Raw genomic sequence first — 72089 nt, 5'->3', positions numbered from 1 at the left:
CATAGTCAGTCACCTATGAGAGAAAGTGACTTGTCTGAAAGATTTGAACTTAACTTCATATATTAAATTATTTTTCTATTTTTAATGTTTTAGAAAGGAACTGCATTTTAAAAAATGCACCATATTGGTTTTCATATGTATATCAGTGATTTCAAATCCAATTCTCCCTAGTGACAAAGGAAATTCTATAAAAACAACAGAGCCAGTACCCATCTTTCTATTATAAAAGAAGAAATGTCTCGTTTTCTTTTGTCTGGCATTATCATTGGTTTTTAAGTTACTCAGAAATTGCCCCCTTTATTGATATTTTCATTTACATTATTGTAGCTATAAAAGAAGCATACTTTTAAGAATTTTTAAGAAATATTTAATAAATAAACCACATTATAGTAACATATTTTATGGACCAAATCACAGTAAGATATTTAGGTTCTCCAAGAGAATTCCTTCATGAATGAGTCAATCAAGTATTTATTAAGGACCTCATGTGGGGGCAGCTAGGTGGAACAGTAGATAGAGCACCAGCCCTGGAGTAAGGAGGATGTGAGTTCAAATTCAACCGTAGATACTTAACAATTACCTAGTTGTGTAACCTTGGGCAAGTCACTTAAGTCCATTGCCTTGCAAAAAAACCCCAAAGAACAAAAAGGACCTCTTGTGCACAAATCATTTTTCCAGGTACTGAGTATACAAAGACAAAAATTAAATAATCTTGCCCTCAAGAAGGTTATATTCTATCAAGGGAAATAGCATGTACATATATAAGTAAATACAAGATACATTCATTTGGAAGGGAAGGACTGACAGATGAGAGAAATAGGAAAAATTCATCTAGGATAAGGTATTGAAACTGAACCTTAGGGAAACTCAGGATTCTAAAAGGCAGATATTAAGATGGAGTTGTGTCCAGGTATAAGGAACAGCTTGTGAGCAAAAGCATAGAAAAAAGACAGAAAGTCTTGGATTAGGAGTGTTTTATATTAGCAAGTAGGAAAGACTAAAAGAAAAATGACTTATCTAGCCCTTACAATTTACAAAGAACTGGTCTAGCAAAATGTTGGCAGCATAAATAGAAAAGTAAAATAGTCCTTGGTCTCCAGGAGCTCACATTCTTATAGAGGGAGGAACTAGATAGAGGTGGTTTCAGTTGAAAGTCAGTTGGAAAGGTCTTCTGGGAGCAGCGGCAAAATAAATAATAATACATCTTTTGTGTCATTCCCATGAATAAACTTTCTGATTTCTGATACTGAATTATTTGATGCTGCCAAGAACCTTGGTAATGAGAATTTTCTTCACTGAGCTCACAGTAGCTATGGATGTTGAAGAGCCAAGGGCTGTAATTGTGGCTAGGTCAGAACTCCAAAAGAGTTGATTCTCTGGATAATGACTTTTGAGATGAATTGAAAGCAGGGCAGTGGTATGTGGAGTTCTATTATTCCCAAAATCTTTTGTGTTTAACTGATCATCTACATCTATAGTATTGATATCGGCAGAAATGGCAGAAAAGCTCTCAATAGGAGTTGCTTCTCTGGATGAAGGCTAAAATAGGACTTTAAATACTAATCAGAGGAGTTTATATTTTATTTAAAAGGTAATAATCACTGAAAGGAAGGAAACATTTATTAAATGCCTCTATTGTACCAGGAACTTAACAAATAGTTGATTTGATCCTTACAATAATCCTGAGAGGGAAATGCTACTATCATTCCCACCTTGCAATTGAGGAAACTAAGGCAAACAGAAGTTAAATGACTTTCCCATCTAGTAAGTATCTGAGGTTTTATTTCAATTCAGTTATTCCTGGATCTGAGCCCAATGTTTTAACCACTCTGTCACTTAGCTGCCCCTATATTTACTGGTGCACTGTGAGCAGGAAAATGATGTTATGGGCCCTGTGTTTGAGGAATATTACTTTGTGCATAAGATGGATTTGAAGTAACATAATTGAAATAGGAAGGCTAATTAAGGCTAATTATTGGCATAGTTCACAAAGAAGTGATTAAGACAGCTTTGTTGTTTTTTTAATTTACATTGTTGCATTCATGTTGCATATTGTTTTACTGATCCTGTTTACTTTGCATTAATTTCATGTCTTCTAAAACTTCTCTTTAATCATCATAGTCATCATTACTTATAATAAATACATGACATTCATATTCTGAAATTTATTTGGTCATTTCCAATTCAATGGGAACATATTATTTCCACTTCTTTGTTACTACAAAAATGACTGCAGTAAATATTTTAATGTATGGGGCCTTTCTTAATTTCATTAAGCTCCTAGATGTATCTATCTAAAAGGAACATATCTGAGTCAAAGGATATTTCCCATTAGCTTTCCAAAATTGCTGAACTAATTTGCTATTCAAGCAACAGTTTGTCCTTTTTTTGTAACCCCTTCAACATGTACCATTCTTATGTTTCTAAATTACCCCACATAAAAGGAAATGTTAGTATTATTATAATTTACATACCCCTTATTATGATGATTTGAAGTATTTTTAATATGGTTGTTAATAGTTTTCAATTCTGTTGATACTTATCTTTTTATATCCTTTCATCACTTATCTGTCAGGGAGTGGTTTTTTTTGTTTTCCAACCTAGTTTCTCCTCTTTTTGCTCAATTTTATTTTATTTTGAGTTTCAAATATTTTCCCTCTACTACACATTCAAAAGGCAAGAAATATAATTATCACTATATATATATATATATATATATATATGAAGTTACAAAAAAATTTCCTCAATTACTGTGTTCCAAGAAAATAGTAAGAAAAAGAAAAAGAAAGTAAAAAAATTCTTCAAATATTAACTCTGAATCTATTGGTTTTCTTATTTGGAAGTAGTTCACTTTTTTTTATTGTTGGTTCTTTTGAATTTTAGTGGTTTATTACATTGATGAGTTAAAGTATTTTTCTTAATAATTTTTATTTATTTCATTAAACATTTCCCCAATTACAGGTAAAAAATGAAACAATCATTTTTTTTAATTGAGTTCCAAATCTAATCACTTCCTTCTACTCAAGAAGGTAAGCATTTGATATTGGTTACAAATGTGAAGTTATGAAAAACATTTCTATATTAGCTATGTTGCAAAAGAAAACACAGATAAAACTATCAAGAAAAATAAAGTTTAAAAAGTTTAGTTCAATTTTGACTGAAAGATCATAAGTTTTCTTTCTCACTCTCTAAATGTGGATAGCATTTTTCATCATGCGTCCTTTAAAATTATCTAGAGTCACTCTTTTTATCAGAATAGTTAAGTCTTTCACAGTTAATTATCCTTACAATATTGCTGTTTCTGTGTACAAGGTTCTCTGTGTTCTGCTCACTTCATTGTCCATCATTTCATATAATTCTTCCCAGGTTTTTCAGAAATCATTGAGCTAACACAATAGTATTTTATTATAATCATTCATTATAATAATTTATAGCATAATATAGTCATATTATAGTCATATAGGCATCCCATCAATTTTCAATTCTTTGCCACTACAAAAAAGAGCTGCTATCTCTCCACATACACTTTTTTAAATCATATTTGGAAAATAGACATATTATTGCTATTGTTAACTTACTTTTTTATTTATATAAGGCAATGGGATTAAGTGACTTGCCTGAGGTCACACAGCCTGAGGTCACACATGCAAATTACATGCAATTTTTACATGTACTCTCCAGCATTTGTCATTTTCCTTTTGTCATGTGAGTCAATCTGATAGATGTGAGGTGGCATCTCAAAGTTGTTTTACTTTTTATTTCTTTAATCAGTAATGTTTCACATTTTTTTTCTTTTTTCTAAAACTTGCCTGTTTATATTCTTTGACTAGTTATTAATAGGGGAATGATTCTTATTTAATACATTTAATCATTTCCCTTTATTGGAGAAACTGGTATTTCTAAATGCATGCACAAATATACACATATGTATTTCATATATATAAAATATATGTATATGTATTTCCCCTCTTTGAATCACTTTGGATTATGAGAGAAGTTTGAGTATTTCCTGCCTCCCCACCATTTTCCTCTCCATGTAAAAGCTCTTTCTTGCATTCCTCTATTTTTGTAAGATAATTTTGCCATTTACCTTTCCTTTTCACTTTTTTTAAAGTTCATCCCTCTTTCTTATATATATTTGATAATAGGGGAGGGAAGTGGGAAGTGAGGGTGGAAGAAAATCAATAATTTAAAAATATGCATATGCATGTGGATGAATGTTGAAAAGCTTTCCTAACATGTAATTGGAAAAATCAAATAAAATAACATTTGGAAAAAATAAATTTTATTTTTTTTAGGGGTTTTTGGGGGGCAAGTCAAATGGGGTTAAGTGACTTGCCCAAGGCCACACAGCTAGGTAATTATTAAGTGTCTGAGGCCGGATTTGAACTCAGGTACTCCTGACTCCAGGGCCGGTGCTCTATCCACTGGGCCACCTAGCTACCCCCAGAAAAAATAAATTTTAGAATAATTTCCCCCATGTTCTGTTTTCCTTCTAATTTTGACTACAATAGTTTTATTTGTGCAATTTTTTTTTAATTTAATGTAATCAAAATCATCAGTTTTACGTCCTGTGATCCTCTCTATCTTTTATTTGGTCATAAACTCTTCCCTTATCCATAGATCTGACAAGTAAATTTTTCTGTACTCCTTTAATTTATTTATATCACCTTTTTATATTTAAATCATTTGTCCATTTTGATTTTATCTTGGAATACAATGTGAATTGCTAGCCTATGCCTAGTTTTTGTCAAATTGCTTTCTAGATTTCTGAGGAATTTTTCTCATATAGTGGGTTCTTACACTAGAAGCTTGTATCTTTGCATTTATTAAACACTGAATTACTATAGACATTTACTATTTTGATTTGTGTGCCTAGTCTATTCCTTTAATCCATTACTCTATTTCTTAACCAGTACCAGATTGTTTGATGCTTGCTAGTCTGTAGTCAGTTGAAGAACTGGTAATGCCTTAAAGACTTAAATACTGGGTTGTCTTAAGTCACATTTTTTTCCATTAATTCCCTTGATATTTTTGAACTTTTGTTCTTCCAGACGAATTCTGTTATTTTTTTCATAGGTAGTTTGATTGATATAGAACTAATAAGTAAATAAATTTAGAGAAAATGATTATTTTTATTATGTTAGTTTGGCTCACCCATGAATAAGTAACTTGTATCCACTCTCCAAAGACCAGTTACATAAGCATGGAGAGGCTGATTACTAATAGTTTGGTCATTTTGTGATGAATTCTTTAACCTTGGCAAACCATTGAATACCAATTGGTCCTCAGTTCTGTATGGAAGCTCATTCCCCCTTATGATCCTTCTATGCTGGACATCTATAAAAGGGGAACAGGATGATAAGAATCATATCCTTTAGACTATATATTACAATTTTTGGCATAAAATGTTTGTTGATTGTAAAGATTAATGACTCTGTTGATGATACAAATATGAGCCCCTTGTCCAATGACAAACCTGCTACCAGGTTTGCTAATTGCAATGAATTGTAACAAACAACAATCTTGTAATCAATTATCCAGAAGATGGAAAAATTTTTTTATCTAAATGAAAGTGCCTCTTGGAAGGAAAATAATGACAATTTATTTTATTGTGCAACAAAAGACAACAAGGTACATTTTGTGAGGGCATTTGGTCATTCTAGTACTTCGGTGCCAATGATGATAGTTTTAAAAAAGACTAACAAGGAAATACGAATAGTTTATGTGGCAATATCGCTTGCAGAACATGAAAAATTAGTCTAAACTTGTTAAGATCTTCAAATTAAATTCATTTTATAAAACTATTATATCAGTGAAAAGGACAGAATAATGTATGATATTAAACATAATTTGGAAAACAATATTTAGGATTGAGGAGGACAAAGACTTTCAGAATATATATATGGAAACATCATAATTTTTTAATCAGTAGGCACAAGCCATGATATTGAATAAGCTTATGATAAATGAAATTGATTATATTTTTATAGACAGGAAATGAGTCATTGCTCATGTGAGAGTCATTCTTATATCAGCTATTTGTATACAGTCTGATTAGCATCTTGCTAAGACCAAAGATTAAAATTAATATGAAGCTAGAATAAAAGTAAGAAATTATATGGTGTATAATTAAACCAACTACACCCTGACCAAGTTAAACAAGTTAATAATGCTGAAAGCTGGGTAAGGGGCTAAAAAGAAATATATAGTGACTGTCAATTTCCTAAAGACACTTAACCAATGTAAATCAAGGGTCACAACTTTCTTGTTTGGTCTTTCTTGACCAAAAGAGCCTTAAAAACTGCCTTAATCAAAAACTGATTTATTTTTCAGACAGAGAAATATGCATCCAAGTATGAAATTGATTTAGAATATATATTCATTTATAAAATCCTATAAACAAGCATAGTGGAAGATCATGAGAAGCAGTATTTCATAAATCTGAGAAATACAGGACAAAATCAAGGTGAAGAAAACTTCATAAGATTCCCAACTAAGGAAAATCATCCCAAGGGTAGTTAAAAAAAAAAAAAGATTATCTGCAAATAATTTTATTTAAAAAAAAAGTTTTACCATCAAAGGCAATGAAACTACTACATTTGGACTCTAACATCCTAGTTTTAGATATTTCTAGAGGTGATAGGTATAAATGTCAAAAATGACATAAATGAGAAAATAGCTAGAATTGACCAAATATATCTAGAGAAGTTTGACAGTGGTTAGAAAAAAGTACTCAACTCAATTAAAATGGATAGGGAATTATATAAAATTTTGTAAAGATACAGAGAAGCAATAGTTCCAGTCAATCAAAAAATTCATTTAAGAAAAGCAGCTGCTTTGTGGCGGCTAGGTGGCACAGTGGATATAGCACTGGCCCTGGAGTCAGGAGTACCTGAGTTCAAATCCAGCCTCAGACACTTAATAATTACCTAGCTATGTGTCCTTGGGCAAGCCACTTAACCACATTTCCAGGGTTTTTAATAAGAATAATTTAAACAATTATCACTATTATTAAATAGTTATAGTGTATTATAAACATCCCATATACAATAAAATATATGACAATATAATATACAATTTTATATACATATAAAATAAACATATAATATAAAGTTAAACTTCCACATATATGTGCTACATTTCATAGAAATACTGTTTATAGAACTCATATATATTTCTCAGTATCTTAAATTTCTGACAAGTTAAAGCAATTATCACACTAATGGAAGGCATGAGTTCATTTTATCTGAGCTCTCACAAAGTTCCTAGCATTCTTAAATGCTCCCAAAGCACAAATAAACTTGGAAAATGTGGAAAGTCATGAAATTTCAAGCCTCAACACCAATTAACAATGAATGTGATGCATTCTAACATCAAGATAATTGGAAATTTAAATAATACACATTAATTTAATTATTCAAAAAATCATATTGATCAGTAGTAGTAATTTAAATAAACTTAACATAAATATATATATAGCTATTGCTCAAACATAAAAAATGTGATGGGATGGGAGATTCAGTGAGTTTATAAAAAAATTGCCTGGTGATATGGTGGTGGTGGGAGTAGATTTTATGGTAAATATTCTTAGCCATTATCCTGTTATAAAATGAACAAGGGCATAAAGTAGTGTGCATTTTGGTTGACCACAGACAATTTTTAAATTGCTGACCATCTTTTCCCTACCTCCCATCCTTCACTTCCTAGATTATAACTGTGTACACCTCTCTCTGAAGAGTACAAGTCAAGCATGTTTGGTGACTGGCTTCTGTAGAAAACTGTAAGCAGAAGTAGAGGAAAACTTCTGAGCTGGGTGGTGGTATTGGTTCAAAATAAAATTTTTTGTTGCTGCCACAGAATTGTATTTATTACCCCTTTCTTGGTATATTCTGCCCATACTCTTTTTCCTAGATTTGAGATCAATTGCAGCTTCCTCTCCATTTGTTTAGGCTCTTTAATGGTATCAACATTTTCCTAGTCATTACCACTAGAAACCTTAGAGTCATATTTGTATTCATGAGGAAAAATGCTATTCACAGCCATAGAAAGAACTATTGGAGTGTGAATGAAGAGTGAAGCATACTATTTTCACTTTATTTTTTTTGTAATTTTTTTCCTTATGGTCTGTTTCTTTTTTCACATCATGAGTAATGTGGAAATATATATTACATGATTGCATATATGTAACATACTAAATTGATTACTATTTTAGGGAGAGAGAGGGAACAGAGGAAAGGAGAAAATTTGAAATTCAAAATTTGTCTTTCTTAAAAAAGAAAGAAATGTCTCATTTGTTAAGCAATGTATACCTACAGAGTACCTTCAGACATCCCTTCACTTTATTGAATTAGATATTCTGAGATATAGATCCACTGTAATTCATCCAAATTCAATTTTGAGGAGCTAATTTTAAAGAATAAAGAATCAGTCTGTTATCTGTAAGTTCACTGATCATTCATAAGAGTCATAATTCAAGAATACTTATACAAGAAATTTTAGATTCAGGATGATTATTTAAGGCAGAATACAAGTGGGGTTACTCAAAATCAGGTTTATATTGGGTTACTTTGTAGCCTCAAGGTACATTATAGATTTATACAAAGGACTATATACTAAGATTAATACTTTTCTGCATGAGTAACAAAGATTTACATAGCAGTTATCTGTTGAAATTATAAATTTTAAAAACCACTCATGAAGTTTGTTTGAAATCATTAGGAAAAAAAAGAAAAGATGTAGATAAGTAAACCCAACTGACTAAAGTTTTGTGACTGATGCAGTTAGCAATGAATTTCATGTATAAAATGTGGTTAGTAATGGCTTTATTAATCCTTGTAGCTGAGGCACATCACACTTCAGAGGTACAATGAGGATTAATAATTAATTAGTTAACAATTTTATAGTGCTTTGATATTTCTAAGTCAAAGGTGTTTAATAAAGTTTTAATTAAATATTTTACTTGTTTTCTAGTAATATCTGATACTTAGTTTGTTAGTCTTCTAAAAAATTAATAATGAGATTATAAAAATTAAAATATGTAAATAACTTTGATTCCTCTAGGGATTTAATAATTCTATTCTCAGTGCCCATTACAATGGAGATGATAGAAGCATCTATGTTATGTAAGAAATATACAGTAACAGATTATCTGTCTGACACTTGGTTATCTTATAGATTGAGCAAAGAACCAAGAATTAGGAAATAAAGGGAAAAAATTCCTCTCTATAATCAAAATCATCATATCTATAGTCCTTGTTCTCCTCAAACCTTTATTCAGACTATTTTTCTTAGAAATCCTTCTAATACATATCAGTTTATTTTATTTTCAAACACAGCAATTGAAAAGCAACAAATTAGATGAGGGAGAGAGAGAGCTACAATATGGTTAATCACAATAATAGCAGAGAACCATGTTCTCTGGCAGCCTCAACTGCACAGGAATAGAGGAAAAACTACTGTAGAAAGCAGATGAAGAAATCCCAGCAGTACAGCAACCTGGGACCTTTTCTCAAATTATAGTATGTAGGAAATTACTTTTAGAATTTTTCAAAACTGTTAATATTTTTCACACTCAAATGTACCATATTCTCTATTATAGGCTGTACTTTGTCTCAAAATCTAACTTGCATAGACAATATTAAGAATTATGAAGATAGAAATTGCTAAATATTAAACATTTTATTCGGTTGAAAAACATTTTAAAATATACTCTCACCATTTTGATTGGGATTATTTATCTTGGCTAATTTTATATTTTTCAATATTTCAGAGGGTAGATAGAAATTATTCTATACATTGGTAGTTAAAATATATGTTTGTTATGCCAGAGGATTTATAGAAGTTGTGTTGAAAACTAAAGAATTAGCAAATAAATAAAAATGGAAAATAATAAGGAAGAGTTATAGACATTTTAAAGCACATATCTATAATAGCAAACTGGAAATTTTGTTTGAGAATAATGCTATTGTATCTAAAATGCTTCATAAGTAGCAATATCCTTTTAATATCTTTATACCTCATCATACAGTGGTAATTGCAGACTTTATCTCCTCTCTTCAAGTCTCTTGTACTAACCACTATACTCCTTGCTTTTCGGTAGAGAACCTCATTCCTACTTTACCAAGAAAATTAAAAGCATCTGTCTTGAATTCTGACTTTGACTCATCCCACAACTCTAAATCATTTCCCATATGCCTCTCCTTTGTTGTGTCACTGAAGAAGTGACACCTTTCCTTGCAAGGATGAATCTTGTGCCTTTGATCATCATCTCTGAGGGCTGCCCCCTTCACTCATTTTCAAGCTTTCTCTCTGTGTCAATCTCCTGTGGCATATCTTAAATACCATTTTCTTTACAGCTGCCTACAAATATAGCCCAGTCCTTCTCAGCCTTAAAAAAATCTTTACTACTATCCTCTCTTCACTTTTTCACAGTCAAACTTCTAGGGGAAAAAATCCATAGTAGTTGTCATTTTCTTATCTCCTACTTTCTTCTCTACTGATATTCTTATTTATTACCCCACCTTAGAATCTCAGGATTTTAAGATACCTAATGTAAGCTGTACCTGACAGAGAATCTTGGTATGTGCAGAATATCTTTTGTCTGACTAAGATTTTCACCTGTAGTCAGTGCCTTGGTGGAATTTTCCTTTACTCTTCTTATTTTTAACAGAGGAATTCTAGAAGAAAGAAGAAGGGGAAAGTGAATTAGAAAATGCAAAAAACAAAAAGAAAGAAAGTGTTAAATATTACAGGGGGAGAAAAGAAATTCAGAAGACACAAATAGCACTTTTGTTGCTATCTTATTGAATTTTATATATACTTAAGACTTTATAGAAGAACTTGCAAAGAAGCAAATTTAGATTTGATACATAGAAAAAAACCTTCCTAACAAACAGATCTCTATGAAAGAATGGACTTTCCTATGAAACCTCCTATCACAGAACATTTTTTAAAAACTTTATTTTTATTATGAACTTAATCATCAACTAACACAATCAATTCCATAACTAAAAAATGTTCTACAACTTCAACTCATTGCTTCTGATTTTGCCTGCTTGAAGGCAGCTAGCATTGTCTGTATTTCATTTTCTCTAGGGTAAGAATCAGTAGTACTTGTACGGTATGAGCTTGAGGCTTTTTCTGATCCTATTTGCCCTCCTTTAGACATCCTTCAGCTTATCAATATCTTTCCTAAAATATTGCACACAATGCCGATAATTTAGTATTTCAGATGTGATCTGGCTGGAGCAGAGTCCAGTATAGATTATCTTCCTGTAAACAGTGATCTTCATAATAAAGTTTGGTTGTGTCAGTTTTCTTGGTTGCCATATTGCACTAATGTCTCACTGATCTTGTGGCCTTCTATACTCCCCTTACTAGATGATGAGCTCATTGAGGGCAGGGACTATTTCATTTTTGTATTTTTATCCCTAATATCTAATAAGTTTGGGTTTATTACACTAACAAGAAAGTTCAAGAAAAATAAATTTTAAAAGGGTACCAATCTGTAATTCAGACACCACCAGCTTTCTGAGGATGAGTATTCTTTATTTGAAGCTGTTTAGAGTTATCTTGGGTCACAGCACTGCTGGGAAAGGCTTGGTCATTCACAGATAATCATTCCACAATATTTCTGTTACTTTATATTCAATACATTTCATATTGCATCTGATCATGTAAGCGTTTTCCGAGAGCATCCTGTTCACCATTCTTATGGCAAAATTGCATACCATCATAATCACATACCTCAGTTGATTCAGCCATTCCCCCAACTGATGAGCATACCCTCACTTTTCAGTTCTTTGCCATGAGAAAAAGAGCTGCTATAAATATACATTATATAATATATATGTCCTTTCCCTTTTTTTTCTTCTCTTCTGGAATACAGACTTAGCAATAGCATTGCTAGATCATAGGGTAGGCTTGTTTTAAAGTTCTTTGGGGCATGGTTGTAAATTGCTTTTCATTATGGTTGAATCGTTTCACATTTTCATCAGTGCATTAATATTTTATTTTCCCTACATCCCCTCTAACATTTATCATTTTCCCTTTTGGTCCTGTTAACCAACCCAGTAGGTATAAGGTAGTACATCAGAATTGTTCCAATTGGCATTTCTCCTATGTGAGTTAGTACATTCTCTTTAATGTGTCCAAGGGATAGCATTGATAACCTCATCTGAAAACTTCATATCTTTTGATCATTTATTAGTTGGGTAACGACTCTTACGTTTTATTCACTTGAATCAGTTTTTTTTGTTTGGGAAACGAGATCTTTTTCAGAGAAATTTGTTTCAGTATTTTTCCCCCACAGTTATTATTGCTAACTATTTCCCTTCAATCTATTCCCCTCCACACTCCCATTGTATTCTTTCTCTCCATTTACTTTGTCCTCCTCAAAAGTGTTTTGCTTGTGACCCCTCCCATACTCTGCTCTATCTTCTATCATCCCACCTTTATCCCTTCTCCTTCCCCTCCCACTTTACTGAAGGATAAGTTAGATTTCTATACACAGTTGAGTGTACATGTTATTTCCCTTTCTGAGTTAGTTCCAATGAGAGGCTCATTTACTCTTCATCTCCCACTTCACTGTAGAAGCTTTTTTCTTGCTTCTTTTATGTGAAATAACTTACCCTAATTTATCTCCCCATTTCCCTTTCTCTCAGTACATTTCTCTAGCAGCCTTTAATTTTATTTTTTTTAGATATTATCCCTTCTTATTCAATTCACACCTATCTATGCCTTCAGTCTGTATATTTTTCTTCTAACTACCCTTATAATGAGAAAGTCCATATTAGTAACTGGTATCATCTTCACAAGGAATATGAACAGTTCAGCATCATTAAATCCTTTTTGATTTCCTTTTCCTATTTACCCTTCTATGCTTCTTGTGAGTCTTGTATCTGAAGATCAGTTTTTTTGTTCAACTCTGGTCTTTTCATCAGGAAAGTTTGAACGTTCTCTATTTCATTGAATGTCCATCTTTTCCCCTGAAAAAGTATGCTCAGTTTTGCTGGATAGTTGATTCTTTATTGTAAAAAGGTTATTTTGCTGTCTGGAATATGATTTTCAGACCAATGATCTGTTGGGGTTTTTTTTTGTCATTTTATTTTATGTCTTTAGAAGCAATCTGGGTTAAGTAACTTAACTCAGAGTCACACAGGTAGTACATGTCTGAGGCTGGATTTGAATTCATATCCTTCTGATTCTGGGGCTGGAGTACTCTCTGCCCCAGACTACTAGCTGCCCTGCACTGTGATCTTTTAATGTAGAAGCTGCTATATCTTGTGTTATTGTTACTGTGACTCCCTGGTATTTGAATTATTTCTTTCTGGCTGTTTACACTATTTTTTCCTTGATTGGGTAGCTCTGAAATTTGTCTTTAATATACCTGGGAGTTTTCATTTTGAGATCTCTTTCAGCAGGTGATTGGTAGATTCTTCCAATTTCTGTTTTACCCTCTGGTTCTAAAATAGCAGGGCAGTTTTCCTTGATAATTTCTTGAAAGGTGATGCCTAACCTTTTTTTTGGGGGGGGGGGTCATGGTTTTCAGGTAATCCATTAATTTTTAAATTAAGTCTCCTGGATCTATTTTCCAGGTTAGTTGTTTTTCCAGTAAGATTGCCATTGTCTTCTAGTTTTTAATTGTTTTTTTGTTTTATTGTTTTTTGATTTCTCACAAAGTCATTAACTTCCTTTTTGCTTTATTTTAAGTTTTAAGGAATTATTGTATTCAGTGACTTTTTGTAGCTTCTTTTCTATTTGGTTAATTCTTCACATTTTTTCCTCATTGACCTTTTTGCACCTTTTTGTATTTGGCCCATTCTATTTTTTTAAAAGATTTTATTTGTTTTGAGTTTTATAATTTTCCCCCTAATCTTATTTCCCTCCCCCCACCCCCCACAGAAGGCAATTTGCCAGTCTTTACATTGTTTCCATGATATACTTTGATCCAAATTGAGTGTGATGAGAGAAATCATATCCTTAAGGAAGAAATATAAAGTATAAGAGATATAAAGATCAGATAATAAGATATCAGGTTTTTTCCCCCCTAAATTAAAGGTAATAGTCCTTGGTCTTTGGTCAAACTCCACAAATGATATTCTCTATTGTAGACAACCCAGAATTGTCCCTGGTTGTTGCACTGATGGAATGAGCAAGTCCATCAAGGTTGATCATCACCCCCATGTTGCTGTAAGGTTGTACAATGTTTTTCTGGTTCTGCTCATTTCTCTCAGCATCAGTTCATACAAATCCCTCCAGGCTTTCCCTGAATTCCCGGCCCTCCTGGTTTCTAAAAGAACAATAGTGTTCCATGACATACATACATATACCACAGTTTGCTAAGCCATTCCCCAATTGAAGGACATTTACTTGATTTCCAGTTCTTTGCCACCATAAACAGGGCTGCTATAAATATTTTTGTACAAGTGATGTTTTTACCCTTTTTTTTTTATCATCTCTTCAGGGTATAGGCTTAGTATTGCTGAATCAAAGGGTATGTACATTTTTTGCCCTTTGGACATAGTTCCAGGCTGCTCTCCAGAAAGACTGGATGAGTTCACAGCTCCACCAACAGTGTAATAGTGTCCCAGATTTCCCACAACTCTTCCAACAATGATAATTGTCCTTTCTGGTCATATTTGGCCCATACTATTTTTTTGTTTTTGTTCTTTAGGTTTTTTTGCAAGGCAATGGGTTTAAGTGGCTTGCCCAAGGGCACAACAGCTAGGTAATTATTAAGTGTCTGAGGCCAGATTTGAACTCAGGTACTCCTGACTCCAGGGCCGGTGCTCTATCCACTGTGCCACCTAGCCGCCCCAGCCCATTCTATTTTATAAGATATTTTGATCAGTATTTTTTGTGTTTTCTGTACCAAGCTGTGCTGACTTTCATGATTTTTCCCTCATCACTCTCATTTCTCTTCCCACTTTTTCTTCTGCCTCCTTTATTTGATTTTTCAAAATCCTTCTTAAGCTCTTTCAGACCTGAGACAATTCATATTTTTCTTCTATTTTTTTGCTCTTTTCTCTAGTCTATGCTTTGATTGTAACTTTTTGTTAAGTTTCTGCTTCCAGGGCCAGGGCGGAGGGGCACACTGTTCCAAGATTTGGGGGTTTTGGGGGGCAGCTGTTATTAGAGATACTTCTAGGGAGCTGTATGTTTTCAGTTCTTCCAAGGTGGTACATGCACGCGTGCACACACACACACACACACACACACACACACACACACACACACACAATTTCTGACTGCTCTTCTGGCCTATGCTCTGGTCTGTGTGTGGGTGGCCACAAGGATCCTTTCTTCCCTGGAACTGTGAGAAGGGTCCTTGCTCCTCTGCAGCTGCATTGTATTACTACTTACTCCTCTTCCTGAGACTGTAACCCAGATTCAATTATGGGCAAAGTAATAGAGTCCCACCTCAGTGATAGCAAAGAGACCCCTGTAATCTCCTTCTGATCCCCTTTTCATCGAGGGATTGAGAGCTCCAGAAGCTGCTGCTGCTGTCCCTAGTTCCTCAGGGACTGCTCCATTCTTACCCTGGGGACACAGATTGTTCTTACTGATCTTCTAAGTTCTTGGCAGTCTTTGGACTGAGGTTCAGAAATGGCCACCACTGTCACTGACCCTGTTGCTCTGCTACCTTTTTCTGAATTGTTGGGACCAATTCTACTGGCTAGCCCTTCACTGTCTTTGCTCCTGACACCCTATGGCAGCAGCCCTTTACCTCCAATCTTGTAAGATTGGGCTAAAAAATAGTTTCATTCAAAGGTATTTGGGGGAGTTACTGGTAGAGCTCCAGAAGTTCCTGCTTCTTCTTCACAGTCATCTTAACTCTGCATCCCATTCTCATACACAATTTACTCCCCATTCATGAATACAATGCAACCCTCACTACCAACTGAACCCAGCTGCTAAGCAGGCCACAGAAATGGGCTAAAGAGGACTTTGTGCAGGTTGGACACATGTGATTCTAACCTGTTGGTTATCCCTCCAAGATTTATGTTGTCTGCAGATTTGATAAGCATGCTGATGATGTCTTTATCTGACTCTGTTAAAAAACTAATAAAACAGTAAAGGACCAAACACAGACTCCTTTATTCCTTCCAAGTTGATATTAAACCATTAATAACATTTGACTTTTCTACTTCTGACCCCATCCAGTTAAACAATGAGCCTACATCATGTGCCTTTCCCATAAGAATAGTGTACCAGCTATTGTTAAATATTTTTCTAAAATCTAGGTACATTTGCATCATTTCCATGATCTATCAGTTTAGTAACCTTGTCAAAAAAAAGGAAATTAAGTTATTCTAGTTCTTTCTGAGCACTTCTTTCTTTACCATCTCTTAAATAATATTTTCTAGAATTTTGTTAGGAATCAAGGCAAAGCTTATTGACTTACTGTTTTTAAATTTTTTCCTTTAAAAAAATACTAAAGAAATTCAAACTCATCAAGCCTATTTTATACAGCTTCTTTTTCTAATACTTTGCTGATGTTTGTTTTTACATTGCAAACATTTCTAGATTATTCCCTCCAGTGAGAACTCCCTTACATCAAAATAAAAAACACAAACAAAACTAGCAATAGTGACCTCATCTAAAAATGCATACAACATTCCATAGCTATAGCATTTTCCCCAACCTGTCTTATTTTTAAGTTTTTAAGAAACATTTACAGAAATTTGTTTTCTCTCACTTCCACCTTTTCTCCATTCTTTTTAAAGCTCTTTGAATGTCTCAGCAATCAGAGAGAAAAGGGGATGTGAATCTGAGAGCTGTTTTATGACCTTCAAATGAACCACTTAGACCTAAACTCTTTAAAGGCTGCTAAGATCTTCTCTTATTCTGTACTTACTTGTCTTCAGCATCACTTTTCTCTTAGCTATTAGTTATGTTTTCTATCCCAAAAAATGGCAGTCCCGGCAGAGAAGACAGAAGCATAGTTTCATAACTTTGTCTTTCCATCTAGTTTCATTTGTCATCCCATTTGTCCCCAAGTGACAATCCTAACCCCTCTTTTCTCTCCTTTTCCTCAGTGTAACTATGGAAGAAAAAAGTAAACCTCTCTTGTTCTTCTTAACTTTCTTTACCAACTCTTTCTCTTTTAAGTTTAGCTTTCTAGCCACTCTTCCTATTGAATGTTTGTATGCTCATATTCTACTCTTGTGAATATTTTATTTGTCCTTTTAAAAAAAAAGTTGGTTGATTAATTCCCTGTTTGTGCACATCCATATCATTTTCTTGTAGATAACCTCCCCCTCTTCTTTTCGTTGGAATTGTTTCTCTCTGTATCTTTAACATTTCACTCTTGAAACCTTTCCATCCTTCCTGTACCATTTTAGATCATACCCATACTACTTATTCTTTCTATGAATCTTTTTGATCTCTTTGATTATCAGATCAAATGAATTTTTAAAAAATCATTCTTCTTGATACTTTTTTTAGTTTTTAAAGAGGCTCTCTTGGATTTTTCCTCTCTGTGTTTTTTTTTTAATTCTCCTTTGCTGGATCATCATCTATCATCCTTCCCTAAACCTTGTGTGTGTCTCTTAAGATTAGAGATGACTCTCAAATCTTTATCTTTATATCCAAAATCTTTCCCAAATATAGGCCTACATTGCCAGCTTTTCTGCTAAACAGTTCAGCCTAGATATTCTTTCAGTTCTCAAAAATCAACCTGTTCTAAATGAAACTCATTTCCTTCCCCTTACCAATCTTCTAAACATCCCTATTTCTCATCTAGCTTTGCAATATACCCTTATAGCTAGTTATTTGCTAAGTCTTAACATTCTGTCTAATCCATCAGTTAATAAGTCTAAGTACCTACTATTGGCCAGACACCATGTTAAGTACTGAGGGATACAGAGACAAAAATGAAATGGCCTCTCCTTTTTGTTTTTTGTTTGCCTTTTTTTACAAGGCAATGGGGTTAAGTGACTTGCCCAAGGTCACACAGCTAGGCAATTAAGTGTCTGAGGTCAGATTTGTACTTAGGTCCTCCTGACTAGAGGTGCTCTATCCACTGCACCACCTAGGCCCCTCCCTTTGAGGAACTTCTGTTATATCACAGGAAACACACCCACATTTATAAGTAAATACAAAATATAGGGACAGGGAGAGAACTTGTGATTTCATTAGTATAGACATCTCCTGGTAAGGAAATTAATTGGGCAGCAATATCATTTGGTCATAGAGAGTTTTCAAGACACATGGCCTCTAGGTAACACTAGGCCCACAACATTCCCGAGCATGACCCAAACCAGATTAGATTGTCATTCCTAAGTGATAATGATGTGCCGAAGTAGAAATAATAATAAACAATTTGGTTTTCCAAATCAGCACGAGGCCTATAGGGAACCTTATGTACATGTTAGTCCATATTTCTATTTGAGTTTGATACCACTAGCCCAGACTACTGAGAGATCTTAAGTGACTTACAGAGCAGAGATGGAATTTGAGCTCAGATCTTTTGCCTCCAAGGCCAGCTCTCTATTCATGATGCTATGTTGTTTTTTACTTTAAATACAAAGTTAATAAAAAATAATATTTGAAAGGAGCAGATTAGTTGCTGAAGGGATCAGAAAGACTTTATCTGAGGAGCCACTTGTGCTAAAATCCGAAGGGAGCTAGTTCTTCTGAGAGTGAGACATGAGAAAGAAATGCATTAGAGGCATGAGAAACAGCTGTGCAAAGGCACAGAGCTGGAGATGCAGAATTTTGTGTGAATAGAGGAACAGCAAGTGGAACCATTTGGTTGAAGTATAGTTTATAAATGACAGTAATTTATATCTAGCTTGGAAAATAGACTAGACTCAGGTTATGAAGAGTTTTAAATGCCAAACAAAGCAGTTTCTTTTAATCCCAGAGGCAACAAGGAACCACAAAAGTTTTTTGAAGACACCTATTACAGGAGAAGATTGTAATCCATATTAAAAGGGACTGGGAAATGAGTGAGAGACTAGGAGATAGAGCTAAGAGATATAGATGGGTTTTTTAAGAAGTTTGGCTGTGAAAAGATAGGGACATCTTGGAGATAGCCCAAGGAAATGGTAGTTTAAGGAAAGGTTTGGGTGTTTTTGCTTTTCCTAAATCTTAGGAAATCTGAACATTATTCTGAGTAGCAATAATAAAGCCAGTGGATAAGAAGAGATTAGAGATTAAACAAAGAGAGGGTGTGATTGCCAATTTTATATAGGTATTGGGAAGACATCATCTAATTGCTTCATTTAACTATTTTAATCAAAGTGTTAAAATTTGCTTTGTAGTTATGGAGTATTGCTGTGGGAACTACTTACAGGAGAAGTTCCCTATCGTGGCATTGATGGCCTTGCTGTGGCTTATGGAGTAGCTGTCAATAAGCTTACTTTACCCATTCCATCTACCTGTCCTGAGCCATTTGCTAAGCTAATGAAAGGTATTTCTTTGCAGCTTCTGTGTCTTATGAATTCGTGGGGGGGGGAATGGAAATAAATTGTTGTTGTTGTTGTTAGGAAAATTAAGCTTATTATTTGAATCTATCTTAATGGTAATAAGCAAATAACAATATTTATCCTAGTTTAATGTAGTTCCTACTCTTTGATACAAGATACAATATCTTTAGGGAACTATTCCTTTTTAAAAAATCTAGCCATAGGATTGATTCAAGTTTATAAGAATATTTTATTGACATCTAGATAGATTAAACTGTCAATTATAGTGGAATTCTAACATAATATTGATATACTCCTAATTTATCATTTTAAATTCCTCCTAAGGATCAAAAAGCTGCTTTAAAATTTCAACAGATGTTCTTTGCACAATGTAGGTTGGTTGATCCTTTATCCTTTTGTAATTACCTAGCAGTTCTTAGTCAGTAGTCTGTTTGGTAATTTATATCCTAAAGATTGCTTTGTGGTTGTAGAACTTCCATTTCTTTTGTTTGGCTTCCTACACATTTTTTAGGTCATGGTGACTTAGATGCTCAAATTCTAGAAATTCATTTTATGGCATGAAAATTCTATATCCTTAAATTAAATAAATTATTTATAACAACATTACTATCAAATAATTATATATGACACTGCTTTGGCATTGTGCAAAATCAGTTTATTTTTTTTTAGAAAGAAAAATAGGTTAGTATTAGCAAATATTAAATTGGAAACATTTAGTTAAATCATACATGTGATCCTTCTGTTCTGAAATCTTGTAAGTAAACTGAATTTTTCCAAGCTGTGGAATTGATGTGATTCTGGTTTATTATAGAATGCTGGGAGCAAGATCCTCATATTCGGCCATCATTTGCTTTAATTCTTGAACAGCTGACTGCCATTGAAGGGGCAGTTATGACTGAAATGCCTCAAGAGTCCTTCCATTCTATGCAAGATGACTGGAAACTAGAAATTCAGCAAATGTTTGATGAATTGAGAACAAAGGAAAAGGTAAGTAGAATCAGTTTTCTAATCATGGAATGTATATAGTTTAAATTTCTAAGAAAATTACAAACATAACTTCTATTAATTTTATCCCACAATAATCCCAGATAGCTTTATTAATCACAGCTTTCATACAGAACCTTTTAATCAGAACATATTTTGAAATGGAATATGGTGGTAAATTTATCAACATGTTTCATGAAAGAAAAATTTAAGAACAACAATGTGTAGACTATTAAGAATGGGTATTATGAGATGCAAAAAGAGACAAGAAATTAAAAGGACAATTGGGGGAGTTAGTTTTATTTACATAGTTTAATTTCTTAATCTGAATAGATATCCTAGTGGGAAAAGGTGTAAATGATAACTTGATTTATTCTTAATTTAAAATTTTTGGTTGATTTTTTTTTTTTTTGGCATCATGTCCCAATATATTTCTCTCTTTCCTCCCTGCTAGAAGGAAAGATGCAGGTGAGATATTTATTCTTTTCAAGACTATATTAAACATGTTGATACAGATTTTTAAAAACAAAAAATGAATTAAATGTTTTCACAATTTTTATGCATTCTATGGACTAATATTTGTTTGTTCTACCCCTACTTAATTGAGTTCAAAACTCTATTTAACCCAGGCAAACCGGGTTAGTGCTTGAGAAGTTAAGATGATGGATCTCTTGAGCTTGGAAGCTCTGAGTTCAGTGTGCTAAACTGATTAGATACCTGTGCTAAATTTGGCATAAATATAATGAATCCACAGGAGGGGAGGTAGTGGGGAAGGATTTATACTGGCTTGAAAACAGAGTAAGTCAAAGTTCCCATAAAATCATAATGGGACTGGGCCCAAGAGTGGCCCTTGCACTTCCATCACATGAAATGGAGAGATCCAGTCTTCAAAAAAAAGTTTAATGTATTATGATATCACCAATCTAAACTAAGTACAATAAATATCTAGACTACTGAGCAGTAAGAAATTTATTTCATCTTGTGATATTAAAACCCTTTTTCTTTCTTTTTTTTATTTTTGTTTTTGGCACATACCTATGATTTCTTCACTGTAGGGAATTCGTAGTGAGGAAACTTCTTTCACCAATGTAAATTTGCAACAATGCAATTTAATAGTCTTAAAGAATTTTTCTATAATTAGGTACAAACAATATATTCATTTTTGTCTTCTTGACCTCTTACTCATAATGAACCCTACTTCTTCTCACTCCTACTCTAAACTGAGTAACAGAAGACATGGTGGAAGAGGATATTCTTTAGTGTTCTTTTGATATCCTTGCTTTCTATTCTCAACAAACTTCCTTCTATCCTTGAACTTTTTTTTTTTTAAGCAAAGCAATCAGGGTTAAGTTACTTGCCCAGTGATCACACAGCTAGCAAGTGTCAAGTGTCTGAGGTCATATTTGAACTCAGGCCCTCCTCACTTCAGGGCCACTGCTCTTTCCACTATGTCACCTAGCTGCCTCTGTTCTTGAACTTTTCAACTAATATTCTTTCTCTGTTTTAGTTCTATTTTAAAACCTTATCTCTTATACTTCATAGGAAGGGAGTAGATTGTTTCTTGTGCTTCACTATTTCTTCACCCTTTAATGATCATTCTTTTTTGAGTTCCATGAAATTTGTTTATACCTTCTTTTCCCATCCTCCAGCTAGTTCTTCTAACTACATAAGTATTTTAGTTCTTTGCTCACCTACACCTCTCTACCATACATTCCCTCTTCATTCTCCCTGAAAAAGAGTGTTCATAACTGAGAGCATAATTTTTTAGTCTCTTGGTTGTCTTGTTTCGTTCTAATGTTGATCTGTTGACACTGAGAGTCAGCTACAAGTTCCAATAATGAGAGGAAAGGAAGAAGATGAGTCATTTGTGGATACCTGATATGGGTGATTGCATCTTCAGGAGAAATGGAAAAGCTGGGAGGAGATGATTTAGGGAATCTATGAGGAATTTGACTTTAGACTGACTTTTAGATGCTTGTGGGACATCTAGGTCAAAATAGATATCCATCAGTAAGTTGGAGATTTGAAGGTTTCCAGAAGCTCACTAGAGAGATGTAGCTCTGAGAGGTTTTTTTCAGCATTGATATTGAGTCCAATTATTTGATGGTGAGATCACTGAAACCATAGAGAGTAACAAAAGAGGGCCTGGGACCAAGTCCTAGGTTTTACATACTAACATTAGGGACAGGATGTGGATGATAATACCTGAAGAAAATCTAAGAAAGAATAGTTAAACAGGAGAACTGAGATATGGCAATATCACAAAAACTTGGGAGGTTAAAGTATCCAGAAGAGGGTTGATCAATGGCATCAAAAATTATAGACTGGTCAAGAAATAATGAGAACTTAAAAAAAAGATCATTGGATTTATCAATAAAAATATCTTTGGTAACAATGGAAAAATAGTTTCAATTGTGATGGTGTAAAAAACTAGATTGCAAGTGATTTAGAAGTTAATGGTGGATGAGAAAGTAGAAATAATGTATATATAACAGCTTTTCCTAAGAATTTGACTGTGAAAATAGAAGAAGTGACTGGATATATCTTTTGAGGAAAAAATTAAAAGTCACATTTAGATATCTGCCTTCTGTTTAATTTTTAGATTTTTGAAGTGTATTTTTGCCTTTTCATTTTTGAGTTGTATTATATGAAACAAAAATGTAACATTTTGCAAGCTGCTGAATTTATTTATAGTTAAACATTTACAGTACTTTTCCAGTTTGTAAATTTTATCCTCTTTTGCATTTGGTATAAAAAGCATCATATATGTGCTCTCTCTCTCTCTCTTTTTTTTTTGAAAAATCCATTTATTTATTAAGGTAGGAGCTATAAAACTTCAAATTAATGACTAGTGGCTTGGCTCTAGTCTGTGTGTTATTCAGTAAACTACCTCCTTAGATACTGGTTCCTCCTGGGATTCTTGGCTTCTTATCTGTGTATGTCTGTCTTTGTGCATGCGGGCATGCACCTGTCTTTGAACCACTGTGAGAAATAATGTTACTGTTAATGATTAACATCTGTTGCCAGGAACCTGGATTTTCCATTACTAGAATGACTGGTGCCAAGTAGTTAAATAAATATTACTACTGGTAATCTAACCAACTAAAAGAATTAATTCTCTGTGTGCTTTATAATTTGAAAGTATTCAAAAAGACCCTGATAGCCACAGAGGTTTTTGATTTCTTTCTGAATGTTTAAAAATCCCTTAGAGGAAAGATCCCACCTCCTCCCCTACCTTTTGATCTTCTATTTTCTCTTAAATAGAGTTTTGGAAAAAAAAGCAATTTTTTCTCACAGGGTCTTTCATTTCAGAAAAAGGTAAGCCTTTTCTGCTTCCTCTTACCTGTCTAATCTTTCTCATAACACACTTGCACAATTTTAGAGGACGTTTCCTCTGTTCAGGACTTTAAAAAATTATTTCTTTCAAATACTAACTGACTGGGAAAAAAGTAAACTTTAGTCCTTTCTCTACTTAGTTCTATTATATTACATCTAATACTAAAATAATGACAAAAACACTTCTAGTCAATAACTATGGGAGAAGTAGAAGGGATAGAGTAGGTATTAGACCTGTTACTTCATTCCAGACAAAGAAACTTCCTCTCCCAGTACAGGTAGGAACCTTTTCTGCAATTTATAATGTTAGAAAGTTGATTAGAACCTTGAAAAGCTTAAGTGACCTGCTTCTGAATTGTACAGCCATTATGAGTCAGAGGCAGGACTGGAACTCAGGTCTTCTGGCTGTTATGAGGAAATAATGCTGAATTGATTAAAAAACTGACTAAAATCCTTTGAAGTGAAACTGAGCTACCTTGCAGCAACTGGGGGGAATCTGCATTGCAAAAATGAATGTTTAAAGAAATTATTTCATAAACAGGAATTAACATTTATCAAAGTGTTATTAAGTAGAGATATTAACTTGAATTAATAAATTCCTAGAGGTAGATGGGTGCAAAATACCCAGAAGTCAAGGTACAAAATACCTAGAAGTCATTTGAATAAAGCTAGAGTACTTTAAAGTATTTTAAGTAAATTTGCCCTTCTGGCCCAGCAAGCTTATTTATATTATCTGTTGAGAAATCCCCTTCCCTACACTTTCCCCTTTGGTAATGAAAAAGTAAATTTCTAGCAAGAAAGAGTAAATTGTTGTAAATTAGGAAACTTATTTTGTGTTAGTTTACTACTAATTTTTTATTTTTTTTTTGGTTAGAGCAGAGTTTTCTGGGATTGTTTTCTGTGAAGATTTAGAATTAGATTTCTATTTAAATCTGGAAATATTCTCTGGACAGGGGATTTAGGGGACATATTTGAGTTTATCCAGGTCTTAATTCTTTCTGGGAATTTATATTATACAATGTGGTTTTCCACAAATTGCATTCCTTAAACAGGGGGGCATATTTAAAATGTGACCTGTTTCTATGGTATGAGAAACTATAATACAAAGTATGTAGCTACAGTTATAACATCTGAAAATGAATATGACCATTATTTCATCTGAAAAGATAGCTGTGGTTTCTAAAAAAGACATTCTTAATATACTGTTCTAAGATGAAATGTGGCTGGAGCTGAATAAATGGAAGCTCATAAATTTCTTACTTTCTCTGCCAGTACTTGATTTATTAGTGGAGTAATCTAGAAAAGAAAGTAAAATGGTATAGCACTAAAGGGAGTATTAATGTCCTAGCTAAAGACCAAAGCAGAGTGCATAAGTTAAGAGAGGAAACAGTGTTTCAAAAGTAGTTTTAGTAAATCATAAATTTTTTCAATGGAATTTTATTTTTATCTTCTGTTTTAACACATAAAGACTTGGAAATAAAGGTGAACTTTGAATGTAAGTGTTTCCTTTTCTCAGATTTTATATATGAAATTCTGAGGCGTTCTGTGTTTGATTGATCAGGCTTATCACACTTTTGTTTTAAAAGTTTCCTTTCTAAAAAAAACAAAAACAACAACAACAACAAAAAGAAATGTAAACCCTATATCAGATTGCTTTCTGTCAGGGGGAGGAGAGGAGGGAAGGGAGGGAGCAAGAAAACTTGTAAAACAAAGCCTTGCAGAAAAAATGAATGGCAAAAACTACCATTGTATGTAGTTGGAAAAAATCAATAAATATTTTTTTTTTTAAGTTTAGGGGCAGCTAGGTGGCGTAGTGAATAAAGCACCGGCTCTGGAGTCAGGAGTACCTGGGTTCAAATCCGGTCTCAGACACTTAATAATTACCTAGCTGTGTGGCCTTGGGCAAACCACTTAAACCCCGTTTGCCTTGCAAAACCTAAAAAAAAAAGTTTCCTTTCTCAGAAAGTAGTTCTATGAACATAAAGTTGCTAACAGCTAAGGAAGTTTTGTTGAGTCCAGTCTCTCTGTAAAGAATCTTTTTGTTATATGAATAATTTCCTAAATTTATTTTTTGTAAGTTTAGAGTTTTGCTATTGTGTTTATTTAAAATGGAACTCATTGAACTATTTTGGTATTTATCACCTGCATGAGAGGGACCAGGTGAAGAGAGTTTGAATATATTAGAGAAATTCAAAGAGCAAGACTGAGCCTGTGCAGAGGCATTTGGATTTAGCCTAAGTTAATAATTATGTACTGAAAAAGTCTTAGCACTGACTTTCTTACCTACAAAGAGATCTGCCCTTTGAAGACTGAAATTACTATGTAGTGGGGGGGGAGATATTTCAACATTTCAGTTTTGCAATGGGATAAGGCTTCTTGGCAGAAATAGTAGCTTATGTGGATAAATAAAAGATAAGAAATATATTTTTTCCTACCTTAATCATGTTTATATAGACATATCTGTATACACACACATGGTTTTTTTTTTGTTTTGTTTTGTTTTAGGAACTGCGATCCCGTGAAGAGGAGCTAACTAGAGCAGCTCTTCAGCAGAAGTCTCAGGAAGAATTGTTAAAGAGGCGTGAACAACAACTAGCAGAAAGAGAGATTGATGTTTTAGAGCGAGAACTTAATATTTTGATATTCCAATTAAATCAAGAAAAGCCTAATGTAAAAAGGAGGAAAGGAAAATTTAAGAGAAGCCGTTTAAAACTGAAAGATGGACATCGGATTAGTTTACCCTCAGGTGTGATTTTAATTTTAATTTTCATAAATTTTTTTATGTGTATTTGAAGGGGAAAAAACAAGTCTATCTGAAATTTTTCTTATGGTGGATTAAAAATGCCCTTGATCTTTGACCCAGTTTTGGCATATTTAAGTCATTTAAACAGTTTTGTGAATCAGGTTTTTTTTTTTTAATAAATCTTATTACATAAAAGAGAAAGGGGGAAAAGACTTTTAAATCTTAAAGTTGGATATATTTCCTTACCTTTTCAACATTCTAGCAAATAATCCATTAACAGTTACCTATTTGTTGATTGCATACCTTCAAACAACTACAGAAATTTTGTAGTATTTTAAGGTGAATTTTTAAGACAGGTGACACTGTGTGGTACAACAGATAGATGGATTTGGAGATGACCTAAATTTGAATATTGGATCCCTCATTCTTGCCAGCTGTTAACTGTAGCAGCAGGTAGACAAGTGTTCTGGACCTTCTTTTGCTTCATAAAGAGGATTGGAGGAAACTGTGCAGATGACTGCCTCAGAATGCCCTTTGGACAACACTTTTATATCTCCTGTTCTACAGAACCGTCCCCATGTTGCAATAAGGCAAGCAAGGCACAGTGACCTCTACCTGCTACTGTTTTGAGAATAGCCTTCTTGGGTCTCAAGAACCACATTTTGATTTGCCTTGAGGCCAAACATCAAAGGAAGATCTTGAATATTCTTTTCTCCTATCTCATTCAAAAGTTTTTTTTAAAAAATCCAACTACTGATATTTTCTCTGGGCTCACTGTTCACTTTTTAGAATAGTCTCCCCATCCTAGTGATCCTGAACTCTTGGATATGACAACCCTATTCTTCCTATTTTTCTTTTTTTGTTTTTTCTTCCTTCTTCCTATTTTTCTTGCTGCTGCATCAGTCTTCTCAACCTTAGACTCATCTTAAACTTCTTTCATACCTTCAACTTCCTAACCTTCATAGAAACATAGTTCCCTTCCAAAGACTTATCTTTACTGATCACTCGTTCCTGTACTGGTCACACTTTTCTCATACTCCCAACTCTGGTCATGGTGGGAAAGTGAAAGTACTATTTGCTCTCCATTCCTACTTCTAGATCCTCTGCCTCCTAAAATCACTATTCTCCTTTGAGGTACATGCTGCTCAATTATATTACTAAGACTATGTGGCTGATTGGGATTTATTTATCAACATAGAGGATATTTTCCTTCTGCCCTCAGTGTGTGACTCAGTGATCACTTTTATTCATTTTCTCTTGAATGGAGCTGGAGAGAATTTAGAAACTGTGCTGATGGCATCTTCTACAATTTTTTTTTTATTTAATGGAACCTTCATTATCACTTCACTGTCCTCTCCCTAACACTTGTTCCAAATCTTCTTGTGTCCTTAAGTTTTCCAGGCATTCCCTTTCACTGTCTTGTTGATTCTTTCACTGTCTTACAAGACTTTGTAAACCCTTTATAATCTGACTTCTTCAAAAATATTAACGATTTTGTAATTGTCAAGTTGAAGGGTCTTTTCTCATTTTCTCATTCTTTGATTTCTCCATGGCATGTGACATTGTTGATCACCTTGTCTGGCTATACTTTCCTTCCACCATTCCTTTCTCTTAGCTCTTGTTCTATTTGTCTGACTGCCCTTTCTCTTTTGGGGCTTTTCTTCATCAGTGTCACATACCCTAGCTTTTACATTGTCCATGGCTCTACTTTGGGCCCTCTTCTCCTTTCCCTCTAGTCCAACTCACTTGATGATCTCCTTAGCTCCTAGTGTTCGGTTATTTTCTCCATGCAGATTTATTCCTATATCCATTTATACCCAGGCTTTGAGTCTCTTCTGAGTCCTACTATACCAACTGCCTTTTTGATGTCTTGAACTGGATGTCAACAGCATTCAGTCGGTCTGTCCCACAGCATAGCAAACACTACATATGTCCAAACAAGAACATATTTTCATTTCTTTAAAACCCTCCCTCTTCCCAACTTTTCTATTATTCCTCAGTCACAGACTTGTTACTTTGGTATCATCTTCAACTGTTATCTCCCCCTTGCTTCATATGTCCACTCTATTGCCAAATCTGGACATTTCTGCCTTCACAACTTCTCTCTTAACTGTCTTTTTCTTTGCATTCATAGAGCCACCACCTGGTTTAGACCTCATTGCCATCCCCAGAATACTACAAAAAGCTTTCAAGTTGGTCTCCCTGCCTCCTATCTCTCTCTGTTCTAATCTATCTTTCACTCACTGCCAGGATGATTTCTTATTTGCGGAGGTCTTAATCTATCACTTGTCAGCTTATTAACTTGCCTCTATTACCTTCAGGATCAAATATAAAGTCCTTTGCTTTGTTTAAAGCTCTTTATCGGGGTGGCTAGGTGGCACAGTGACTAGAGCACTGGCCTTGGAGTCAGGCAGGAGTACCTGGGTTCAAATCCGACCTCAGACACAATTACCTAGCCGTGTGGACTTGGGGCAAGCCACCTAACCCCATTGCCTTGAAAAAAAAAATCTAAAAAAAAAAAGCTCTTTATCACCCAACCCCTTCTAGCCTCTCTGGTCTTACTTACTCCCCTCCACATGCCCATTGGTGCACCCGCCTGGCCTGATTGTCATCCATGATGCTTCATCTGTGGGCTCCACAGCTTTGTATGAGGCTGCCTCCCCTACTCCCTTGGTTCTGCTTCTTAGCCTCCACGGCCCTGTAAAACATAGCTCAGGACCTCCCACCCCCACCCCCCTTGGCAGAAGGCCCTGCCTACCTTGATTCTAGGGATTTTCCCTTCCAAATGACCTACCCTTTACTCATCAATCTGGTATGTGCATAGTTAACTTACATGCTGTTTCTCTTCTTAGAATGTTCATGTTCTCACCATTCTTTATATCCTCAGTGCTTTGAATTGTACTTGCCAGATAAGTGTATAATAAAAATTTGTTAGTGGACTAATAAGATGAGGTCTTTTATCTCCCTGTCCTTGCAGCATTCTTCTGTAATGTATCTGAAGATATTTAGTAGGAATATTTCAGTCAAGTAAATATGTTGACTTTGACACACACACACACACACACACACACACACACACAAACACACACGTTGGCATAGTGGAAAAATGAGGGCATTGAAAGGGATGACCTCCAAGATCCCTTTTTTGTTTATGCAAGGCAGTGGGGTTAAGTGACTTGCCCAAGATCATACAGTTAGGTAATTATTAAGTGTCTGAGGATAGATTTGAACTCAGGTCCTCCTGAATCCAGGGCTGGTGTTCTATCCACTGTGCCACCTAGTTGCCCCCACGATCCCTTTCAATGCCGTATCATCCTGTGTTTCCTTTGGGTAATCTTAGAAAAACGTTTATTTTAAAAACATTTTATATAAAAGGTGAAAATGTGCCAATACAAGTCTATAATCTTAACTTCATAGAATAATGAAGTATAACTCAGTATACTTGCTTTCTTCTTAAAGTATACCTTGGTTTATACGCAGAGAAGGTAAAGATAGACTTAAGTTCATATGGGATTTTTTTTTTCTTTTCATGATCATTCTTCAGGGGTCTCTTATCTGAGGAAAGAAGGAAATATTTTTGATCAATATATATCAGCATGTCAGAATTTTACTTGCAGGATGGCTCTTGAAAAGAGTCCTAATTGAACTATAATTAAAAATCTAAATCAGCTCCAGCATGGCATAGTGCAGAGTAAATTTGGAGTCAGAGGACCAGGGTTCAAATCCTTCCTCTGACTCCCTGCATGATCACAAGCAAGTGACTTTCTTTCTTTGGGTTCCTGTTCCCATATTTAAATGATCTCCATGGCACTTTCTGGCTTTTGATTTGTGTTCCCTTTTTTTTCTCTAAGAGAAAATTGTTTTGTTTTCTAAAAGTCACCATGGCTATTTACTGTCAGTCCACAAGATGGTGCTGAATTGTTATAAACCTATCATCTCCATCTGTTTTTGTTCTTCCTTTCTTTCCAATCCTCTATAAGCGATGGCAATTTGTGTGGAATGCCTGAAATGTACAATAGGTAAACAGCAAGATGATTTTTCTTTTTTGAAAGTTTAAATATCTTTAAAACTAAAGAGGGAGGGTATGAATCCTTAAAATAAAAACCTCCCCACACATTTTAAGATAGTCAAATCATTTCTAGAAAAGATCCAGTTCTAGAACTGTTGATATTAAGATACTTATGCTTCAAAAGATCCAAAATCTTGTTATTTGGAGTTCTGTCTCCCTCTGACATGGGTCACTACACCTCTCTGCTTCAGTAAACATTCTTCAGAGGTTTGTTATCAAGGTGATGGTAATGAGCCTTCTAAAACTAAGTCCAACTTTTAAGAGTTAGTTAAAGCATATTAAATGTCTGCTGTAGACTAGTATTAGGCAATGAGGATGCAAAGACAAACATGAACCAATTTTTACTTCGAGGATCTTCCAGGTAAACACTGGCATGTCATGTTAGCAAGCATCTTGAATTTACAATCAGATGGCCTGTATCTGTGTGAGCTAATGACAGACTTTACCCCTCTAGGTCTCAGCTCCTTTTCTTCAGTTGGAAGAACTTCAGTTGTACTTCCTCTGAAATTCTTTTAAGCTCTAAATCTATGCATCTAAGATACTATATGTAAAATAAAAAGAGATTAATTCTAGAGGGATAGCATTAGCAACTAAGGTGGGGTGAGGGAATCAGGAAAGAATTTTCATGTAGGATGGCATTTGAACTGGAAATTGAATGAATCTAGGAATACTAAGAGCCAGAAACCATCCCTGGACCTTCATTGGAAGCCTTCACATGTTTGTGTAGGATTTATCTATTTAAAGAAGTTATTAGAATTATGATAATAGAGCTTTTCATAAGGCATCAATGAAGCAATTTTTTAAAAATGAAATACATTATCTATTATTACTTTGCTTCTGAAATGTAAGCATATATATTCTCTTAGTATAGGTCATAGAACTAGAAGGGGTGTTGGAGGACTTTGTCCCAAGCCCCTCATAATACAGATGGAGAAACTGAAGCACAGAAGTTGAGTAACTTGTATATGGTCACAGATATTTTGTGAAAGGCATGATTTGAACCCAGGTGCTCGAACTCCAGAATACTAGTACACGTTATCATAAAAGGTCAATATTTAAGGGAAGAACTTTGATTCATAGACTTAAGTTCTGATTCTAGAAAATAAAGTATTCAGGGTAAGTTATAATTTTAAGTAAAGGTGGTATTGTGGTTTGCTTGTTTTTCGACAAAATTCTAGAGGGAAAGGTATTTTACTTTTGTTAGAAATTAGCTTTTGGCTTTCCTGTCCTTAATGTCGCTGGGGTTGGGCTTGCTATGGCCACCACCACTCCCGCCATTCCTTAGTGCCCAAATTGAACCTGTGTAGAGCTCAGACTACCAAGATGTGCTCCATGGCAGCCTACCTCCTGGCCATCCTTAGCAGCAATGATTCACCAAACTCCAAGGGGCGGCTAGGTGGTACAGTGGATAGAGCACTGATCCTGGAGTCAGGAGTTACCTGAGTTCAAATCTGGCCTCAGACACTTAATAATTACCTAGCTGTGTGGCCTTGGGTAAGCCACTTAACCCCATTGCCTTGCACAAACCTAAAAAAAAAAAAAAGATCCTAGCATTGAGACTGATGAGGAGGGGATGAAGAAGGTTATCAATGAGCTAAGTAGCAAGAACATTGAATATGTGATTGCCCAGGGGAGCAGCAAGCTGGCCTTCATGCCCACTAGTGGTGCTATCGCTGTTGTTGCCAGTGCTGGCCCTGCTGGCCCAGTTTCTGGTAACTCAGCCCCTGTTGCTGCAAAGGAGAAGGAAGAGTCTGAAGAATCTGAGGATGATATGGACTTCGATGTCTTTGATGAGTCACCTTCCTGCCCCTCCAATAAATAAACCCTTTTATTAAAGACAAACAAAAAAGAAATTAAGCCTTTGTCTTCTTGTTAACTCTGTCCTTGCTATTTACATGATCTATATTTAATACTTCTAAATAGCCATTTTCTCCTGCTCATTCACTAGAATGCAACAACATGCTTTTCTTCTGTTGAAAAAAAGAACTTAAGACTTTTCTTTGCATTCCTGTTTTACATTATTTTACCAGAATATGACTGGGTTAGTTCTTGAACATATTTGTTTTATGATTTACCTCATTCTACTTAAAATTAACTTATAGGCAGAATTCCAGTGGAATAAATTAAGTTCAAAAGATGTGTTCTTTGGAGGAAAGAGCTATGGGTGGTGTTATTTACCATTTCCTATTCTGTCTTTTATTTCTTTATTTGATTTATGTACTTGCAGTGAAAATTTAGTATCATTTATTTTTTTTATCCAACAGATTTCCAGCACAAAATAACAGTGCAGGCTTCCCCAAATTTGGACAAACGAAGAAGTTTAAACAGTAACAGCTCTAGCCCACCAAGTAGTCCAACAATAATTCCTCGACTTCGAGCTATACAACGTAAGTTGTAGATTTCTTCTCCTCTAAGTCTCACTTCTCTTCTCTCTGTCACATGAGTCCTAATCTATTATAATAATTATTTTGAATCAGTAATAATCAAAAATGTTTAGTGGATTGTAAGCAAATATGCAGATTCTTTAGCTATTTTAGAAAACAGAAGTTGGTCTTGGGTTCCTGAGAATCATATAATCTCAAAACTGGCAAGGGACCTCAGTGGCCATTTAGTTTTCAACCCATATCTGAATAGGAATCCTCTTTTTAAAGCCCCTAACAAATGTTCATTTGGCCTTCACTTGAAGACCAAAGGGAATCTACTTCTACCTCAGAAAACTGTCCTTTTTATAGGGGTTTTTTTTTGTAAGGCAAATGGGGTTAAGTGGCTTGCCCAAGGCCACACAGCTAGTTAATTATTAAGTGTCTGAAGTCAGATTTGAACTCAGGCACTCCTGATTCCAGGGCCAGTGCTCTATCCACTGTGCCACCTAGCCTCCCCTAAAACTGTCCTTTTTTGAGATAGCTGTCACATTTCTTGGATTCAAAGTTAATATTTTCCAATTTTATACAGTTCCATAAATGCCAAAAGGGGGGGGGTGCACAACTTTCAATATTAGGTGACACTAGAAAACTATAATAATCTTAATGGGAAGATGAAGATTTTGAAGTAAAATAAAGAATTTAAGGAACTTTTATTTTCTTATAAGATAGAAAATTTAACTCTCACCACAAGATTAACAAATAGATCTAGTTAGTATTTAAATTCTCTTCTTTCTCTTCTGTTTCCTTTTTCCTTTCCCCTTCTCCCTTTTTGCCTTTCCTCCTTTCCTTTTTTCTCTCATCAGAAATATTTATGATTCTTATAGAAAGAACTATTTATCTGATAGGAAATCGTATTCATCCAATTTACTTAGTGCTAGTAAAAGTTTCAAATTAGGTGCTAAATGAAAACTAAAAGAAATGAAAACTACTAAAGAAAAACCAAAAACACGCAATCAAACTGATGTTTCTTCCAAAGGTGATTGACTTCAAACAAGAAAAATAATTTAAAACCTGGTAAAATCTGTTTCACATGTGTGCCTGCCAGTGAATCTAGTAGTTGTCATTTGTATAATGAAGTAAGATGTTTAAGGTAGTGATTTGCGGTTCTCACATCCATTCTTTACAAGGAGAGCATTTCTCCTAAATAATTATAAAATATATGCTTTATTGTCCATTGATTTAGATTGGAATGGTTAAGTAGGACTGATATCAGAAACTCTTTGGAGTTCAGATTTGAGCAATAGAGTAGTTTTCACAGAAGGCTCCTGGTGTAGTAGACTTTGGATTCAGTTTGTGGTCTTTAGTTCCACTGATGATACCTAATAGATATGTTAACTGTAGGAAAAAAGTCATTTAATCTTATATCATAGAACTAACGGTAAGTTATGAATGGGCTTTGATCTGCCTAAGGTGAATGAAAATCACAGGTCCTTAATATACTAGCTTTACATATGTGTGTGAATATTTACTTAATGTGTATGTATGTTTACATGATATACATATGTCTATATAAATAGAAAAGCTGTCAGTACTTTATATTTCTGTATAACTCTACTTTTATTAGGGAAGACATATTTACAATCAGCAAATATTTTTATTTTGATCTTACCTGGGTAAACTAAAATATCAATAAGTACCATTTTGTTGGCAGTTGCTAATGTAGTAAAAAGGATAATGACTCAATCATAATTATCTTAACCATTTTACCTTCCCTTTTTAAACCTACTCTTTCTTGTTGGTCCTTTGATTGATGCTCATTGAATGTGGTATGTGTCTATTAAGGAAGTGTAGCAGGGAACAATCATAGTTGTATTAACAAGATGGCAAGAGGATTCAACTATTCAAGGGGTATGTGTGATAAAATCTTTAAGCTCCCTTGTACTGCCTCTAATAATATCAGTCAAAAGCTTTTTGGAGGCTTTACCTCTAATAACATCAACTTGTAAGCATTTGGGGGACTTTGCCTCCAGAGAGCACATTTAGCTCTTAGTCTTTAATACAACCATTTTATAATCTTTCCCTTTCGCTCTATATTTTCACCCAATTAAGTCTAAGGTAGAGCCCTTCTAAAGACCTCTTGAACACTAATCAAAGCAAAATCCTAATAACCTTGTTTTCTTTTTTAATAATTTTTTCAATTAATGTGTTTATTTTTTTCTCCCTTCCCCCTCTCTCCTTTTCACATTTGAGGGAAGAATAAAGAAAAGCAAAACATTTCTAACGATTATGCATAGTTGGGCAAAACAAACTAAAATATTTATCTCATTCTGCATATTTAAAAGTCCATCACCTTTCAGGCAGGAGGGAGCTACCATCAGTTCTTGGTAATCATGGATTTTTCAGAAACAGCATTTCCTGATTGTAGTTTCAAACTGTATTCCTTCACTTCTAATTTCTTGATGCCTAGTTCCAGTAACTTTTTTTTTTTACTTTACTTTCTTTCTCTTACATGTCCCTGGGCAGTGTCCAAAAGAAATGTTTCTCTTGGTTTTGCTTCACTCTATTCTGTTGGCATACAGGTCCAAGAATCTCCTGTTGTTGCTGTGTCATCATAGGCCCTCTCACTCTGCTAGGATAGATTTTAATAAGCAGCGGCTCTCTACTTTTAAGCCTCTGGTTAATGTCCTCCCTTCTTATTATCCATTCTACTACTCTTAGTGCTCCTTCTCACGCTTCATTGTTTGCTCTTTATCCATGTCATCTATTTCCACTACCTAGGTCTTGGGTCTTCTGTTTTCCTCCCTACTATCTCACTTAATAACAGATAGTAGGGAGGGAAAACAGAAGTTGAGTTATCATCTGTATGAAAAGGATTACTAGATCTATATATCCAGTTAAGTTGCCATCTTGATCTCAGTCCCACATTACCAGCTTGGAGATCTCAAATTGGATGTCCTCAAAGCATTTCAATATCTCAGCATGTCCAAAGCAGAACTCATTTTCTTTCACCCCAAACTTTCACTTCTTCAATATTTTCCCAGTGCTGTCAAAGGCACTACCATACTTCTAGTCACCCAGGCCCATATACTGATTTTTGTCTTTGATTCCTCCCTCTCATAACACTTCAAATCCTATTTTATTTTCTGGGCTTGATAAACTTACCATGTTTTGCTGGCAAAGCATGCCATACCAATCTGATTTATCTTATACTAGTTCTTCAATCTTCATCATCTAGTCTCATCAATTTAAGAATTATTCATCATCAGACCCATTTCATATTGGTCTGCTAGTTTTGTAATCTTTCCACAGTATCTTTTGGATCTCCATCCCCTTTCTTAACTAAATGCTTCTACCTCTTTAGACTTTACAGCTAACCTTTCTTTCTGCACCCTACTTTTTAACCAAAATAAAATTCTTCCATAAAGTTGCAATAAATAGGAGAGTATGGCAGAGTCGAAAGAGCCCTGAATATGAATTCGGAATGCCTAGCTTCAGATGTTTACTGCCATTCTCACCAGCTGGGTGACCTTAAACACAATTAATTTAGGATGTTACACATCTCCTACATCTATTGCCACTCCTTTGTTTTCATTGCTACCACCCTATGGTATAGAATAGAGAGCAGCATGATTCTTCTTTGTCTTCTTGTTATAATTTGACTCTTCTTGTGATCTTTTATAATTTGTCCCCGACAGAGAAGAGTTGTGCTGCTGTCTAGACTTTCTTGAATGTTGGTAATTTAGTTTTGGGTTGCCTGTTGAACTTGCATATTAACTATTAGTCTATGTTGATTGGCCTTTAAAACTGGTTGTATTATATCATCCTTATTAGTTCCTCAAAATTGTGCATCAGACAAATCACTACCAATTTGAAGAGCCATCATCAGCAAACATTTCTTAAGAATGTCCTATATGGAGTATATTAAGGCAAAAGAGATAGCATATATATTGCTAAACCTTATATTCTACTGGGGCCAGAGTTGGAGAGGGTAGGAGAGGATAAGTATACAGATACATAAATTTAGGATGTGGCTTTAATAAGTTTAAAACTGCACTAAACTTGGGGCAACCTTTATAGATGGATAAATATAAAATGATCTGGAGAGGTACCACTAGTAGGGAATATCAGAAGTTTTCTTACTGACTTTAGCTTCATATATTATAATTATTATATGAATTTGAGTTTGTGAGGACACTTTTGGTTACTCTAAGATTCATTAAGAATTGAGAATTAAGAAGTTGCTAATTATTTATTAACAAGGAAAAAATTAAGATGACATGTAGTTTGCTGGACTTTGTGGATTTAATTCATATTGACTTGAAATACCAGCAGTGTACTCCAACACTCTTAAGTGATTCTTGAATAAAGTTTCATCTTCCTTTATTTGGCAGAGTAGGTCCTCCACAATGTGACATCACTCTATATTTACAGCCTCCTCTTTCACATATTAGGCTTAGTCAAACTGGACTGCTCCCTGAACATGCTCTGAGCCTTCCTACCTCTGTACCTTCTCTGTGGGGGTTTTACAAGGTAATGGGGTTAAGTGACTTGCCCATAGTCACACATCTGGGTAATTATTAAGTATCTGATTAAATGTTAGGTATTAAGTGTCAAATTTGAACTCAGGTCAACTACACCACCCAGCTGCCCTGGCTGACATATTCTTTGTCCCATTCTTTTCCTTGAGAAATTCTTGTCTACCTTTCAGACCTAATCCAGATGTCATGTTCTTCATGAAGGTTTCCTGATTTTTTTTTTCTTGGTATCTAACTCCTATTACATCTTTTCCTAAATACCAAATGAAATACATGTGTGTGTGTGTGTGTGTGTGTGTGTGTGTGTGTGTGGAGCTCTTAAATGTGATCATATATGCATCTTTTTTAAAACAACCCTACGATATAAGAGCTCTTGGTATTATTATTATCCTCATTTCAAATGAGAAAACTGAGGTTCTTAGAGATTAAATAACTTGCCCACAGTTATATAATAGGTATCAAAGATGGAATTCAAATTTCCATTTTTTAAATTTCCTGTTCAACAGTTATAATAGTGATTTTGCTTTATTTATGAAGCCTGTGTTTCCTGAGACAGGGAGTTACTTCCCTATCAATTAACAGTAATCTAAAGACAGTAAGAGTTTTGTTTTTGTTGCTTGTCTTTTCTATACTCAAGGGATAGATTGATAGAAGTCAGAAATTTGGTATCTGTTTAAGAAAAAAATTAGTAATGGAATGAAAATTAAACAAAGTGGTTTGACAGGTTTGTCTCTGTAACTTTTCTTACTTCCCTTGGAGTATTCTAAAATTCCAAAGGTTTTAGATGTACCTATTTAAGCAATGTGTGCAGGGTACATATTTTTATGTACCTATATATAGACTTAGGCCTATGAACACACATACACACACATAAATGCAGCTTATGTTAAGCTCTTATTATGGGCTAGATACTGTGCTAAGCATTTGAGATAAAAAAGGAAGGAAAAAAGTAATTCTTGTCTTTAAGGACCTGATAGTCTAAAGTATGGAAACCAAATAAATAGGCACATCCAATATGTATATGGAGATCCATTTATTAAAAGTTCTAAAATGAATCTTATATCTTTATTGGTTGAATTAAAATTGGTTGAATTATTAAAATTCAGGATAAAAGTTTGTGAAATTAAAGTATACCAACCATGAAAATTAGGTTTTATATATTAAGAAATTATATTAAAGGATAAAGTTGAGTATTAAATATTTAAAGACAGCTATAAGGATACAAATTCACTTGCTAAGAATGTGGTTAATCTTGAACAAAATTCAGATCTATATTTTTTAAAAATCTCTTTAACTTCTTCAAAAGTATTTTTTTAAAAAAATGAAGAACCCAGCCCCTCATTTTATCTTGTAACACTCAATAATAGGGTATGCAGTGTCACATAGAAATCAATCCTTATCAGCTGCATATTGACTTAAAAAAACATAAATTAACATTATCTATGTTTTATTGTATTTTTAAAAAAATATTACCCATTTCATTTTAATCTGGTTCTAGCCTCAGGAGCTGCTGGTCTGAGTTTGACATATTTAAGCTTGCAGTGTCACATAGAAATCAATCCTTATCAGCTGCATATTGACTTAAAAAAACATAAATTAACATTATCTATGTTTTATCGTATTTTTAAAAAAATATTACCCATTTCATTTTAATCTGGTTCTAGCCTCAGGCGCTGCTGGTCTGAGTTTGACATATTTAAGCTTATCAAAGATCATGACTAACTTTGTAACTTTTTTTGCGTTATTTTTAACTTACTGGTGGTTTATTCATGAAATATGTAGTAATAGTAACAATTTTTCCCCAGTGATTTCAAAATCAGATGTAAGTACATCTCATGACCAGAGAAACAGTATATATGTGTATCAGCAAGATGTAGATATCACAAGTGAATATGTACCTCCCTGTGAGGGAATGAAAAAAGGCAAGATACAATTAAATTGTAAAGGGTTTGGGGGCTTTTGTAACTTAAATTTTTTAAATTGTATTAACTGGTTGAAGACTGAGCATTTAACTATAAAACATTAATGTGAAGTTCCCTAATTCAACTCTTAAAGAAACTTTAATGCCATAAGTTTGATAACTCAATTATTTCATTGAAATTATTCTACTAAATAAAATAAAAATTAAATGCTCAGTTTTGTTTTCTTCCTTCAAATAAAAATAGAAAATCATGAATGTCAAAGCATGTGAAAATAAGACCAGATCTTTTCTCTTAATTTGCATCTTTCCTAATTTATTTTGTCTATTCTCTTGCTACTTTTTTTTGATTGGAAGAGCAATTTGTGGTAGCTTTGGGTGAAATAAATCTTATCTTCAGGGATTTAAGACCTTTTGAATGATGCATAAATAACTGGGTACTGATGATTTGATTAAATTTATTTGATTACTGTAATAAACCAGTGAATGGATCTGTGACTGATTTTTCTCTGTATATAGTCACGTCAGATGAAAGCAATAGAACCTGGGGCAAAAGCACAGTCTCTCGTCAAGAAGAATTTGAAGATGTGAAGAGAAACTTCAAAAAGAAAGGTTGTACATGGGGACCAAGTTCAGTTCAAACAAAAGACCGTACTGACTGCAAAGAAAGGTATAGCAGTTTACTGATTTTTACATCTTGTAATGTGACTAGTATCATTGCCTTTTTTGCACTTATTTTATCCAAACATTCAGTTAGTTGGCTTTGTCTTTAATAAGATATAAATTCTCATCATGAGGCTTTATTTTCTCATTAATTTTGCTTCTCATCTTAACATATGCATTATTACACTTATTTATTTTTATGAGCCATTTTAAAAATTGATAGCCTGATAAGATTTTGTTCTTTTTCTCTTAAAAATTAAAGTTTGCCATTGTTCTTTCATCACTTTCATCATGATCTAACTGGATTTTACTCTGCTCTAGTTTGTATGATTCTGTCATGTCAGAAAAACAAATTTCTTTTTCAGAGTAAGACCCCTTTCTGATGGCAGTAATCCTTGGTCAACTATCTTAATGAAAAACCAGAAAACTGTGCCTTTAGCTTCATTATTTGTGGACCAACAAGGTAAATTCCCTTGTGATAGTTATAAACTGAAAACTTGAGATTTGTTTGTATTAAACTTAAAAGTCAAATTTAATTTTTTTTTTTATTTTTGTGTTGGGGAGAAAATATTTAAGGGGGAATGCTAATAGGTAGTGTTATGTAATTTCTTTTGTCTTTAGATAATAGATAGCAGATGTCAATTTTCTCATTGTTTTTCAACCCCATTGTTAGATAGTTTTCTTGGGAAGAAACTCATTTCATGCTATATATCAGGGCTGTCCAACCTTACTTTTAGGTTTTTATTGAAACAAAACAATATATTTTGATTTGCCATTTTAGTGAGAGTTCTGCAGTAGCTTGGTTTTCATTTACTAAAAGATTTAGTAAGCTACAGGGGGCAGCATAAAATTGGGTGCAGGCTACATTTTGGATGGACCTATATTATAAACATAAATATTATAATTCATTGTTTTATTCTGTTAAGATTCAATACTGCAATTAGAGTGTCTGTAACTTTATGTTATTTTGTTGTGAATTCATTTATTTTATTTTAGCTTTTAATTTTCCAAGGTAACTCAAAATTAACTTACCTTAAGTTGGAGGAGAAATAGAGTAAAAGATATTAAAAATTATTACATTGAGAAATCAAAAGATAACTTTTTTTTAAAGTACTACTCCATTTGAACCTATGCCTCTGATTTAGGTGTCTCTCCAGAGCAGAAACTTTCCCCTGATGGACTGGACAACAGAAGACCAAAGCAAGTGAAATTGACAAATCAGGCCCATGTTGATCTACCTCTTTGGAAAGATGATCCGGGTGATAACCCTGTAGAACCTGAGAGCTTTGAAGAGGGAACCTCTGCAAGTTCTGCAGCCAGTACTCCCCAAATGACTCCCACAAATAGTCTTAGCAGAACATCCCCCAAAAAGAAAACTGAATCTGCATTATATGGGTGTGCTGCATTATTGGCTTCTGTAGCTTTGGGATTGGATATTAGGGAACTAAATAAGGCACAACCTCCTGATGAATTGTTGCCCAAAGAAGATAAGAAGAAACGTGAGGGAATATTTCAACGTGCTTCTAAATTACGAAGAAGTTCCAGTCCTCCTACCAGATTGCAATCTAAAAGAGAAGATGTTAACCTCCCATCATTAAGCCCATCATCACACACTGTGAACCTCCTGTCTATGCCTTCCATCTCCACAAAATGTTTGCTAAACTCTGACAGTGAAGACATATTTGTGGGTACTTGTGATACAGATATTCCCATTAGAGGAGTTTCCCCTCTAATTCAGGGAAGTAAATGTGAGCCTACTTCCATTTCAGGACTTGTGACTGATCACAGCCTGCTGAAAAATGTGCCTTCCTCTCCTTTCACAAAGCAGGTGCCTGGAAATGTGCCAAATAATGCATCATCAAAAATGAGGGTATCGTGTCATAGACGGACTGTATCTGATGGAAATGCTTTCCAGACTACAGGTAAATTATTTAAAATATTGAAAGATGGTAAAATTAAGAGGACACCCTACTACTTTGGTCCAGTTCCTTTCCTCCCTAAAATACATTTAAACTGTTATTTATAATGAGAGTTGATTTAACCATCTGATGATGAGAGACTATGATAGCAATAAATGGAGCACTTGTTATAGAGTCAAGGAATTCCTGGGTTCAGGTCTTACTTCTCACATATCCTGGTTCTGTGATCCTGAAAATGATACTACCTCCTGGTAATCTAGGAACTCTGTAGGACAAAAAAAATGACAGGATAATTGCCAATTGCCAGTTTTAATAAGGAAAAGAAATTCCCCTACCAAAAGTTTCCCATAACACATATATCAATGTATTTAGCAGCTAGCAGTTCAATGGTATATGTAGCCAAGCTAGCCCCCAAATCCCAATTTTATCAAATTGATTTCTTTAATAATTCATAATTGGGTTATAATATATGTGGTGGTGTCTTTTTTTTTGTTATTGGTTGGTATAGAGACCTGAAAATAAGACTTGTGTAATAAAGCGTAGTAGCTCAACCCTATTAAGAACTGACTCTCTTCCTCACCATAATCCTTGAGTATTCTGCTCTTCATATTGCCTTTTTTTTCAAATCACAGAAGAGTTCATAAACAGTTCTTTTGAATGGTTAGTAAATCTCTTAAAGTAATAATAGAATAAAAAATATTTTTATGTTTGAGTAGAATGACCACTCATGAAAATATCCATTTCAACAAAGTACCTACTGTATGTATGCAAATCATGTAAAACTCTGTTAAATCCATAAAGAACTGGATTACATTTCTTTTGTTTGTAAAATAATCAACATTTACCAGCCAAGTGTGAAGCAATGAAAAATTTAATGAATTCATCAATGAAAAATCACCTTCATCTTCAGGTGATGCCAGTGTTTGAAACTTATCCCCTGACTTAGAATCATTCATAGAGAAAGAAAATATGCATATTTTCAGGTAGTATAATCTTAACTGCTTTAATAAATTGATTTCAGAATAGTTTTAAAGAAATATAGTTCTTAATAATTGTTTCTAAAAGACTACCCAACCTTCATTCCAATCATTTTTAAAATTATAAGTAATAATGGTGCTAATATTTTGAAATACTTTTGGTTTAAGTGTTACTACATTTTCCAGTCCTTTGCAGCACAGCTGTCACCAACATGGTCTTCAAGCAACTTCTCTGTCCCATTGTCTATAGTATGCTAGCTCTCCAGTGTTTGCCCATCATTTATCCATTAAACTCTCACTTCCAAATGATTACTTAGTTGACTCTGTCATTATGGCAATTTTGCATAGTGATCTTTTTTTTTAATAAAACTAAAATTGTTCTAATTATATCTTGCCTTTACATTCACATAGGTACTTGTTCAACCAATGGAGTCTCTGAACTGCCAGTTCTTCAAGTTTCTGGGATGCTGCACTTCCCATTTGTTCATCAGAGACATTTGCCAAGTGAGGGCCTCCTTGAAAAACAAAATGCTGTCAGTGTCATCCCCAGACCTCGTCCTTCTTCTCTGAGAAGTCGATTAAGTCCTCAGCAGGTTCTTTCAGAAAGTGTAAAACTGAGTACTGCTCAGACAGACTGTTTCAAAGGTCACCCAGGACCAAATGCTGACTGTCTGCTCAGTTCCAAGGAAAGAACTAAACTGCATGTCCCTTCACTGCTGGACATTGATATGGAAGGTCAGAACAGGGACTACACTGTGCCTCTATGCAGAATGAAGAGCAAGACTAGCCGACCATCTATATATGAGCTGGAGAAAGAATTTCTGTCTTAATTTTAAGTGCCTTATGCTTTTAAAAGCATTTCTGTTTGTGATGAGAATGACTTAAAATCATGTGTCTACTTCTAATGTTTCATGCTGCTGTATTTTCAAAAGCTGTGGCCATGTTACCAAAACATTAGTAGATGTCTTTTAAATTTTGGAAAAATATAACCATTGTTAGCTTGTCTGTATTGTCTTTTTCACTGGAACCACACCTAGTAACTTGAAATGCACAGAAGTGTAAACCTAGAAGCACAGTAAAGTAAAACTATTTGCTGGATAGGGCCTTTATTGATCAGTCTTAACTATTAGCTTTGTTTTCTCTTTCTCCCTTTTCCCCTCTTTAACCCCAGTCACAAAAAGAAAGATAAACATCTTAAAAATGATGGTACTCCCCCCTCCCCCCCAAAATAATAAAATGCTATAAATCTGTAATTTTGAATGATGTCATGCAGAAAACCACTAGAATAGGTATAGAAATTGAAAGATTCCCCTAAGCTGACCCCTTTTCTGCAACTTCCAGTCTTAGAGAGTTCCCTAGAGCCCTGGGAAGTTAGATGATTTACCTGGAGTCACACACCAGGGTACCAGAATGGACTTTGAACCTATGCATTCTAGCTTCTGAAGTTGACATTCTTTATCTTGCTAGTGTTGCATAATTTTGAAGATGGTTGACTGAGATCAATGTGGTATTCTCTTAAACTTCCTAACTCTTAACATTATGATTGTCAGGCAGATTATGTAGTGAAAACCCTGTTTTGAATATACTTTATAAATACTTATTCCAGTAGAATTTATGACGAACCTAATGTATCTGAATGATGACCTTGTACCCATTGAAAAAACTTTTTCGGTTGCCTCTTCTTTTGGTGAGAGAGTCCTAAAATTCTCTCCTAAACTAAAATAACCATTTTATTTGGTACCTGAAAATGCACAACTCTTAGTCTCTAGAAATAGTTTTGGTAATAAGTAAAACTGAATTTAAGTGAAACTTTTTATTTCAAAAGTAATATAATTTTAGTGACAACAAAATTACCTAGCACCATAAACTAAAAAGAATTTATTATTTAAATAAACACATTTCAAGATCAGAGATCAGCTCCTGGGAATTAAATATTTTGCAAAATTATTTGACTTGTCAGGTAATCTTAGTTGTTAAAAGACAAAGGCAATTAGAAATTACTCAGAAATGTGAGTATAGAATTATATACCTGAGTACAGCTAAGAATTTCATAAACTACTGAATTGTTAAAAATTGTAATTCTATTTGGATGATGGTGCTCTTGTCAAATTATATGGGTTTCTTTCTAGAAAATCTTATGTGAATTATCACCTCTGTTTACTATTATCAGTTTGGAAGCACACTTATTTTTTTAATTGCCATAAATTTTTAAAGTAATATTGCTTAATTTTTTCTTTAAATTTCTACTCAAGTTAAATAGATATTTTATTAAACTGAAATTTTAGTGATTGAAAATTGGAATTTCAGGTTTGAAGTGCATAGTAAGCAATTTTTCAAAAAATATCATAGCTTAAATTATAAAGCTATATCTTTTAAGTACATTTTTGTAATTTTTTTGGTACTATAAACAGGATTATGATAATGATATTACATTTTATCCTGAAGGAAACAATTTCTAGGTTGCAATAAAATCTCAGGTACTTAATTCATTATTATTTTATTAAATCATTGTTCACTGTAAACTTCAGTTTTTGATAAATTTTAAATTATGATTTTGGTCTTTATTAATACATCATACCAACATTGTTGACCACGTAGTTTTCAGCCATTAGTTTTTGTAACCTTCAGACAAAATTGCAGGAAATGCCTGAAATGATGAATTTGTGCACAAAATCCCTCCAAAAAAACCTAAGTTGCTTACCTATAATTTTATTTCTACAGAAACAGCATATGTTTGCATACTGTATTCCCTTATAATATAACCTTTCCTAACCATACAACTTTAGACCTCTTAGTAGCTTTACCAGGCCAGTTTGCATTCTGATGAACTGAGATATGAAAATATATTATAAATAAAGACAATTATCTATCAAAGTATGGATTCAATCTTACATGACACTGCAGATAATTTGGGGTAGGGAAGTGGGGGAGATGATCGAGATCTGTTGTAAATTTGTGATTTCTTTTAATGTGTTGCTGATTATGGCACTATGTGGTTGTATTTATTTTCGTGATTGAATAGTTTTACTAGGATAAAAGATAAATTAAGGTGATCACTGTTAGTAAACAATTTAAGGTGCTTATACTGCAGAAATTTAAGGTATCTACTTGATATGCTGTTTTACAAAGCCTTATGACTGAAAGATGTTTACATATGTTGTATTTTTTTAAAAAATAAACTTTTTTAAATAGCCAGTCTGCTGCTCAGTGACTTTGGCTTTTTTGTGAATGTGAATACTTTATTTTGTAGCCAGTGATAAAAAGAATTTTAAAAGGATACATATCACTGATGTTTAAATAAGCAAAATGCACATATAAATATGAGGAATCTTACAGTTTCGGCACCAACAAAGAACTTAATAAATGTTTATTGATGGACTGACTGAATAGCTTTTAGATCTGTGGAGACTCTGAAAGCTTTACAACCAGAACACAAGTTCTGGCAAATTCTACCAAGCTAAAGTTCTTAAGGGTTCAGACCCACGGTTCCTAGATGGTATATTTGTTGCCTGAGTACCAGCCAGGCCAGATGGGTATTTTTGTTTGTATTTTTGACACAGCAACTCATTTCAACTAGGCCTCACCCTGCATTATTTGAGATCTTGTTAGATTTTGCTTGAATGTGTTTTAAATAGCTTTGTATTCTGATACAGAACAAAATAGTGACATGATTGAATTATTCTGGAGGCAGTTTGCAATAAAAAGCAGCTTTTTCTTACAGTTAAATGGGAGTCAATAAAATGTCTATTTAATGAGTGAATTTAATCATTGTTGAATTATAACAAATTTCAAGCAGTATCTAGTACCTACTTATCCTTGGTTAGAAGGTAATGCATGAAGCAGCTAAAACAGTGCCTGATACAGTTCTCATCTCTTTGGGGACAGAAAAGAACATTCTTATCCTAAGTTTTCTCTATCAACCTGCAGAGTAATTTATCTGTAAATTAAGAGACTTAGAATGTTTTCATTTTGCTGTTCTTTGGGCATAGATAGATGAATTATTGGTATCATATTTTAAATTTAGTTCACCTTTTTCTTTGGATCACATGCTTCATTATTAAATATTTATATTTATCTGACTTCTTTTTTGTAATTTCAGTCACAACAAAATTGTGTTAAATCCCATTAACCATTCCCAAGGAAACTCTTAAGATGAATTTAAAGACTTAAGCCTTACCATATGCCTGGTAGTTTAAACCAGATGGAAACCATAAGGAAATAAACAACTTCTTTAAGAATTCATTTTGCAAACACAATTCGTGTAATTATCTATTCTATTAGATTATCTCATATTCTATTTTAAGTTTATAAAATGTTAGAATATCCTGTGTTAAATGTCGAAGCAAGGATGTAATATGCTTCAGTAATCTCTACTGGCTGAAAGGCAGGATACATAAGATCTTAGATTTAGTGCTGGAAAGAATATTAGCATTAATCTAGTACAAACTTCTCTTTCCAGGTGAAGAAATTGAAGTCCTGAGAGTATGTCACCTATCCATGTTCACAAAAAAAATAGCATCACAAGAAAGAGAAGTAGCAAACAATTTCACTGTATCCTTAGTACCAGTATCATGAGTCTATTGGAAAATCATTGAGTATTTAGATATAGGGGGCAGCCAAAATGACATAGTGGATAGAGCACGGGCTCTGGAGTCAGGAGGACCTGAGTTCAAATCCAGCTTCAAACACTTAATAATCGCCTAACTCTGTGACCTAGGGCAAGTCACTCTTAACCCCATTGCCTTTTTAGATGTGAGTGACAAGGTGAATAGAGAATTAGGACTATTAGAAAGCCATTGACTGGAATCAAGAATAATCAACTGGGAGATAATCATAATAGTTTCAGTGAGCAGAGACAGGAACTTTTTTTTTTCCAGGTTTTTTGGTTGTTTTGCAAGGCAATGGGGTTAAGTGGTTTGCCCAAGGCCACACAGCTAGGCGATTATTAAGTGTCTGAGGCCGGATTTGAACTCAGGTACTCCTGACTACAGGACCGGTGCTCTATCTACTGCGCCACCTAGCCGCCCGACATAGGAACTCTTAAATGGAGTGTTGTATCTGAAATGAGGTTATCTCAAGAATTTCCTGGTAAAATAGTCTTAAAGAAGCTAATTTCCCTTCTATGCTTTCCAGAAAAGATCTAAAAAGATACAAAATTGAATAATGATGAAAAAAATCAAGGATTCTACTAGGAAAGCCAACATAAGCCTAGGTAAAGGGTAGGAGGTCAGTGAGCATACTGTCCAGAGACAGTAGAGGTAGCTGAGGCCTTCAGCACTTTGATGCAGAAGCTCCAAGCTATCTGCAGTCAACAGTGACCAAGGATACTACAGAGAGATCCAAAGACCCGAGGGACTCTAAATTTCAAGGGAAACAGTAGATTATGTAATTTTTACAACCGGTGTACACAAAATGTACATACATTTCTGCAGAGGCATAATTTTATCTAAAAATGATAAGGAGTTTTTTTGTGAGGTTCACAGTGAGCATTATTTTCAATTATGGTTTTACAAACTAATACAGAAATTTTTGTTCTGGCCCTCATATAACTTGGATAGATTGGTCATCAGTATATCCTCTTGCTAAATCTGTACTCAGAAGAATTTGCAGTATTATAGAACTACATATTTGGACTTTCTACTCCTACTCCTACTGGGATTAGCTGAATGAAAAGTTCAATACTGTGCCCCACCTTCCATCTCCTTGAAACAGAAAGGTGCTAAATATATTAAAAGGCTAATAATAATGAAAAGTGGGAAGCAAAGCTATCCATAAATTCTGGGAAAACAGAAAAGCAAACAAAAAGCAACCCATTAGGGCCAGAGCATATGAGCAATGCACTAAGAGTAATATCAGAAGAAAATCCATGTGAAATGTGTAATTCTACAGTATTATATACTTTTTAAATAAAAAGGAGAATGGAATGGCCATAAGAATATTAAAGAAAGGACCTAATCAAAGGTTCAATAAAATTGAAGATGGAATGAAATAAGAAAGCTCTTAATTAAAAATAAGATATATGACTTAGAACAGAAAACTTGATTATGTGTATTTCATTTGACACTTTGACTCTATTATCTTTCCCCTTTTGACCATTGCATTGAATCAGTTCTTCCAAAATTGCTTTTCTTTACAGTGTTGTTATTGAATAAATTCCCTTTGAATTTCAATTTGACTCCAATGTCAATAATTGCATACAAATTTTTCAGATTTCTTTGAAAGAATTCTTTTCAACATTTCTAATAAAGCAATAATATTTCACTACATTCCTATCCCACCATTCTCCAATTGATGTGTATCTTCTCGTTTGGTCATTTCAGTTATGTCTGACTTTTTGTGACTCCTTTTGCCTTCTCTTGGCAAAGATCCTTGAATAGTTTACCATTTCCTTTTCTAGCTCATTTTGCAAATGAGGAAGCTGAAGCAAAGAGGGTCAATTGACTTATCCATGGTCACTCAGCTAGTAAGTGTCAGAGGTCAGATTTGAATTCATGAAGATAAGTCTTTCCTGACTCTAGATCTGGCACTCCATCCACTGTAGCATCATTCAAGTACCTCAAGTCCATAACTGTATTCACTAAGAAGAAGCAGTATGTTTTGTTTGCATCCAAGTTTAATCTGCTTTATTAACATTTTCTCCATCACTTTCAATCAATAAGATGATGATTCAAGCCTTGATTTGTACTATTTGCAAATTTATGGCTCCGTACCTCTCTGACTACAAGTCATTTGACTCAGAAGCAAGCCCTCTTCCCTGGGCTACACTGCATCTTTTATGAGAATGCTGTTTTAGTAGGTGGCCATGAAAACTAAAACGATGATTTTTAAAGGAAAGAATGAGCATATTCTCCCAACTTTAGGTCTATACTGTCTGACCTCTCCTTCAAATGCTACTTTTACATTGCCTTTTATCTTTGTCTTGTCCCTCATCTCTGGATAGGAAGACACTGTGACAGACTTTTTGCTCAAATGTGATGAATCTCACCCCTCTTCAAATAGAAGTCAATTTTTGAAATTAAAAATGTAAATTTAGGGGAAAGGTTATGAAATGTCCTTTATTAGTTACACTGTGACATACTTGCCTCTTTAAGAGGAATAAAATATAGCCAGCTTTCAGGTTTCAAGCATCAGTTGACAATTATCACCAAACCAGAGCTGAATTTCAACAATGTGTTAGAATTGTCTTATAGCCCTTACTTATCTAACATTTCACAGTCTCTTGAAAACGTGAAAGTTTAAAAAAAGAAAAAAGAAAAGGTGAAAGTTTCCTACTTTCTGGCTTCTGAATTGGATGGAAGACTCAGTCTCTGCTCAAACAGAAATCACTAAATTGACAAGTTCACACAGGTTTTTCCTTTGTCAATTGGCAGTGTTCTCTCCATCTTAAATTTCAATTGGTAACAGAGAGGAAAAAAACTGTTAAGACACTAAGACTACATATCCTGCTTAGGGATGAATACCAGCCTAAACCAGAGAGGTCAGTGTTTTTGCCAACTGACAAGAATGAACATGGCAGGTGGGCACCTTCTATTTGTCATTCTCTTCCATTTAGAAACAAAGCAGGGACCCCACAGCTAAATCACAGTTTTGAAAGAAAACCCTAGAGATTTCACTTCATCCCTATGTCTAAACAAATCTGATCCATTTATAAAGATAGTGGCACAATTCCCAGGTTCTATTGGGAAAGAGATCATGAAGTGTAATTCAGATAATGCCAATATTCTAAAGATTAAAAATTTTGAAACACTTAAAAACTCTGATCAAGTCATTAATTAATTTCCAGGAGACTGATAATGAATATTGTCAACCTCATGATAGCTGTTGATAGGATGCAGAATCAGAAATATATTTTTGTATGTGACCACTATACAGATTGCTTTTCAAGACAGTTTTTACATGATGCAAAATTCTACATTTACTTCTCAGAGAGTAGGGAGAAAATGAGAGAAAAAATAAATAAGCCTGATCATGATTTTTTTTTTTTGAGAAAGGCAGTAGGCTTTAGAACAGAAATATCAGACTCAAAACAATATGAACCCACAACCCTCCCATGTCCAGCCCAAACTAGATTAAAATGTAATTGGGGGGAAAATATATTCTGGGAAAAAACCAAGATGGCATAGTGAAGGTAGGGATTTACATGAGCTCACCCAAATTCATCTCCAAACAATGTTAAAATAACATCTCAAAATGATTTCTGGAGGGACAGAACCAACAAAAAGGATGAGGGAGAAATGATTTTCCAGTCCAAGACAAATTGGAAGGTTGGGTAGAAAACTTCTGTCTCACTGGAGTGAGAGTGAAGTTCAATCTAGCCCAGGAAATGACACACCCAACCAGCAAGTAGCAGTTCTTGGGAATTCTTGAGGATCAGTAGCAATAATTCAGAGCTCTCAGTCCACAGAGGGGAAAAGGGGTCAGACATCTGATCAGAATGAGATTATAACGATACTTTGCTAGTATTAGGAGCAGGATTCTGTTGCATTGCTAATAAACAGTACCCACTCTCAGTCCTGGGGGCAAGAAAGAACAATAGTACATTAGAGAATCTGGCTATAGGGGAACAGGGAACCTGGGCACAGTTCCAGGACAGAAAAGAATGTTTGTGGTTGCTCATAGAATAGAATCTATAAAGTCCAGGAAAGAAGATGGAAGAGTAAAGGCAGGGACACACTTGAGCTCTTCCCCAAACCCTTCCAAATAACTTTATTTTATTTATTTATTTTTTTGGCAAGGCAATGGGGTTAAGTGACTTGCCCAAGGCCACACTGCTAGGTAATTATTTAGTGTCTGAGGTCACATTTGAATTCAGGTACTTCTGACTCCAGGGCTGGTGCTCTATCCACAGCGCCACCTAGGCACCCCCCAAAATAACTTTAAATAATGAATCCAAACAAATTTTAGAATGGCAGAATCCACAAAAAGATGGAGTGAAATAATTTTCCAGCCCAAGAGAACTTAGAAAGTCAGCAGGAAAGGTCTGTTTTGCCAGAGTGAGAGAGGAGCTCAGTCCAGTGCAGACTGTCCCAGCAGAGGAATTGGCAGTGGTGGTAGTGGTGGTAGTGGTGGTTTCCAGACTTCTCAGTCCACAGACACCAAAGACAACTTAGAAGACTGCTTGGAAAGGTATGGAGCATTATCCAGTTCAGGCTGCAAAAGAACAGACTGGACAACAGAAAACCAGAAGCAGACAATGGGAGCCAGTGAATTCGTAGCAGCAGCAGGTGCTTGCAGAAGTCTAAGTCCACAATGAATAACTAGTCAGGAATTTACGGGGTCTCTGTTGGCACTGAAGCAGGACTTTGTTGTTTTGCCAATACTCTGATCTGGGTTGCAGTCTGGGTCTCAGCCCTAGGGAGAGGAGGAGCAGTAGCACTCTAGAGCTCACTGCCATTGGGAAGCAGGCTCTCTCCTCCTTGTTCCAGGGCTGAAAAGAATTCTTGTTCTCACAGACCAGACCACAGACCAGAAGAAGAGTAAACACCTTTTCTTAGATCATACCGCCTTGAAAGAACTGAAAACTCATAGGTATTAAGAAGTACCTCTGAAAACAGCTGCACAAAACCTCAAAAGGTTGGAACAGTGCAACCTCCACCCTTGAAGCAGAGCTCTACTTTAACAAAGAGTTAAAATCATATCATAAACTGGGAAAATGAGTAAACAAAAAAAATCTATCCATAGAAATTTGCTATAGTGGCAAGGAAGATCAAAACACACTCAAAGCCTCCAAGTTTGAATTATTCTCAGGCCATGGGATAGCTCAGAAAGGATTCTGAAAATCAGCCAAGAGAGACTGAGGAAAGAGTGGGGAGAGAAATGAGAGTGATGCAAGAAAATAATGAAAAAGAATTCAATAGCTTGGTAAAGGAAACAGAAAAAATTCAGAAGAAAATAACACCTTAAAAACCAAGCTAGGTCAAATTGCAAAAGAAGTACAAAAAAAAAAAACCTATGAGAAGATGAAGCCTTAAAAAAGCAGAATTGGACAAATGGGAAAAGAAGCACAAAAATTCACTAAGGAAAAAACTTCTTAAAAAGTAGAATTGGAAAAGGAGGTACAAAAATTCACTGAAGAAAATAATTCCTTAAAAATTAGAATTGAGAAATGGAAGCTAGAAACAAGCAAATAAAACAAGAAGAATAGAAAAAACAAGATAATGTGAAATATTTCATTGAGGGAAAAAACTGCCCTAGAAGTAGATCCAGGGGAGATAATTTAAACATTATTGGACTACTTGAAAGCCAAGGACATCATCTTTCAAGAAATTATCAAGGAAAACTACCTGTTAATCAAAAACCAGAAGGTTAAATAGTAATAGAAAAAAAATCCACCAATCACCTCTGGAAAGAGATCCCAAAATGAAAACTCCCAGGAATATTATAACCAAATTCCAGAACTTCCAGGTGAAGGAGAAAATAAGGCAAGTAGCCAGAAAGAAGCAATTAAATTATCATGGAGGCACGGTTAAGATAACACAAAATTTTTCAGCCTCTTCATTAAAGGATCTTAGGATTTGGAATATGATAGTCCAAAAGACAAAAGAACATCAACTACCCAGCAAATTGAGGATGTTTATTTTTTTCAGAGGAAAAGATGCATATGCAATGAAATAGAGGACTTTCAAACTTTCCTGTTGAAAAGACAAGAGTTGAATGAAAAATTGATCTTCAAATCCAAGACTCAAGAGAAGCATAAAACCATAATTAGGAAAAGGAAATCAAGAAGGACTTAATGATGCTGGAGTGTTTATATTCTTAGATGAGCAGATGATATTGGTAATTCATATGAACTTTCTCATTATCAGGACAGTTAGAAGGAGTCTAATATAGACAGAGGATGTAGCTGTGAACTTAATATGAAGGGATAATATCTAAAAGCATAAAATTAAGAGGTAAGAGTAATGTACTGGGAGAAAAAAGAAAGGGTGGGGTTGAATGGGGTAAATCATCTCACATAAAGGAGGTGAGAAAAAACTTTTATGGGGTAGTGGAAGGGGGAAGTAAGAGTGAGTGAGTGAAACTTACTCTTATCAGAACTGGCTCAAAGAGGAAATTATATATAAATAGAAATATGCATGTATATATTTACATATAATTGGGTATAGAAAGTAGGAGGGTAAGGGGATAAGAGAAAATGGAAAGCAGATTGCAGGAGGGGGTAGTCAAAAGCAAAGTACTTTTGAGGAGGGACAGGGTGAAAAGAGAGAGAGAATAGAATTAATGGGGTGGGAGGGAATAGGTTGGATGGAAATACAGTTAGCAATAATAACTGTGAAAAAGTTTTGAGCAAATTTCTCTGATAAGTGCTTTATTTATTAAATATATAGAGAACTGAATCAAATTTATAAAAATAAGAATCATTCCCAGTTGATAAATAATGAAGTGTTATGAACAGTCTTCAGATAAGATTATTAATGCTATCTATAGCCATATTTTAAAAAAAAGTTCTAACACTGTTTATTGGAGAAAATCAAATTAGAACAACTCTGAGATATTTATACCTATTAGACTGGTCATAAGACAGAAAAAGAAAATGTCATGTGGTTGGGAAAATGAGATCTGTTGTAGCACTTGTGAACTGATTTAACCATTCTGTAGAGCAATTTGAAATTATGCCTAAAGGACTACAAAACCATGTATACTCTTTGACCTGGCAATGCCACTACTAGGTCGGTGTTTCCAAAGAGATGAAAGACAAAAAGAAATAGGACTTATATGTTCAAGGATATTTATAGTTATTTCTTTTCTGGTGGTAAGGAATTGGAAATTAAATGGATACCCATCAACTGGGTAATGGTTGAATGTGATATGTGATTATGATGGAATGCTATTCTGCTACATGAAATGATGAACAGGATGTACTCAGAAAAACCTGGAAAGGACTTATATGAGCTGTTGCAAAAAGAAATGTACTGTGTAAAAAGTAACAATATTGTAGAATGATAAGATGTAAATAACAGCTTTTCTCAGCATATACTGTGACCCAAGATAACTCTGAGAGAAAGAACTGATGGTGTCTAAATACAGATTGAAGCAGACTTTTTTTTACACTTTATTTTTCTTCAAGTTTCTTTATTTTGAGGTGGGAGTTTATGTTTTCTTTCTTAAGTCTTTTAGAGTTAATTGTCCTGGGTCACTTAAATATATATACATAAGAGTGCAGCTAGGTGGCACAGTGAGTAGAGCACTGACCCTGGAGTCAGGAGGACTTGAGTTTAAATTTGGCCTCAGATACTCACTAATTACCTAGCTGTGTGACTTTGGGCAAGTCACTTAACCCCATTGCCTTGCAAAAACCTCAAAAAAAAATGAAGAAAATATACAGAGCCAGAGGGTTCAGGTATGAGTAAAATATGATAGGATGATATCCAAAAAAATAAATTAAGGGGTGAGAAAGAAATGGACTGGGAGAATGTGGATGAGAGAGATAGAATGGGATATATTATATCACATAAAAGAGGCGAGAGCCTTTACTATAGTGGGAAGGTGAGGTGTGTGATAGAAGACTTGAACCTTATTCTCATTAGAATTCCTTCAAAGAGGGAATAAAGACAAACTCAACTGTACATAGAAATTTATCTTAACCTACAAGTTGTTATTTGTCTTTGATTCTCAAAGTAGAAAGTGAAGCAAGCAGAACCAGGAGAACATTGTACATATTAATAACAATATTGTGTGATTATCAGTTGTAAATGACTTAGCTGTTCTCAGTACAAAACAATTCTGAAGGACTCATGTTGGAAAAAAATGTTATCCTCTCCCAGAGAAGGAACCAATGGAATTTGACTGCAGGTCAATGTGTAATTTTTAAAACTTCCTTCATTTTTCATGTTTTGTTTTTACAGGTTTTTTGGTTTTGTTTTGTTGGTTTCTTTAACATCATGACCAATATCAAAATATATTTTTCATGCCTACACATATGCAAAGTATATCAAATTGCTGGCTTCTCAATGGGACAAGGAGAAGAGAAAAAGGATAGAGGAAGAAAAAATTTGAAATTTATAATTTTAGGGCAGCTAGGTGGCGCAGTGAATAGAGCACCGGCCCTGGAGTCAGGAGTACCTGAGTTCAAATCCGACCTCAGACACTTAATAATTACCTAGCTGTGTGACCTTGGGCAAGCCACTTAACCCCAATACCTTGCAAAAACCTAAAAAAAAAATTATAATTTTAAAAAGGATGTTATAAACTTTCTACAAATAATTGAAAAAAAATTAAGTATTTGAAACAATAAAATATAATTGGGAAATACTTAATGAAATAAATAAAAATACAGTAAAACATTTATTTTATGTTTTAAAATTAAATTATTATGTGACCCACAGTAATCCTTATATAAGGATCAGTGATCCCCCATTTCTATGTGAGTTTTACACTTCCAGTGCAATAAGATAGTATATTAACCTTGGAGTCAAGAAAATCTATTTATAAATCTCACCTCAAACTCTATGTGTGAAACCCTGAGCAAGTCTCTTAGGTCTCATGTGTGAAATGGAGGTAATAATAACACCTACCTTACAGTGTTGTTAAGCTCAAATGAAGTAATATTTTAAATTCATTATATAAAAGCTTAGACTATAGCTATTATCATAACTCCCTTGGCAATTCTGAACCATTCAGACAGAAGAAAAATACAGATCCCACTTGTTTGCTTGCTTTGTCCAGGCTGTCATTTCTTTGATAGCTCCACCTCATTTCTTGGGAAGTTGGCAGGGTCAGGACTAACAGGATAAAGATCAGAATAGAAAATGATAGTGCTTATCTCCAACATCCAATGTGATTTTACAAGACAGTCACCACTGTGGCTGCACATTGATCTGATTTATTAAACTTTAAATCATCATGCAGATAATGTCAGAAGTTAAAGAGTCTTAGTAGTTTGACATTTGGCAACATGGACAATGAAGCTGAAGATCCCAGGTTACTAGTTCAGAAGAATACCTTAGATCCCATCTTCCCAGCATTCTTATCATAGAAGGCATTTCAAAGACTGTTAGCCTGACCATCTTTCGTTTGCCATGGGCAAATAAATGGTGCGGTGGATAGAGTATGGAGATTAGAATAATGACAATTCTTCATAAATTCAAATCCAGCCTCAGATACTTATGACATTGGTCATATCACTTAATTCAGTTTGCTTCAGTTTCCTCATTTGTAAAAATAAGCTAGAGAAGGAAATAGCAAATCATTCCAAATATCTTCACCTAAAAATACCTCAATGGGGCATGAAGAGTCAGACAGGGCTTAAATGAAATCACATTGACCTTTATTTACAATGAGAAATTTAAGCTTTATGGAGGTTCAGTGATTTGTCCAAGATCATAAGGGATCAGAGAACTTGGGTTCTCTACTCTCATATAGAAGTTCTTAATTTTGTGTGTGTAATGGATTCCCCTTTTCCAGGCAAGTGAAACTCATGGACCCCTTCTCAGAAAAAAAATATTTTAAGTTTATAATAAAATGCTTAGGTTTACAAAAGAAACCACTGTAGTTTCCAGTGTGCAGTGGAGGCACCCTTCTTTAGGGGTTTTCATTAACATGATAAATAATATCTATTTGAAACTAAAATAATACACTTGGTAAACAATAGAGGTGTTCTCAATAAATTCAGTTAAAAATCTCATATTTCTACTTTCACAACTTCTGTTTGACATTGTTTCAAAAGTGCTTGAAGTCAAAATAACAACAATAAATTAAAAGAATGAACTTTGGCTATGAAGATATCTTCCATGTAAATACGATATTGTATAAATAGAAAATCCAAGAACTTAACAAAAAATTGAGATGGAACTTCTGTAATATAACAGGATACATGATAAAGCCATCAAAATCATAAATATTCTTTTATGGGACAAAAACAATAAGGAAATACCTTCTATAATAATAAAAAATAAGATATCTGGTTTTTAATTTACCCAGAAACACTAAATCTTTGTAAAAATATTTTTACAAAATTAAGGCAGAAACAAAAGAACTAACCATTTATAGGGAATTACTTTATACCTGAATGGGATGAATATAGAAAAGATATTCATATTTCAATATTTAATTTTCAATTTATAAAGAAATTTAATCTGTAAATTTACTGGAAAATCTTTATTCAAAAAGGTTTCTTTCTAGAACTAAAAAAAAAAAAACCAAGAAATTTATGTGATAAAAAATTGGCAAAAATATACATACTTTCTAGAGGAAAAAAGATCTAAAATAAATTAGTAACTTTGCCAGATCTTGAATGATGGAAAAAAAAATTTCTTTGCATTTGGAATATTGATATACCCAACTTTAGGCAAAAAGCATGCATTTGGAAAGAGATACAAATCAAATTTAGCAATGTGAAAGAATAAATCCTCATATCTATATTGTGGTAATATAGAGGCTTCATATGGGTCAACTTTCTCCCTAGTTAAATATTAAGATCTCCCTCTATGTTAATCACAAACCGAGGAGGACAATGAGCAGAATAGAATGTAAATAGATCATTTTCCCAGAAGAGACAGCCAGAGTTCAGATAATAATCGTTCAGAGTTGATAATCTTTGTAGATCAGTTTTGGGTAGAGATACTGTGCAAATTCCTTTGGTTAAGTCATTAAAAAGGTTAATTATTTTCTCTATTCTACGTTTACTGTATAAGAGCCTAATTTTGTTCCCATTCCTTTTTTGTAACCATCTTGAATGGTCTCCATTACTTCTAGGTTTTGACAGTAAATCCAAGAAAATAAAATTTCATGTCTAATCTATATTTTTCTGTTATTTTAACCCTATATTTTTAAGGTTACAGGTATTAGGGTTCACAGTAAGCAGTATCTCATTTACCCTTGGATTTGAAATATAATTTTAGAATTTCTTTTCCTTATGATGTACTTATAAGTGTCTGAAGACTTCAGCTTCACCCATTCTTTTGGGCTTCTTTCTGCCCTCCCTTCTCTCCTCTTTCTTTTTACAAAGCATTGACTACCAGTTAACACATAATTTCATTTTGCTCTTTGCTATGGAACTAGGAATCTACTCATGCATTAGCTCAACCTTTTTCTCCACTAAGCCCACAGACTTGGTTTGATGAAATCCAGGTTCTCTCCCAATCAGATGTTTCATTTCCTTCTAGCCTCTGGCTGCTGCCAGCTCTCTCTTCTTTGGCTATGCTATCTCTAGACTAGACTGTTGGGAAAGAACAGAATTACAAAAGAGAGGGGCTAGAGGAGAGAACTCGTTCCTTCTGCTTCACTTTATTGTCTCCAGTCCAGTACAAAAAAAAAAAATGGCCTATGTTTTGCAGGGCACTTTACTAAATGACCTTGATATAAAGACAATAAATACATTTTATCCTCAAGGAGAAATATGATAAGATCTGAGCCTTGAAAAAAGCTGGATTCAGAGGGGGGAGGTGAAGAGGGAGTGAATTCTAGGCATGGAAAGAACCTATGAAAAAGAGAAATAGGAAAGAGAATGCTGAATTCAGGTAACCACAAGGGGGTCAATTTTGGCTGAAGCTTATTATGTGAAAGGGAACTATATGAAATTAACCTAGAAAGGTAGTATAGGATCAAATTGTCAAGAGCTTTAGGTACTAAGATGAAGAATTTGTAACTTAAAGTAGAGGAGACAGAAAACCTTTGGAGGCTTCTTGCGCAGAATATAAACTTGATCAGACCCATAATTTAAGAAAATCATTTTGGCAGCTCTTTAAAGAGGGGTTTGAAGAAAGGGGATATTAGAAGCCAATAGATCACTGCAATTGTCCAGGTGATAGGTGATAAGGGCTTAAACCAAAGTAGTGTTTATGTGCATAGGAGAGAAGGCAAAAGATTTTGAGGAAAGATTGAAAGGATTTGGCAACTGATTTTTTTATGGGAGTGATAGAGGAGAGGGAAGAGTCAAAAATGGTGCTGAAGTTGGGAAGAAGGATGGGTAGCTGAGAGAAGGCTAGATAATAAGGTTTTTGTTTGCTTATTTGCTTTACTGAGTTTGAAATGTCTATCCTTTATACAATTATAAAGGTATAGCAGGCCACCTTCATTCTCCACTTTGTACTTATTGTGAACATTTGTTGTATTTTCCCTAGAAAATTGTTGTTGTTTGTCCTTCATTTTCTTTTTTTTAGGTTTTTTTTTCAAGGCAATGAGGTTAAGTGGCTTGGCCAAGGCCACACAGCTAGATAATTATTGTCTGAGGCCAGATTTGAGCTCAGGTACCCCTGACTCCAGGGCTGGTGCTCTATCCACTGCACCACCTAGCTGCCCCTTGTCCTTCATTTTCAAAGCAGACTATGACATCAGAAAAGTGATGCTATGACAGTAGTTGGATAAAGTCTGAAGATTAGAGATAGAGGGTAGAGAGTCAAGATGGTGGCATGCGGGTAGGATTTCCCAGAAGCTCTCTTCCAAAATATTCTAAAAATCTTAAAATTTCTAACTAAATTTGTGAGAAACAGAACCCACAGAAAGACCCAGGGGGGGGGTAATTCTCTAGCCCAAAGTAAGTTGGAAGAACATAGAAAGACTCTGGTCCATGGGGTTGGAGGGGGCAGCAGCATAACCAGGATCATGCTGAGCCAGAGTGAATGAGCTCCAACCTTCTAGGAATAGCCTAAGCGAGACTGGGTTCCTGGAGGCTTCAACTCATGGTAGCAGAAGCAGTTTTCACACCTCCCAACTCAAGGATCATCAAGCACAATTTGGAAGAGTAAGCATGGAACCCAGGCCAGTGAGGCCCTCAGTGCAGCCATGGGCCTCAGTGCTACCTTGGTCCATGAAGCCACCGATGAAGCCTGGCAGCAGCTCCCAGAGCACTCAGCCCATGGTTGGTAAGGGAATGGGGGGAGACTGCTGAGGTCTCTCCTCTCTGTCCCCTGGACAGGACTCTGGTGCTTTGCCCACATTCAGACCCTGGTCGCAGCCTGCCCCTCCTCCCCCTCCCCCATTGCCATAGAGCAGGGAGGACCCTTCTCATAGCCCCAGAGCAGAGGAAAGTGCATGTGATCATTCTCAGACCAGAAAACAGGCCAAGAGAGCAACCAGAGCCTCTCATAAGACCGTGAAGAAACTGTGGTCCTTGTGGAGATACCCCAATAACAATCAAAAGCTTGGGAAGAACTTCAAGACCAGGGCACAGGCTGGGGAACTGAGTAAACAGAAACAAAGGAATCTAACCATAGATAATTACTTTGGTCCCATGGAGGATCAAAACACATGCTCAGAAGTTGACAAAGTCAAAGCTTCTAATATCCAAAGTCTCCAAAAAAAAATAGGAATTGGACTGAGGCTATGGAAGAACTCAAAAAAGATCTTGAAAACCAAGTAAGGGAGGCAGAGGAAAAATTTGGAAGAGAAATGAGAGTAATGCAGAAAAACATGAAACTCAAGTCAGCAGCTTGGTCAAAGAAATAGAAAAATATACCAAAGAAAATACCATTAAGTCAAATGGGAAAAGTCCAAAAAGTTAATGAGGAGACTATCTTAAAAAAGCAGAACTGACCAAATGCTAAAAGGAAATAAGAAAGCTTTCTGAAGAAAAGAACTCCTTCAAATGTAGAGTGGAGTTAAGGGAAGCTGATGACTTTGTGAGAAATCAGGAAACAATAAAACAATATCAAAAGAATGAAAAACTGGAAGAAAATATGAAATATCTCAAAAAAAAAACCTGATCTGTAAAAAACAGATCCAGAAGAGGCAATTTAAAAATTATTGGGCTACCTGAAAGTCATGATCAGGAAAAGAGGCTTGACTTCATTTTTAAAGAATTTCTATAGGAAAATTGCCCTGATATCCTAGAAGCAGAGGATAAAATAGAAATTGAGGGAATCAGAATATCCTTCTGAAGGATAGCCAAAAAATAAAATAACCCACAGAAATATTTTAGCCAAATTCCAGAACTCCCAAGTCAAAGAGAAAATATTACAAGGAATCAGAAAGAAACCAAATATTGTAGTGCTGCAGTCAGGATTATACAGGATTTAGCAGCATCTACATTAAGGGCTCATAGGGTTTGAGATATAGTATTCCAGAATGCAAAAGAGCTTGGAATGCAAGAACAAATAAACTACCCAGCAAAACTGAATATACTCTTCCAGAGGAAAAGATGGATGTTCAATGAAATAATTGAATTTCAAACTTTCTTGTTGAAACAATCAGAGCTAAACAGAAAGTTTCTTCTCTAAGTGCAGGACTTTAGTGAAGCATAGAGAGGGTGGATGCGGAGGGTAAATTATGAGGAATTTAATGATGTTGAACTACTTGCATTCTTGCACTGGAAGATGATACTGATATCTCATATGAACCATCACAATTAATATAGCAGTTAGGAGCATTTTTAGACAAGGCACAGGGAGAGAGCTGAATATGAAGATATAATATACTATAAAGATGGAATCAAAGGGTGAAAAAGGAATATACTGGGAGAAAGGGAAAAGAGAGGTAGAATGGGATAAGATATTTCATGTAAAAGAGTCAAGAAAAGGTTTTTGCAATGGAATAGAAGGTGGAAAGATGAGGGGGAATGAGTGAGCTTTCATTCTCATCAGAAATGGCTCAGAGAGGAAATAACATATACACTTGATAGGGTATAGAAATCTTTTACCCTAGAGGAAAAAGGAGAGGAAGGGGATGGGAGAAAGGGGACAGGGGAAGGAAGCGGGGGGGTATAAGTGAGAGAGAAGAGGATAGCTTGGGGAAGAGGATAAACAGATACAACACACTTTTATTGTTTTTTTGCAAGGTGGTGGAATTGGGTGACTGGGACCACACAACTGGATGATTATGTGCCTGTGATAGGATTTGGACTAGGGTCCTCCTGACCCCAGGACCAGTGCTCTGTCTGCTGTTTCACTCCACTACCCCATAGCACAATTTTGAGGAGGGACAAAGTGAAAAGAGAAAGAAATTAGAATAAATAGGAGTAGGGAGGAATAAATGGTGGGAAATACAATCAGCAATAGAAACTGTGGGGACAAAAATATGGAAGTAACTTCCCTGATGGCCTTTCTGATAAAGAATGCAATCTATCCCAGAGACAGAGTTGATGGCATCTGAACACAGACTGAAATTCATTTTTTTCTTTCACTTTATTTTTCATGAGGTTTTTATTTTTGTGGAGAGAGGGGAGATTATGTTTATTCTTGCAAAGAAGATTAGAGATAGTGGGGAAAGTTCAGACCTCTACAAAGCTCACTGGGTATGCTGAAATCTTGAAGGGAAAATTCACTTTTACAGAGGTCTGGGCATCACTGATAATGCAAAGATACTGGGTTTGGAGGAGCCATTCCTCCTGACATACCTTCCTGAACATACCTCTTAGTAGGTGTATCTGATAGCTATTCCATTCTTAGTTGAAGACTATCCCCTTCCTTTGATTATACAAATCAGAACTAACTTTTCAGATCTTACCGTCTGTTGGTGAAATATATAAGGACCACAGTTCCAAGTTGTCTTTTTGGAGATTTGACTGCTAGTCAGACCTCAGACATATCCCTGCATAATCAATGAACTTAGAGAAAATGATCAATGTTTATGTTAACCTAATTCTTTTTGTTGCTTATTAGGACAAACTCTGAGGATGAACACATATTTAATTTAATTATAATTTTAAAGACCAAAACTCATGGAGGACTTTTTCTCAGAGGAAAATCTACTAGATTAGATGGCTATAAATTAAATCTCCATGACACAGATAAAGAAATAGATCAAATGAGTTGAATGACTTATGCGAGGTTAGATAGCTAATAAATGACAGAGATAGGACTCAAACTTTTATACTCTTAAATCTGCTGTATCTTCTGCTATATTTCAACTGCATTGGAAATAGCATGTCACCCTGCTTAAAGAGATTTACTTGTTAGCACAAAAAGGAAATAACACACAAGGTTGAGATTTACAGAGGTATTAATAGTTGAACCTGTTCCTCCCAAAATTGCCTGGGTTCCTTTATCCTAGAGTCCCTTCCTCTAGCTCTTCTTCTCAGAATTGTATGACTAGGGGGCATATGACTGTGGGCAATTCATACCTCTAAGAATCCATGCCTGCCAAAGTGATCTCTTCTTATATTTCAAAGAAAGTCATTTTTCTCTTATGGGGAAATAGAAACAAGATCTCTTTTCTTATTTTTCCACATTTTAGAACATAACAGACCTCAAGGCAAAACAACTGAAGTATTAGACCTCTTCCAAGCAAAGTTTATTTATTCTCAGAGGGACTTTCTGACATTCAGACTCTTTTTTTGCCTCACTCTCTTTTCTCTTTCATGACTAGCTTCATCTTATGTCATTTCTCCACCCTGGTCATTATTTAGGGAATTTTTGTGATGAATTTTCCCATTTCAGGGTTCTTAAATCAGGGCATACTTATATCCATATTTTTCTAGTTATGCTTACTATATAATATATATAAAACATTGACCCCCATTAAAGTCTTACTTTAATGTCTTCTTAAGGGTTCACAGAGACTAATCCAGAAAAAAAAGCAGAGATTCAGCAAATCCTGTTGTGGTAACCTTTAGAGTTTGAACCTTTCTGTGTAGGGCAATATCTCTTTTATTTTGCTATGCTGTTTGAACAGTTTCTTGGTCAAATAAAAGAAATACATCTGTGGAAGCTCATGAGTTTTAGTTTTGAATGAATGCTGATCCACAAAATACCTTAATGAGGAGTGATTTCTATGAAGGTCTATATGTGAGGGGAAGCCCTGGATGCTACTATGGATGCCTCTGGAAGAAAAAGCAGAATGCCACTAGACATTCTTAGTGGAACTGGGTTGGTAGCAGGGAAATAATAACCATAGGGGCTCAGAAAAACTATTCACTGGGGAATGAGAAAATCAAATAATTTATAATGAATTTGTTGACTGTCATGACTTTCTGGAACATGAAGTATAAGGAGAGTAAAGTATAAGATGATTGGAAAGGTAGGAAGGAATTAAAAAATGAAGGGCTTCATAGGATTGTTATCCCATATCACAACATATGAATGCTCTACCTCAATTTCACTATAAGTAGCTATAGTATCATGGATAGCTGACTTGTAAATTATATTACTTAAAGATCATCAAGGATCCTGAAGCAACTGCAATCATCTTGTACTTCCCTATAATCCATGATTTCATGAATACAAGCTGCAAATTCACTGTATATATGTCTCATGGAGAGTATATCATGTATCCCAGTGATAGTGATCACAGTCCCTCCTTGAAAGTTCCTATGCTGCTGGCTCTGAACTCCAGATGCGGAAAAGACATCATTGTTTATGGCAGTGATGTCAAGCTCAAATAGAAATGGGGGCCAGTAATCTGTATGTTAGGATCCCTGAGGATTGCATATTGACTAATTTGGGGAAATGGTATTATCTGTGTTTTATTATATTTTTATTTATTTTGTTAAATGTTTCCTGATTATGTTTTATTCTAATTTGGAACACATTCCACATATTTGATACTTTCAATCCATGGTACAGACAAAATAAACTCTCCGCATGAATTCTTCTATAGCCAGAAAAATTAAATTATTACTTTCTAATAAATATCCCTAGACCATTGCCTATCAGTGTGGCCCTCTAGAATAACATCATAAAAGAACCTGGTGCTTTAATTTAAATTTTTTTTTATTTAAGGCAATGGGGTTAAGTGACTTGCCCAAGGTCACACAGGTAGGCAATTATTAAGTGTCTAAGGCCAGATTTGAACTTAGGCTGAGCCCAGGGTCAGTGCTTTATCCACTGTACCACCCAGTTGACCCCTGGTGCTTTAATTCCAAAGATGTTACCACTGCACTAGTCTCCTCATCATATTCCCCTTTCTAATAATACATTAATATATTAAGTCAAAGATTCTTCTCTCATTTGGTACTTTCCAGATGAGAAACATACATGGGATAACCAGAGAAAATATAATCATGGTCACCTGGTATTACAGAAAAAAGAATAAAATGAAAAGAAGATAATGAAGAATACCGTTGGGTTAGCTTCAAATTGACCTATATAAATCAAGGTGTTAGGGCAGCTAGATGGCAGAGTACATAGAGTACCAGGTCTTAATCCAGAAGGACTGAGTTCCAATATGGTCTCAGGCACTAACTAGCTATGTGACTCTGGGAAAGTCACAACCCTATTTGCTTTCCTCATTTGTAAAGTGAACTGGAAAAAAAAAAGGCAAACCATTCTAGTTTTTTTTTTTTATTCCAAGAAAACTCCAAATGCTGTCCTATAGCATTGGACATGACTGAAAAAATTACTGAACAAAAACAACAAGATCAAGGTTTAGACTGTGGAAAATGAGAGGTGGATAAAATAACACAGTTTGTCAAGACTATTACCATTTCCTAAGGAAAATTAACTGGCACAAATTAATTGCCACAGTGAAGAGGAGAAAAATACCCTGAAATTATCGCAGTCAATAATTACTTGATCCCTTTGTTAGAGAAATTTGGAAACTAAGAGTAACTCTAGTTCATAATATAAAGTTGTTTGGGAAATCTTATGAACATGATGGAAGATTATGAGTAATGTCACCTCATAAAATAATGAGAAGCATTGGAGGGAACAGCAGATTTATAGAAAGCCTGGTGACAGACAAGAAAAACAAGTCAAATGATCCTTAGAGTATTTGAAGATAAAACTAGGAAAAAAACAGACAGGAAAATTGAAAATGTCTATAAATATTTCAATAACAAGCTCTTTTCTGCATCAATTACAGTGCAACCACAACATTTGGACTCTCAGATCACAGACCCTGGTGTACTGAATGAGGAAGTAAAAATGACACTAAAGAAAAATAAAGATAGAAGAAATAGCTGGACTGGGACATTGAGGAGACAATTCACAAGATATCAGAATGAAGAAAGGATACAGAACTTGGAAAAAATCTCATCTTATTATTACCAAAAAAGAAGTCCAAGAAAATATCAATAACTGCTGATCCATATGTCTAATTTCTCACATAATAATAATAATAATAATAATAGCTTTATTTAATGTTTCAAAATTTGATATATACAATATCTCATGTGTTCCCCACAATAATTACATACAGATGATGATACTTGGCTTAGAGAGTAAGTGATAAAAATCATATACTTGATAAGATTCTGAGGAGGATTTTACTTCCAATCTTCCCAATCATAAATCTAGTGCTCTATCCCCATAGCATCTAGTTGTCTTTTTGACATAGTCTTCATGAGAGAAGTCTACATATACATTTTATAGGTCTACTTGAGAAAAGTTAGAGAAGCAAACAAGCTTTCATAAATGATATTTCCAGGTGTACTGCATCTTTACTGTCATAGTATGTAGGTAGAGAGTTTATACAATGAAAAATTTTATTTTGATTTGGCAAAGCAAGACACTGCTCTGCTGGCTTTTCCCCCAATGATTTCTCTTATCTAGGTTTTAAAATGCTGTTATTTAGTCTTTTAAGTTTGGTCCAACTCTTCATGACTCCATGTGGTTTTTTCCTTGGTAAAGATACTAGGTTGGTTTTCCATTTCCTTCTCCAGATCATAGGAAGGTGAGCAAACTAAGGCAAATGGGATTAAGTGACTTGACCAGATTCACACAGCTAGTGAGGCCAGATTTGAAATCAGGAAGAGGAGTCTTCCTGACAGAAACCCTGGAGGTCTATTCATTGTGCCATCTATGTCTTAAAAAGATTACCTGAAAAGGTAGAACAATGGAGATAATTTTATTTGATGACCTTCCAATGATGTGTCACACCAGATCTAAAAAAAAAAAATGTGATATGTGATTGTCTAAGGTTTAAGATAGACTTGGACAAGTTAAAATTCAATGACAAAAAGAAATCACATAGTAGTGGCATTAAGGATGGAATCTGAAACATACAATTGGCAAGAGAAATAGGTTGGTCATGGAATGAGAGAGAACAGCAGACTGCATCCTTAACTTGTAGCCATGAAACAGTGAAAGATCAAAGCACAGATTTCTACCATACTATGAAGACTCCTAATGGAAAGTTTCTGGGAGAATGCAGAATAAGATTTAATCAGAGGAGAGGGCAGGAATGTGTGGCAGTTTTAGAACTATCCATAGATGAAATAAAAAATTCATTAATTATGGAAGCATTAATGATTTTAGGAATAAAATCTTTCAAGCTGGAGAGTACCTTAAAGTTCATGTATGCAGTAGATGAGGATAGTGATGTTCATATTAGTGAAATAATAACCTCTGAAAATCTTAAAACTGGTTAGTGATGGAGTGAGAATAAAAAAGAGTTCTCCTGGACTTCCAGAGTTCAGGATGCTGAACTCTATATTTTAGGGCCAGGAATAATCAACCATTGGTTTAAAACCAGGCAACTCCCCAAAAATACCACCATCCCCCTCCCCCATAATTTCTCATTTTATGAAAATGTTGACTAAGAATAAGGGAAATCATTAAAATAATATCCTGATTATAAGTATTAATAATTGACTTTAAACTGAGGTGATAAAATGTAAAATTCATAAATTAATTAATAAATGTTTCCCATATTTGAAATTATTTCTGTAAATTAGCCCAAGAGGCTTAGTATACCTGCTTCTAAAATGGAGTTGAACCTTGTTTGGATGAGACTTTTTTCTGATGTTCTGAACACTAGATGTCATCACAGACATGTTATTTCTTAGATGGAAAAAAAAAGAAAAAGTCCAGTATGAATATGTCTAAAGTTGCAACTACATTTTTACCCTAAGGGTAGGAAAGAGCAGTGATTTTTTTTTTTTTTGATTTGGGAAGGGGTTGGAAGGATGGGGCAAGGAAAATGATAGTTGAAAACTGGATTCTTAGGAGAAAAAGATTTTTAAAAACCCAGAATCTCCTTTTAAACTCCCTTATTCTCCTAAAAAAAGAGGGGGGTTGCGGCTAGGTGGCACAGTGAATAGAGTACTGGCCTTAGAGTCAGGAGTACCTGAGTTCAAATCCAGCCTCAGATACTTAATAATTACCTAGCCATGTGGCTTTGGGCAAGCCACTTAACCCCATTGCCTTAGAAAATATAAAATAAATAAATAAATAGATAGATAGATAAACAAACTCCCTTATTCTCATTATAAATATTATCATGAATCCTCAGTGGTAAAAGAATGATCAGGAGAAAATTAACCAGAGTATTTTGGTCTACAGGTGATGCTTTCATCATTGGTATGAAAAGGGGATTTTTCAACCTCACTTATCAATACATATACATCTTTATAATCATTCATTCATTCATCAATTTATTGAAAAACATTTGAATAAAATGTTCTTAGAATTATGTTAAATGTTAGGTAGGAGAGAGGATGATGCAATTTCATTCATTTCCCCTCACTTGATTAATATTTTATTGAGAAGATTGAGGCCACCTGACAAGAACATCTTTATAACTTGTCAATCCTAATATTCATGCTTCCTTCCTCTCCCAGACTCAGAAGAAGTAGCCTTCTTCCTTTCCATATTTAATCCTCTTTCTACTGGATCCTTCCCCAGAGCCTACAAGCACTCAGGCCTTCTTCTTCCTAAAGCTAAAACAACATACCCATTAATTATTTTTCCATCACTAAATAATATTTGCACTCTCTACCTCAAGGAATTGTTATGAGGTTAAAATGAGATAATTTATGCAAAATACTTTATAAACTAATTGTATAGATATGAATTAGTATCATAATTGCTTTCCTTCAACTGTTTTTTATCTGAATCCTTCTACCTCTTTTGTAGGATACTCATTTTCTCTCTATTTCTTGAACATGAACTATGTTGTTAAACTAAATTATATATCTGCCATATTCTTTTTCTGTTACTTTCCTTCTTGAATTTATGTACTTTTGAATTTTACAATTTTCCCCCAATCTCATTTCCCTCCTTCTACCCCCTACAGAAGGCAGTCTGCTAGTCTTTACATTGCTTCCATGCTATACATTGATCTAATTTGAATGTGTTGAGAGAGAAATCATATCCTTAAGAAAAAAATATAAGACAGCAAAATAACATAATAATATTATGGGTTTTTTTTTTTAATTTAAGGTAATAGTCTTTGGTCTTTGTTCAAACTCCACAATTCTTTCTTTGGATACAGATAGTATTCTCCATTGCAGATACCCCAAAATTTTCCCTGATTGTTGCACTGATGGAATGAACAAGTCCATTAAAATTGATCATCAACTACATGTTGCTGTTATGGTGTACGATATTCTTCTGGCTCTGCTTATCTTGCTCAGCATCAGTTCATGCAAATCCCTCCAGGCTTCTCTGAATTCCTCTCCCTCCTGGTTTCTAATAGAAACAATAGTGTTCCATAGTGTACATACACCACAATTTGTTCAGCCACTCCCCAATTGATGGACATTCACTCAATTTCCAATTCTTTGCCACCATAAACAGAGGTGCTATGACCATTTTTGTACATGTTATGTAATCTCTTCAGGGTATAGACCCAGTAGTGGCATTGCTGGATCAAAGAGTCTACATATTTTTATTGCATTTTGGATGTAATTCCAAATTGCTCTCCAGAAAGGTTGGATGAGTTCACAGCTCCACCAAAAATGTGTTGGTGTCCCAGATTTCTCTCATCCCTTCCAACCATTGATCATTGTCCTTTCTGGTCATATTGGCCAGTCTGAGAGGTGTGAAGTGGTATCACAGAGATGCTTTAATTTGCATTTCTCTAATAATGATAATAGTGATTTAGAGCAATTTTTCCATATGACAATGGATTGCTTTTATCTCCTTATCTTTAAATTGCCTCTGTATAACCTTTGTCCATTTGTCAATTGCAGAATTTTTTTTTTATAAATTTGAGTCAGTTCTCTATATATTTTAGAAATGAGTACTTTGTCAGAAATACTAGTTGTAAAACTTGTTTCCCAATTTACTACATTTCTTTTGATCTTGGTTACAGTGTTTGTTACAGTGTTTGCACAGCTTTTTTAATTTACTGTCATCAAAATTGTCTAGTTTGTTTTTAAATGATGTTCTCCATCTCTTCCATGGTCATAAACTGCTTCCCTTTCCATAGATCTGACAGGTAAACTACTCCTTGATCTCCTAGTTTGCTTATAATATTGCTTTTTATGTCTAAATCCTGTATCCATTTGGATCTTATCTTGGTATAGGATGTTCAGTGTTGGTCTGTTCCAAGTTTCTGCCATACTAACTTCAAATTTTCCCAATTTTTTTTTATCAAAAAGAGAGTTTTTACCCTAAAAACTAGACTCTTTGGGTTTATCAAGCAGCAGATTACTATTATCATTTCCTGCTATTGCACCTAGTCTATTCCACTGATCCACTCTATTTCTTAGTCAATACCAGATAATTTTGATGACTGATGCTTTATAATACAATTTTAGATCTGGTAGAACTAAGCCACCTTTTTTTGCACTAAATTTGCATTAAATCCCTGGAAATTCTTGACTTTTTATTACTCCATATGAATTTACTTACAATTTTTCTAACTCAATAAAGTAATTTTTTGTATATTCTTCTTTTACTACTAAACCCTCCTCCTTAGGGTTTCATATTACTTCAACTACCACCTTTATGCAAATTACTTCCAAATATAGTCTTCTACTCTCAAATGCTTGCTAAAATGATTTTTTAATCAAAATATCTTCTGGATATTTCTGTCATTTATCTCCACCTCACTTCAAATCCATCATTTTCTAAACTAAATTATCTTATTCCCCAAGCCTGACCTCAGTTACCACAGTTTAAGGTTATCTTTGTCTCTCAACTCTTTCTTACTTTACACATTCAGTTACCAAGTCATTTTAATAGGCCATGGAATCCAACCACTTCATTTTATTTATGAAAAAGGAAGGCTCAGAGAGATGAAGGATTTACCTGTGTGTGTGGGGAGGGGGGGTCATGCCACTAGAAAGTAGGAGCTGCATTAGATCTTTCTTAGCTCATTACCCTAGCCTTTAATCAACACTGCCATAATATCTTTCCCCCGCCCCAGGAGAATTTTGAGCTAGAAAGAAATTTAGAAACCATCAGTCCATTCTGTCATCTTATAGAACCTGAGGCCAAGAGAAATACTTTCCCAAGGTTACACAGGTCATAAAAAAAAAAACAGTGGAGATTTCTGATTCCAAACTTAGTTCTTATACTATTATATTACATTGGTATTTCTAGAATACCAATAATGGTATCCTCCAAAATCCAATCTATCCTTCATGTTGTTACCCAATTTATTTTCT

The 72089-nt window shown here is 34.6% G+C and overlaps 1 protein-coding gene across 1 annotated transcript; it reads left to right on the top strand.

Annotated features, from left to right (window-relative positions):
- Window positions 1-15609: 15609 nt before the first annotated feature.
- On the top strand, window positions 15610-46138 carry MAP3K21 (mitogen-activated protein kinase kinase kinase 21). The gene is made up of 10 exons (XM_074220918.1): window positions 15610-15740; window positions 19257-19420; window positions 20248-20423; window positions 26262-26502; window positions 32833-32955; window positions 39272-39388; window positions 39904-40054; window positions 40413-40510; window positions 41193-41969; window positions 43355-46138. Exons 1-10 carry the CDS (start codon window positions 15610-15612, stop codon window positions 43771-43773), a joined length of 2397 nt encoding a protein of 798 aa, XP_074077019.1. The 3' UTR covers window positions 43774-46138.
- The last annotated feature ends 25951 nt before the right edge of the window (window positions 46139-72089 follow it).

The sequence above is a fragment of the Macrotis lagotis genome, chromosome 2 (genome assembly GCF_037893015.1).
Source record: "Macrotis lagotis isolate mMagLag1 chromosome 2, bilby.v1.9.chrom.fasta, whole genome shotgun sequence".
NCBI classification, from domain to species: Eukaryota; Metazoa; Chordata; class Mammalia; order Peramelemorphia; family Peramelidae; genus Macrotis; species Macrotis lagotis.
The sequence above is the reverse complement of the archived record's forward strand: the minus strand, read 5'-3'. Positions and strand labels throughout refer to the sequence as shown.

Coding starts and splice junctions, on each gene's coding strand:
- MAP3K21 (XM_074220918.1), top strand. CDS start 15,610: ATGGCCACCACTGTCACTGACCCTGTTGCTCTGCTACCTTTTTCTGAA. Junction 26,503..32,832: donor TCGGATTAGTTTACCCTCAG/GTGTGATTTTAA, acceptor TTTATCCAACAG/ATTTCCAGCACAAAATAACA. Junction 40,055..40,412: donor CGTACTGACTGCAAAGAAAG/GTATAGCAGTTT, acceptor TTTCTTTTTCAG/AGTAAGACCCCTTTCTGATG.